This window comes from Neodiprion pinetum, chromosome 1 (genome assembly GCF_021155775.2).
Source record: "Neodiprion pinetum isolate iyNeoPine1 chromosome 1, iyNeoPine1.2, whole genome shotgun sequence".
NCBI lineage: Eukaryota > Metazoa > Arthropoda > Insecta > Hymenoptera > Diprionidae > Neodiprion > Neodiprion pinetum.
This window is the reverse complement of record NC_060232.1, coordinates 10,810,852-10,881,484: the sequence shown is the minus strand read 5'-3', so window position 1 is coordinate 10,881,484 and position 70,633 is coordinate 10,810,852. Positions and strand designations below refer to the sequence as shown.

At 38.4% G+C, this 70,633-nt stretch overlaps 6 protein-coding genes, 2 long non-coding RNA genes and 1 pseudogene across 14 annotated transcripts in view; 3 read left to right on the top strand and 6 right to left on the bottom strand.

Annotated features, from left to right (window-relative positions):
- LOC124210773 (zinc finger protein 182) overlaps positions 1-14,925 on the top strand; it is a 17,862-nt gene extending 2,937 nt beyond the window's left edge. Inside the window, exons 1-5 of one of the 2 annotated variants that reach the window (XM_046609100.2) lie at positions 3,121-3,484; positions 7,960-8,204; positions 8,507-8,775; positions 9,362-9,653; positions 9,914-14,925. In XM_046609100.2, coding sequence (XP_046465056.1) covers positions 3,446-3,484; positions 7,960-8,204; positions 8,507-8,775; positions 9,362-9,653; positions 9,914-10,193 — 1,125 coding nt within the window. In that variant the 5' untranslated portion in view covers positions 3,121-3,445 and the 3' untranslated portion in view covers positions 10,194-14,925. Of the gene's footprint in view, positions 1-3,120; positions 3,485-7,959; positions 8,205-8,506; positions 8,776-9,361; positions 9,654-9,913 lie in introns of those variants that run through there. The other variant, XM_046609099.2, reaches the window with a different exon arrangement.
- Positions 14,926-17,732: 2,807 nt separating this feature from the next.
- On the top strand, positions 17,733-21,818 carry LOC124212477 (uncharacterized). 2 transcript variants are annotated; one of them, XR_006881660.2, is made up of 3 exons: positions 17,733-17,869; positions 20,235-20,350; positions 20,456-21,818. It is a non-coding gene; the product is annotated as an uncharacterized lncRNA (long non-coding RNA). The 2 variants fall into 2 exon arrangements; XR_011176276.1 differs by lacking the exons at positions 20,235-20,350; positions 20,456-21,818 and adding an exon at positions 18,030-18,370 and having other exon boundaries at positions 17,736-17,869.
- LOC124212458 (E3 ubiquitin-protein ligase RNF181-like) lies at positions 18,933-19,832 on the bottom strand. Its single transcript, XM_046612508.2, has 3 exons — positions 19,677-19,832; positions 19,305-19,611; positions 18,933-19,193 (listed from the first exon to the last, which is right to left on the bottom strand). The coding sequence occupies exons 2-3, from the start codon at positions 19,605-19,607 to the stop codon at positions 19,059-19,061; spliced, it is 438 nt and encodes a 145-aa protein (XP_046468464.1). The 5' UTR covers positions 19,608-19,611; positions 19,677-19,832; the 3' UTR covers positions 18,933-19,058.
- A 68-nt stretch (positions 21,819-21,886) lies between the features above and the next one.
- LOC138190875 (tektin-4-like) lies at positions 21,887-24,434 on the bottom strand. Its single transcript, XM_069135415.1, has 8 exons — positions 24,222-24,434; positions 23,860-24,116; positions 23,280-23,589; positions 22,988-23,202; positions 22,680-22,902; positions 22,442-22,596; positions 22,016-22,146; positions 21,887-21,900 (listed from the first exon to the last, which is right to left on the bottom strand). The coding sequence occupies exons 1-8, from the start codon at positions 24,432-24,434 to the stop codon at positions 21,887-21,889; spliced, it is 1,518 nt and encodes a 505-aa protein (XP_068991516.1).
- Positions 24,435-25,100: 666 nt separating this feature from the next.
- On the bottom strand, positions 25,101-27,441 carry LOC124212433 (Tektin A). Its single transcript, XM_046612453.2, has 6 exons — positions 27,115-27,441; positions 26,574-26,883; positions 26,276-26,490; positions 25,965-26,187; positions 25,519-25,673; positions 25,101-25,425 (listed from the first exon to the last, which is right to left on the bottom strand). Exons 1-6 carry the CDS (start codon positions 27,390-27,392, stop codon positions 25,209-25,211), a joined length of 1,398 nt encoding a protein of 465 aa, XP_046468409.1. The 5' UTR covers positions 27,393-27,441; the 3' UTR covers positions 25,101-25,208.
- A 6,942-nt stretch (positions 27,442-34,383) lies between these two features.
- On the top strand, positions 34,384-65,304 carry LOC124212439 (protein dissatisfaction). Its single transcript, XM_046612467.2, has 9 exons — positions 34,384-34,702; positions 40,741-40,821; positions 40,989-41,150; positions 57,911-58,085; positions 58,423-58,624; positions 59,432-59,560; positions 59,660-59,899; positions 60,604-60,685; positions 61,304-65,304. The coding sequence occupies exons 1-9, from the start codon at positions 34,693-34,695 to the stop codon at positions 61,555-61,557; spliced, it is 1,335 nt and encodes a 444-aa protein (XP_046468423.1). The 5' UTR covers positions 34,384-34,692; the 3' UTR covers positions 61,558-65,304.
- On the bottom strand, positions 45,754-48,604 carry LOC124212466 (uncharacterized). Of its 3 annotated transcripts, none has more exons than XR_006881659.2 (5): positions 48,393-48,604; positions 48,097-48,299; positions 47,312-47,452; positions 46,980-47,180; positions 45,754-46,128 (listed from the first exon to the last, which is right to left on the bottom strand). It is a non-coding gene; the product is annotated as an uncharacterized lncRNA (long non-coding RNA). The 3 variants fall into 3 exon arrangements; XR_006881658.2 differs by having other exon boundaries at positions 48,422-48,604; XR_011176275.1 differs by having other exon boundaries at positions 48,097-48,604.
- Positions 64,131-67,779, bottom strand: prtp (thioredoxin domain-containing protein pretaporter). 3 transcript variants are annotated; one of them, XM_046612480.1, is made up of 6 exons: positions 67,624-67,779; positions 67,184-67,411; positions 66,319-66,468; positions 66,004-66,112; positions 65,632-65,922; positions 64,131-65,505 (listed from the first exon to the last, which is right to left on the bottom strand). In XM_046612480.1, exons 2-6 carry the CDS (start codon positions 67,339-67,341, stop codon positions 65,044-65,046), a joined length of 1,170 nt encoding a protein of 389 aa, XP_046468436.1. In that variant the 5' UTR covers positions 67,342-67,411; positions 67,624-67,779; the 3' UTR covers positions 64,131-65,043. The 3 variants fall into 3 exon arrangements, with proteins under 3 accessions (XP_046468436.1, XP_046468444.1, XP_046468452.1); XM_046612488.2 differs by having other exon boundaries at positions 67,642-67,776; XM_046612496.2 differs by having other exon boundaries at positions 67,701-67,755.
- Positions 64,669-64,866, bottom strand: LOC138190871 (large ribosomal subunit protein eL39-like; annotated as a pseudogene).
- Positions 67,780-70,633: the final 2,854 nt, after the last annotated feature.

Here is a 70,633-nt window from a genome sequence, read left to right as displayed (position 1 = left end):
CGAGAAAAACATTAAATTCTCACATTTCAGCGTAGCGGGTAGAGTCAGAAAAGTTTTTTAAGAAAAATATAACCAAATTCTATTTTCGTAAAAAATGATAGCTACCTTGCGGGTTTCATACGGGTCATTGCGCCGAAAAGTATGATTGTAATTGAATAATTTGATCGTATGCGACGTCACAAACGTAAATCAATAATTGTGTGGGTAGGTGGCATTTTTTCGTTTCACAACTGCATTAGGACTAATTGTAAGTAGAAAAGTTTATTTTTAACACATTATCGGAAAACATTATTGCGCCGAACTTCCCGAAAAAATTTTGGCATGATGTTTCTTTTTCAGCAGTCAATGTGTACCTTGTTATAAAGACAACACGCAAAGTTTGTATTGATGGAACAATTTTTATATTATTTTCTCGCGCAGTCAAATAATAATTGTTGGTTTTTTTTTTTTTCGTCGCGTACATTTCGAGTTGCGGGATAGCTACAAAAAAAAAAGGAATTTTCGTTTTAAATATCTACGGCCACCGTGTGAAATTCGATCCTGTTTTCGGATTTCAAATAAATTTCACGTGGTTTTTGCGTTTCGTTGTCATTGGTAATTCTGAACTAGGACGGTCCATGATTAGCGAACGATTCCTCGTATATTTGCATTGCATGTTAATCGTATCGACCTATGCATAACGAAACTAACGAGGTGCAAGAGCAGTATTTGCTATTTTTCTCGAGTGAGAAAAGTCATATGAAATGGTGAAAAATTAATTTCGGTTAGAAAGTGCAATATAACGCATCGCTAAGAGGGAAATCCGACAGACGGAGACACGTGCGTAGTAAGCCGGTACTGCGAAAGATGAGTCCTCGTTATTACGCCAAGTGTAGATGTAGCATATGACGCATTCCATAACGATTTGACCTGGGTCCGACCCTCGACCTCTTCGATTGAATACACGATTTTTTATCTCGTTCTTTCAACTCTGAAAGGTACTCGTATTTTCTTAAAGATTTTTTGAATCAATTTTGACACGCTTGTAATTTTTAAATAAAAAACATCGCTATCCCAGTTTCTAAAATCTAAAAAAATTATCGAGAATCCGGGGCAGGATTGAAGTTCCGAATTTGGAAAGTTCCGAAAGCGTCTAATTCCGAATTATTTTCTGGCGAAACTTGAAGTAAGGAAATCAAAATCTTACGAAACAATAAAGTTTCGAATGGTCAGAAATCCGACGGTCCAAAGTTCTAAAATTTGATATTTTGAAAATTCAACTTCCGAAAAGTAAAGTTCCGATAGAGCGAAATATTGAAAAATAAATTTTCGATAGAGTAAAATTCCGAAAGTTGAAATACGTTCACACAGCGTAATTTACGCAGCGAGTGGGTGTGAAAAATCAGAAAAATCGCAAATCAGAATGACCAGGATTCCGAACATAAAAATATCGAAAATCGAAAACAAAGATCAAACTGATGAAATTTTACTCAGGCAGAAATTCACAGATCTGAACGTCTTCGACGACTCCAAATTTCGATGTTTCAGATGTTATATTTTCTCATTTCCGCACTTTCGGAACTTTGACTTGTCGGAGTTGTTTGCCATTTGGAATTTTGCACTTTCGCAACTTTGAGGTTCAGATTTTCGACCATTTGAAACTTTGATGTTTCATCAAACTTTGATTTCTTTACTATGAGTGTCGGTACCAAAAAATTCAAAATTTAGCACATTCGAAACTTTTCAAATTCGAAATTTCAACCCCGCCCCGAAAATCCTGATATCCGACAAATGATTTTCCAGAATTATGTCCGATCTTTAAATCTGAAATACGTTGGTTATTAAAAATTATAGATAAGTCAAATCGATTGTAAAAATCCGATAAAAAAAACAGATTTTTAGTGTCTTTGATAGTTGAAACACCCGGATCAAATATCGCGAGCAAAATCGAAGAGGTCAAGGATCAGAGACGCAAGTCTAGTTGGCATGGAATGCCCCATATGTACACAGCTGCACAAAGGGTATACATGCGGCACCGACGAGACTATTTCGTGCGTGTGGTAGGCAAGGGGCCGTAGCCGAATAAAGGAACAAGAAGATCCCCGTTGCAGTCGGGTTGCAGGTTCGGTTCACCGTCGGTTGTTGGTTCTTCGTCGGGCCGCGTTATTTCCCCCACCCGAACGACGGCGCGGGCGCGACGAAGGATCTCGACTCGAGGATGGATCCCCCCCCTTTCGATTCCTCAATCCTCCCTCCTCGGCACCGCCATAACCTCGAGTGTTCCTGCGAGAGCGAGAGCGTTTCTTCGTCGTCGTCGTCGTTTCCTTCCATCGTCCGTCCGTCGTTCGTGTTGTTTGGTATTGATCGACGCGCCGCGGCGCCCTGCGTCGTGAATAGAGAGCGAAAGTGACTAGCGTTCTACTGCTGCTGCTGTTGCTGCTGCTGCTGCTGCTGCTCATCGCGACGAGAGGAAGGACCAACAATGCCGCAGTGTGTGTCGGAGTGCAGTGCCGACGGTTTTCGGCTGGTGCAGTGACGACTCTGAAGTGCGCCGGAGACGAGAGTCAAACCCTCGTGCGTTGTACGCGCGACTCGCGTGTCGTCGGCACGCCTGCAGGTGCATCCTGTCTCAGTCCGCAGAAAACCAGTTATTCTTCCTCTTTTTGGCCCGCCTTTGTCGCCTCGCTACTCTCCGGCGTTCCTCGCGCACTCCGGGTGCTCCAGAAAATCGAGCGTCCGCGTAGAGACGTCCCGAAACGAGGGAAAGGAGAGAGACCGTCCGATATCTCGCCCTCCCTCTCGACGTTCCGCGCTCAATGTCAGTGTCAAGGTCGGCGGGCCGACGCACCATCGAGGCGAACCTCGGCTGCCTCACGCTTTCGAGTTCACGAACATCACCGAGCTGCTAGCTGCTGCTTCATCTTCGCCGACCCCTCGTTTTTCGTACGTTATTACCACCTTGCGCATTGCCGTCGTGGTGCTGTTGCGAAGAGGGGATAAAGAGATAAAGAGAAAAAGAAGCTACTTGTCATTCCTGCTGCAATTAGGGCTGCTAGATCTCCGGACCGACGGAGAAAACTATCGGAGCAACCCGAACTGTATCTCGTCTGAGTGATTTTCGGTAAGCCATTGCCAGCGGGGATTCGGGGGATTCGGGGGATTATCCTACCGGCGATTGCTGGGGAGGAAAGGAAAGGAAAGGAATGGAACGGGAAGGGACGGGAAGAGAAGGAAGGGAGAAGTAAGGAAAGTGTGAGGGTGGGAGGGAGAACGAGAGTGTGCAAGACCGGCTGAGGAGATACGGAGACCAAGTACGGTTGTATAGGATACTCTGGTTTACTTCGACACTTCGATGTGCTGGTAGTTTCGACACTTTGGTCTCTTTGTTCGGCGAGAATTCGTGATCTTTACTAACAGTATACACACCTATAATCTCTCTTGGTGTCCGGTTAAAAAGGGAATATTCATGAATCGTGAGACAGACCAAGTTTCGACAAATCTTAAAGTAAGTTTACCGGTTAGTGACACGCTTATTGTTAGACCCAATTACTGATCCTTTTATTTTCCATAATTATAAATTGACCGTGCAAATTGTGAATTTCTCGATGACTAAAACCAATTGCTTGAGGGAAAGATATTACAAATTTAGTTTTTCGTAATTTCAGAACTAAGGATCGAGTAGATACAACCAAAAAGGTCAGTCATTGGGACAGGGTCGGTAACTGGTACACCAACCGTATAAAAAAAAAAATTTATAGTAGATCCAAAGTCCGGCGAAATCGATTTTCTTTTTTTTTTTTTTCTGCAACGGGTCAGATATTTTAAGATAAAACGGTTTTCCAAGCTTATCTGCATCTCTTTGGTCGAAAACTTTGCGTAACTGCAAGTTTCAACGTTTGTGATCTTTTTCCGTACAACTCTACGAGAATTTGAATACAAATGAGCGATGTATTGTTTCGTGATATTCGACATTTTTTCTACGCTTTCCACATTTTATTTTCCAATATCCACGAACACAGAGGCTCTGGCATATATCTATAATATTAAAAGTATAGATGAAAAGCCCAGTAGACAATATTTGTTTTCTGTTGCAACAAAACTGCACCGCCGATAGAAGCATTAAGGTCGAAACAACTTGGAACAACCTAAAGAGCCCAAAATCTTGACTTTCATTCTACCCTGTCTGTAGTTCTATGCTAAAAGGAAATAATTGGTACTGAAAATTATATAAATACATTTCACATTTAAAACTTTCGGAGCTTAGAGGCACGTGTTTCATTTAAAGCAGAGGCTTGAAACTTCGCACAGATTTTTTTTTAATGATTCGGATCAGATTTGGGGGGCATAACAATGAAAATTTTTCCCACCCCCGAACAAGGTTCACCCTAATAGGCATACAACAAAAGTTACATAGAGAGGAAAATGATCTTTTTCGATTTTGAACCGATATTTCCCGCCTGCTTGTTCATTTCCGTAGTTTGTGTGTTCATTTTTCATACGAGTTTTAAAGTATGCATGCCATATAAAAATACCTACATAATAAGAACTTGCTGGTCAGGTTTATCCTTGTGTTACTTTGGTTTAGGATGTCACGTGAACTCCTTGTAATATTATTTGAAAGATTACAAGTGTTCAGGTTCGAATGAAATCTGATATACTGACGAAATTAACAAGAATATATATTATATATTTGATAAATTGATGTTATCCTAGATCGATGTGATTGCTTGATAACGTGAAGTTTGCATCGGTAGATTGTTACACGAGTTTGAATCAGTATTTTTTGAGAGCGACTCGCAGACGGAAAATACGTTCACTGCAATTGAGGGATGTATGGACAGCTAAAAAATAGCTGAAATTTTAAGAAAAACCGAAAATATGGGAGAGTGTAAAAAGAAGACTGAACAAGGGTTGTAAATTGGAAAGGACGCGGACATGGTGGAAAAATTCAGCTAGGTACTTGAAAGGTTGAACATAAAATATACGGATACAAACCTGCAGACGGACCCAGTACAAGTTAGCGGAAAACATTCGGGGACCAGATGTGTGGTTGTAAATTAACCTCTTAAGGTCTAGCGAAGGTTTTGCGACGCTGCACTTGCATATATATATATATTAGGCTGATTCAAAAAAAATGGCTAATTTTTTTTTTTTCAAAATCCTCACATAAAAACTTCCGAGAAGGTGTGAAAAGACGCCTGTAAAAAGCAGAGCCCTTAATATTATTATTAAGAGGTCGCGCATCGGGAATTTCTATTTCCCGTTTAAATAACACGGGAATAAATTTTTTAAAATTTTGCAATTTCGTATTCTTGCAACGGCTTATTGAATTAGCAAACCAAAGCACGTTCTTGTAGGAAATTTGACGCTCTTACAAAAAAAGTCCTTACAAAGTTTTCGATAGTCACACTCCTTCAAAAGTTATTCGAGGTCAAAGTTGAACTTACAAAAAAATTCAATGTTTTTTTTTTTTTTCGATGATACTATGAATCTTTTCTCATTATTTTGTTATAAAGAGGATAGATTTCGGAACAATTACATTTTTAAATAGTCAAGTGCATCAGTTATGGATTCTCCATGATAACATGCTTATTATTTAACATCGCATTTTTGTAAGGTAACTTTATATTGACTCGATGCGAAAATTAATGATTGAAAAAGCCCAATTAGAGTAAGATATATTTATTAAATATATCTTTATAACAAAATAATGAAAAAAGATTCATAGTATCATCGAAAAAAAAAAAAACATTGAATTTTTTTGTAAGTTCAACTTTGACCTCGAATAACTTTTGAAGGAGTGTGACTATCGAAAACTTTGTAAGGACTTTTTTTGTAGAGCGTCAAATTTCCTACAAGAACGTGCTTTGGTTTGCTAATTCAATGAGCCGTTGCAAAAATACGAAATTGCAAAATTTAAAAAAATTTATTTCTGTGTTATTTAAACGGGAAATAGAAATTCCCGATGCGCGACCTCTTAATAATAATATTAAGGGCTCTGCTTTTTACAGGCGTCTTTTCGCACCTTCTCGGAAGTTTTTATGTGAGGATTTTGAAAAAAAAAATTAGCCGTTTTTTTTTGAATCAGCCTAATATATATATATATATATATATGTATATATAAACTTTACCCCCGAGTTTATGAACGACCTTTTATAATCTTGTGTTTTCATTATTGTTATCTTATGAAACGTATAACCAGCGTACGTTTGACAGTCAACAACAACAAAAACAGAAGATTATTCTCGACAAACGTTTGGACTCGTGTATTTTCAATGATACAGTAAGTTTGGACAAACATCGCATGAGCAACCCATATGTCTCGTATGGTGCAGATATTTTCGAATCCTCATTATTTCCGTTTCACAAATTGCCAAGGCCGTCTCATCTTGTCGAGAAACTTTAAGATTTGAGAACCTTTAAACTTTGAGAAATAATAAAATATTCGTTGAATGCGTCGTTGTATAAGATGTGAAAAAAAAACGAAAAAACATTATCGAACGACCTAGACGTAAAAAAACATTGTTAAATACAGAATAAAACCCGGCGCGGTTAGGAGTTTGAAAAAATTAACCGTTCTCTCCAATACGGATAGTTCGAAAATGTAACGAAGAAATAACAAAAAATTACGTTGAAAATCTCAAAAACGGAGAGCATTCGTGCCAAAATACTGAAGTCATAAATTTGTGACTGCATATTCGCGTATACGAAGTCACAAAATGTGTGGGTGCAGGCTTGAGAGTGAGAATTTGTCACGTTCGTTGCATCACACAACGCATTTTTATGTCTGTATGCTGCTGATCGAACAAACGGCGGACCACCCGCGATGCCTTGTGTCTTTTATTCTTTCTTCGATTTTTTTTATCATACTGGAAAATTTTTCTCGCTCGTGAGGTTCAATCCGACTTTAACAATTAGATATTTATCCCACAGGTTGATTTATTAACTTAATTGTAAGACTGAAAATAATTTCTGTATCTGGTAACTTATAAAATTGATATTTATTTATCGAAACAGCTAAGATACAGAGTCGATATTTGAAAATTGAACTTCGTTATTTGCAAAAAGAAAATGAATTGGATGCCTGAATTTTAATTGTTGGTGGTGGGGTTACTGCAACGATCAGACCTAATTCGACATTGTTTCAAAGTACGGACAATCCTAACGTTGCAAAATGAAAGTTTTGCCCAAAGATGCATCCGTTACTATAATAATTTCAATTTCAACCTCATCCGAATTGTGCTAAAATTTATGTAAAATCAAAGTCGACTTATGATTTATGTGCATTATTACTGGTTTCTATCGGTGTGATTATAATTTTGTATGATGCATAGTGCATATTAGCTCTCAAGTTTTGAAGAAACCACATTATTAATACATTTATCAGTAAATATAATATAATATGGTACAAAAGCAAATTTAAATAGTTCCATTGTATTAGTCAAACAACATCGAAACCTCAGTTTATCTACAACACTCAACAAGAGATTTTCCATTATAGCGTTTGCAAAGTTTTATCAATTTTTTATCTCGATGTTCGACATTTTCAAATATTTATTTTCTTTGTGTTTATTATATATTTTGTGTTTTTCAATCTAATGTCTTTAATTTATCTTTTATTTAAGAAATTCGAAAATATACAACCAATATCCAGCTAAGAAAGCAGAAACACAAAATAATTCAAATGACACAAAATTAAAATTCCTCTTTTGCAATTATTTCCTTTTAATTTTTCAACTTATTTTACGCGACGATCACAAATTTCAAGTGAAGAATATTCCTCTCTGAATTTGGTCGTCATGTTAAGAATGTTAAAAAAGCGATAATTCATGAGATTGGGAATCCCGTCATTCTCTGTCATGTGTACCTAGTATGCATCACAGAATTCAATATCGTAACTTATCCTAGAACCATTTTCAACTAAAACTTCTAACGTCTCAATTAATAATCCGGATTGTTTTTATTTTCTCATTTTACTAGGTATCAGAAAAAGATAAAATGTCCGGTGGTAGTCAGCAGCAACAGCAACGTACGGCGTATGTTGAAGCCCATGCGGTTGCTCATGCTGCAGTTCAACAGCACATGGCGCAGCAGGCAGCCCAAGCAAGACTCGCCGGTCCAGGTCCTCCTGCTGCTCCTCAGCCACCAAATCCCACGTTTACCATCCCAGATGATGGACTTGGATACGACGATGGTGTCCGAGTTCTCCGCTCCATTGGGACCTGGTATGTCAATCGACTTCTGCAACTCATAACTGAGAGTGTAGAATTTTAAGAACGTAAAGCATAACGTGAATGCAGTCTAAATTTTGTATCCAAACTTAACTACTCAGTGTTTCTCATCAAACGATTAAATCTAAAACTAATCGAGCATCATCGTGAAATAATGTTAATTAATTTCTTTATTTTATATACATCCTTATGGCCTATTTGACGATTGAATCGAATTGCACGCTCATGCCCTTCAAACAGGATACCTAATAAATTCTGCCGTGAAAAAATCGTTAATTTTTGGAACGTGGAAACAGGTCACCAGATTATTCTGCAGCAATGCGACCCGGAGGCGTAATGCCAGCATTTCCTACAGCCAATGAGCAACAGTTCTCTAGAGGACCAACGGTCAATCAGGCCCCACGTCCGAGACCAGGCTATGCATCTAAAGCTACAAATACAGGAGAGCCTACAGTCAAAGCGTTTGCTTGCACGGTTTGCGGCAAGGGTCTTGCTCGTAAAGATAAGCTGGTTATACATATGCGCATACATACTGGTGAGAAACCATATTCATGCGAAGTTTGCGGTAAGTTTGCTGACTTTTTCCAGTTTTATCGGATAGTAATTAATTGCTGTTATGCAATCGTCTTCGAGTGTGAGTGAGGAATGTTCTGCTGACAAATGTGAAGTCGATCCTCAATGTAAAGAACATACCTCAGATGCTCTCTAAATTTACAACTTTTGAGTTGAAAATATCCTGCAATGACAAATTCTGTCCTTCGAAATATCTAACTCTTTGCGAGTCATCAAAGTTCATGTCTTATACGAAATTACTGAATGTTACTTTCAACAAAACATGTCCATATCAATATTATGCTTATGATCATTCTATTACCATCTGCTTTCACCTTACGAAACTATGAAACTCATTATTGAACTAGAAGATTTGAAATTGCACTTGAGACATGACAATACGTGAAAAGATTTGTGTCTAAAATTTGTATTTCCCTTGGCATTTTGTATGTTTCATACTCCATAACATTACAATTTTGAAAAGTGCTTATCTGCCTCGTATTAATTAGCAACCTTTAAGTGAATAAATATTTGAATTTCAAACTAATCATATGCAATTGATATTTGAATTTTGAATCTCTACATCTACATTGTCTTAGGCAAAGCATTCGCGAGACGCGACAAGTTAGTTATACACATGAATAAACTGAGACATAGACCGGGTGTGACTCCACTCTCAACTCCAACTGCGCCAAACTCGGATCAGCAGCAACAGCAGCAGCAACAACAACAGCAGCAGCAGCAACAACAGCAACAGCAACAGCAACAACAGCAACAGCATCAAAATCGTCAAGATGCTCTTCAGAAACCAAAAATTGAACCTGTTAGCTGGGCTTGCGAACTTTGCGGAAGAGCTCATGCAACCAGAGAGGAATGGATGCAGCATGCAAGGTAATGTGATTAGAGTTTAAAAGTTGATGTTGCGTCTAAGTAATAGATACTAGCAAACAAAAAATCGTTGAAAGTCAGATTCAAGTTTTATGCTTAACGATTGTTATTTGTGGACAGCAAAGTAAAAATTCGTATATTGTATAAAAATAATCTTCATACATGTGAAGTTTGTAACAATAAAAATGTGGATAGTTTTTGTGATATCATATATCGAATAGATACTTGTATAGGGTTCCCACTGTTTACCACACAAATTTTAGGTCTCATCTTGAGGCTTCAGCACCACCGCAGCACGCCGCGCCATATTTTCCTGCAAGTGCTGCTCCACCACAACCCTATACATCAGAACGAAATTTCTGTCTGATGTGCCGCACAGATTTTACGGACAAAGCTGAATTCATGTTTCATGTTCGCTCGCATTTTGAGCCTCATTCACAACCGACTCCATCCCAGCATTCGAGTGGTAAGCAGGGTGCAGACTCTGCTACTGCCGAACTCATCGCCCGTGGCTTAGTTGACCCCTCGGGCCTCTGTAGCTAGAACCACACCACCTACCATTGCCTGTCGTCGATTCGTGTCTTACCGTAGTGCAAACTTTCGACTCTACCGTTGGCGATGTGACATATAGATTGGTATAACATCACGCGGTAATCGGTGATCGAAACGTTAGTGCCTATGTGTCATGGATTTATTATTAATCGAAGATATGTAACAGTGAATAATAATTTTAATCATGTTAATTTGGATCGTACAGTCGGTCTTACTCAGTTTAAGTGGCCGATGAAATCATGATTGTTTAAAAATCGCGTGTGAGTAATTTAGCCGCTAACTAGATTTATACACACATATACATCTATATATATATAAATATGATATACATATACATATTATACCTATACGTACATATACATTGCTCGGAGATATCTGGTTAGAAGGAGTCGCATGTCTATTTTGTATAACTTGCATCATTATTAAGAGCAATTTATATATTTACAGTATATTTGATGTGTAAAAGAACTCTCTTCCCGCGTTATGATTGATTTACTTGTAAATATATTATATTTAGATCAGCGTATTTTATAATTGTAGTTATTAGTTTAGGCATTATACCCCGTGGTATTTCAGTTCATCGATTTATAAGTATATCTGATACAATATCCAATTGTATAATATTGTCGCAACATAATTATAAATAAACATACACGCACACATACACAGACGTGGACGAACAAACTTATGTTAGGGTGTTGAATATCCATTTGTTTCCTTACTTCGGCCCTCAATTGTGCAGACGTTGAATCTTCGAAAATTTGTTATCTTTGGTAGAAATTTCGTAGAGATCAATAAATTACTCAAATATAATCATAAACCCAAAGATTCAAGATATGAGGTTTTCTATTCTTTATTGTGAGCTTACTGGTAATTGCAAAAATAATATTTTAAAAACAAAAATAACAAGATGGAACTTTGAAATTTAAAAATTGACTGGAGCATTTCGTGTCTCAGGTTTGAACAAGTTCAATTTTTAATCTGAAGTAGCGGATTTGAGGGATGGAGTTGCAAAAATTGCGATGGAGAATTGTTTTGGATCTTCTCATACCCTAATATAACTCATCTCACGTGTCACAAGTTACGTATACTTTTTACCTTGCACGGTGGAATGAATGAGCGATTAGCATATCAAAGTATTGTAATAAGATAACTTTACGTATAAAATAGTCGAGATACTGTCCGATGCAAACTTTAGCGTCAAATCTACGGTGTAAGAATTGTTTTGACTTAATCTTCGAACAACTTAGTTTTCGATTGATTTCCGGATTTCTCAAAGATGGCACTGCCTACTAATTATAATATCCCTTGATTCCCACCGATAAAAAGTACTTGCTCTCCTTCTGCTGTTTTATTGCTCTAACAGCAGGAATTTTTAAATTTTCAATACGCTAGTAAAAAGCACAATTGCAAATTATTTACAGTCTTAGCATTGAAACTCGTAATTGTTCTATCGCCGTTACATAAAATATAAGTTATTCATAATGCTTTCAGAATTGCTGTCATTTTATACTAGAAATTATTCTTCAGTGGTTACGTCACGAGATTAACGCTATATCACGTCATTTTTTTTCCTATTAGAGAAACTTTTACGCCCTCTGCTCGACCATGTTAGTATCTTGTTGAGTTATTATCGTAGAATGATTGAACGTTATGAAAATTGTTGTTTAAGTTTGTGTCCATGTCGCAATTTATTTTTAGAGCCACGGGACTAATTAACTTACTTGATATTATTTGGGAGTTGGGGAGGTGGCGATCACCAGATCAGAAAAGTACCGACATCTGCTCCCATTTTCAGCATGCAGCGATCACGAGATCATCTGATTAATTGCTGAAGACGGAAACAGATTCCACTGCCTGAAAGTCAAGATAAAGGTATGATAAAACGATGGAGCTAGTCCCACCAACCCCACGAAAGCTCGGGAAAAGCAGAGTGGATAGGGAGGAAGTCAGGTGGACTCTCCTTTCACCACCACTCCTAAACTCCCAAATAATACCATGCATGATATGCCATTACTACTAAATTTCAGACAACAACTAATCAATTTTGGATGAAAAAGTAACTACATATTGAAAATTTGTCTAAACTGTGAGGTATTTTTGGAGTCTTATCAGAATGATGGGTGAGCTTGCTACACATGCAGAACATAGTTTTTGAAGTGCTTTGAGAATTAAAACTTTTTATAAAAATGTTTGCTGCAACTACTAAACTTCAAAAATTGTACTCCATCTAACGAGGAACGCAGGCACAGAAACGAATCAAGTAATGCTAATGAACTTTTTCTAATTTCACATGAGACTTTCTATTTCAATCTTCAGAATAGTATTTGATTTGAAAATTTATTGAAAAAGAATTATATGCATTAACGGTGAGAAACTAATAATAACAGATAGGCAAGAGTGTTTCAAAATCTTTTCACATTTTGGCGAGATCCGAAATTTTGTGCTTGTTTTTCGGATTAGATTCGTTTTATTATGGTGGAATTTGGTGATTTGTACGTTTTCCTTTTGACTATCTGTTCTGACAGTTTCTTGTGGCCTGATGTTGTTCCGTTCTAAGTTACTTTAACGTTAGTTTCATCCGATTTGATTAAAACTTCATTTTTCATACTATCGCCGCGTTGCCACACCATGCCGTATCTTGTGCGTTTCGGGAAAAATAATTAACCCTAGGAGTACACACTCTGACTTCACAGACCCGATTGAAGTTTCAAAGGACTGGTACTGTGAGACCTTTGACCTAACAGAAACGACTCTGCCGCGTAAAAAATCTTTGGTCTTACTTTGCACATTGAAAGAGTGCACAAGAAAGCCTGGTGTTTCTCAGACCGTCGAGGTTTTTTTTAGTAATGATCGAAAATTAGGACAACGTATTTTCTTCCCCAAGTAAGAAATCCATATTACCTCATCTATAATCTGTGAGGAAATGAAAATCATCTCAGTTACTTCCAAAGCCATGAATTTTTTTATTCATCAGTGCAAAACTCGCTTTTCTCTTTCGGCGAAACATTCCATTTACTTAGACGCTTTTCTTGGGCACATTACGAATTGAAATCATATCTAGTTTTCACAAATGCCTTCTTAACTGCAGTCTGCTCATTCACTTAGAAAACTAAACATTCAAATAGACCTAATTTTGCTGATGTTGTCTGCATCTGACAGACCGAGTGTATGAAAGTAAACAGAGAGAGATATGTGTTTACTCCTAGGGTTAATACACTTACACATTTTCGAACCCGCACTTGATACAGCTTCAATGGCACTTAGTCTTGTATACATACATACATATACAATATACATAGGTACATAAGATTTATTCTAGTTGAGGAAACAGCGAGCGCGCTGAGTTTTACTGTGCCTCCTTTGTAGACGTGTTATTTTATTAGCGTTTTACACTTTTATCTTGTTTTTAAACTTGTTGACTTAGCCAAAAATTTGACTGACTATTGATTGTAACTATCTGTAATTATTATTATCATTATTATTATTATTATTATATTCATTATAGATAGACTAATTAGACCGAAAATATAGATTTGTAAGAAAAACCTCCCTCGAGAGAGATAACTATGTTTTAAAAAAAAAGTTTTTCATCGATTTTGGTGAAATATCCACTTTTCTGTTGCGTAGACTGTGAATGTCATAATCTCTGTTCAGATTATATGTTAAACCTATCGCAACCTTTTAAATATTTTTGTTTTCCTTGGCGATGTCGCTATATCGATATGTATATTACGTTGTCAAATCTCTGACAATACACAACAATCGCTGAAACTTGTTTTGAAATTTATTATCGTGTACAAAATTTTTGGTTCAACTATGAGGCCCGAAACTTAAGAAAGTGCGTATTATTGCAAACATGCAATTAACATTCTGTACGCGTGTATAACTGATAGTATTCAAAATTATCGAAATTTTACTATCGTTTGTAACCGACTGTTGTTACGATTTGTACAGATATGGATAATTGATTGATCTCTTTGTTTTCTATTATATTATATTCGGTATTAAGTAACATATATAATTATATACGTATGCATTCGATTTTTACCCACAATGTACTGTAAATTTAATGAAATTTATTCTAACCGCTTCAAGACTACAGTGGCGTTTCAAATTTGCACATTAGGTCGCCTTGAACTGGTCAGAGGTCGACCATATTCGAGGTACAGTACGGTGATTATTGGTTAGGGCGGTGATGTTTTTAAATTTGGACCGGGTCATGCAGAAAAAATGAATTAAAAATATAAAGCAAAACGACCAGGCCCACAAAATGAAAAGAAAAGAGAAAGCAATTGGGAATATTGATGAACGAGTAATGTTTCGCATTGTTTCCTTCATTATTGCGCATAGTGCCTTCTCTCTGGGACATGATAATTACGTATTGTATATGTATATTAATTATGTGTTTATATTGTATAATTTTGACTTGCACGGTAGGAGGCACAATGGCGTAAACGTTATTACTATTACTACTGCTGCTACTATTAAACAGATAAATATATAAATAAATAAATAAATAAGTTAGGATAGATTATTTGATGCTGTTTGGTGTCGTCAGGAATGAACATTTGACGACACTGCCTCTAGCATCTGTTTTAGACTACTTTTATACCGTTAATGTCACACGCAGCTAATCAGAGTTGGTACATTACTGCCATAACCATAACATACAATGTATACTCATATACCTATACCTTTATAAATAAAATATATAAAATAACATGGCATTTGTAATCAGACATTGGCATGAATTCTATGAATTTACTGTTGCGATTTCGTAGAATCCGTGCCATTTCTTTATTTCTGCATCAATTGAAAATGTATTAGAGAATTTTTATTCAGAATTGTGTATAGAATCTGGCTGTTGAGCCCAGTTTCGCGTTCGAGGTACGTGGACTTCGATATTTAAAAATACATACGACGACGTCCAAATCCACTAGGACACCCCCTTTTAAAGGGGGACTCTGGTGAAATTTCGATGATGTCGAGTTTTTTGTTTTTGATATGACTGAAAAAGAAGTGATCAAAAATTCCTTCCAACAAAATTTATATCATGGTGTTATGTGTCCTGAACAAAAATTTCAATCTTCTGTGATGAAAGTAATACGCTGGAAATTTTCTTAACATTATACCAAAAAATTTGCTTGTTTACCTCTTCACTCTTATCAAAGTTTTTTTCATTGGTACTTAACGACCGTTGAGTATTAGAATCTATTATAGAGTCTTGGTGATCGGTCAATTAAGAAAACGTATTTTTAGTTAACGTTTCGACCCGGATATGGGCCCTCCTCAGAACGATTTATTTTTTTAAACTGTCAAAAATAACAAAAAGATTTTTGTAAAATAAATAATAGTACTAGAAGTAATCAGACTTAAATATTGTAGATGTAATACTCTTAGAGCTACTATATATTGTTGATAGTAAGAACCTTATGATTAATTGAAATAAGGATGTTTTTGAGTGTTATTTACCTTTTGAATTAAGTAAGTGGACTAAGATGTAGTCGAATTCACAATTACAATTGGTGGAAACAGTGTTCTTTTGAGTGACGGTAGACAATGTCAATCTTCAAGTTATTTTATATGTGGGAGTTAATAGTTGGTAGTCATTGATTAAAAAGATTAAAGAACTATGTTTCTTCACAGTCAGTATGTCATTGTGTTAAAAGGTTATTAAAGAAGGTCTTTTTAGCAATGAAATTAATTCACAGGTGTCAATGAAGTGGAGGTAGGCTCTTTATAATTAAGTTCTACACGTCTAACGAAATATTGTTGGTTGAACCAATTGTGTCAACAGGTGAATAACGACTGATGGGAGAAAACAATGTAATCCAGAGTGAAGGTGAACCTATTATAAACAATTATACAGAAAAACAATAAATATTTTGTAAGAAAAGTTATGTAGAAAGGACTGTATAATGGGGACAAAAAAATTTTTTTTTATGTAGTTAAGGTTAAACAATATTTGTTGTGTGGGCGGAGATTAGAGGTTTGTAAATATTACTTAAATGTTCAACATCTTGTCTAAGATTAACAGAATTGGTATGACCTACAATGTTGCACATTTCTAATAACAGTCTTCTATAATAATTGTGTTCTTCACAAAGGATGTTTGTGTTGTCGTATTTAAAAGTGTGTTGTTTATCAATACTATGTTTCGTTAGAGCTGTGTGACGTTCTTCAATCTCATGTATGTTGCGTTGGTGTTCCCTAATTCTAGTGTTGAGATGTCGACCAGTTTGACCTATGTAGACTTGATTGCAGTCATTGCATGGTATTTTATACACGACATTAGATCGTTTGCCCATGGGGATCTTGTCTTTGCCTGTATCAAAAACTAGTTGTAAATCTTTTGAATTTTTTCCAACAAACTTGACATTATATTTGGCGAATAAGCGGTTAAGTGACTCAAAGAGGCCGGATACATATGGGATGGGGATATATGTAGTATCGGGTCTATTGTTATCTTCAGCGGGAGCAGAGTCAATATTATTGTCAAGTATGTTGTTGATGTAGGTGCGTCTCTTATTAATTTGTTGGTGTAATAGGCCATGAGGGTAATCGTTCCATCTTAGTACATTGTATATGAGTGACAGGTTTTTTTTTTCCACGAAACGCACCTACATCAACAACATACTTGACAATAATATTGACTCTGCTCCCGCTGAAGATAACAATAGACCCGATACTACATATATCCCCATCCCATATGTATCCGGCCTCTTTGAGTCACTTAACCGCTTATTCGCCAAATATAATGTCAAGTTTGTTGGAAAAAATTCAAAAGATTTACAACTAGTTTTTGATACAGGCAAAGACAAGATCCCCATGGGCAAACGATCTAATGTCGTGTATAAAATACCATGCAATGACTGCAATCAAGTCTACATAGGTCAAACTGGTCGACATCTCAACACTAGAATTAGGGAACACCAACGCAACATACATGAGATTGAAGAACGTCACACAGCTCTAACGAAACATAGTATTGATAAACAACACACTTTTAAATACGACAACACAAACATCCTTTGTGAAGAACACAATTATTATAGAAGACTGTTATTAGAAATGTGCAACATTGTAGGTCATACCAATTCTGTTAATCTTAGACAAGATGTTGAACATTTAAGTAATATTTACAAACCTCTAATCTCCGCCCACACAACAAATATTGTTTAACCTTAACTACATAAAAAAAAATTTTTTTGTCCCCATTATACAGTCCTTTCTACATAACTTTTCTTACAAAATATTTATTGTTTTTCTGTATAATTGTTTATAATAGGTTCACCTTCACTCTGGATTACATTGTTTTCTCCCATCAGTCGTTATTCACCTGTTGACACAATTGGTTCAACCAACAATATTTCGTTAGACGTGTAGAACTTAATTATAAAGAGCCTACCTCCACTTCATTGACACCTGTGAATTAATTTCATTGCTAAAAAGACCTTCTTTAATAACCTTTTAACACAATGACATACTGACTGTGAAGAAACATAGTTCTTTAATCTTTTTAATTAATGACTACCAACTATTAACTCCCACATATAAAATAACTTGAAGATTGACATTGTCTACCGTCACTCAAAAGAACACTGTTTCCACCAATTGTAATTGTGAATTCGACTACATCTTAGTCCACTTACTTAATTCAAAAGGTAAATAACACTCAAAAACATCCTTATTTCAATTAATCATAAGGTTCTTACTATCAACAATATATAGTAGCTCTAAGAGTATTACATCTACAATATTTAAGTCTGATTACTTCTAGTACTATTATTTATTTTACAAAAATCTTTTTGTTATTTTTGACAGTTTAAAAAAATAAATCGTTCTGAGGAGGGCCCATATCCGAGTCGAAACGTTAACTAAAAATACGTTTTCTTAATTGACCGATCACCAAGACTCTATAATAGATTACATACGAGGTCGAGAATTCTTATTCATCACTGAGTATTAGAATCAACTGTACATGGCGTTAAAATTAATCACCCTGCGAAAAGTTTTAATTTTTTATACTTACCTTTTCGTACATAACTTACCAGCACAATTCTTATACTCTCCATAGTAAGTCGTCAGGTTTTATTTATTTCATTGCATCGGTTTTTGGCTTATAATATAACTTCGGGTTACACTTCCAGGTTTTTCACAATTTTCCGCGAAGTTTGAAAAATTTTGAATTTGGTAAACGTGTACGGCACATGAAAGGGTTATTTGAGTGCTGGATCAGATGAAAAAATTAACTCATAAAATCTCAAACTAGTGATGAATATTCCTCAGCATTAATTTTTCAAAAATGATCAATTCATCTATTCGCTTTTTAAAAGCACGCAATAAACAATTTCAACAAACCAGTTCGCATTCTATTGTGCTGTGCATATTTTACTATTAAGCTGAAAGATGAAAAGGTTTAAAACAAAAACACGATAAATAAGTGGCCGAAAATTGAAATGCTTGTTTTAAAACCTTCTGAGTTGGTTGGTTTTAGGGTTTCTATTGAGTTTCAGTGAAAAATCCAACGGGTATCGCAAGTATTGTACACATACCTATAATCTTAATCAGCCATCATGAGAAAACCGGTTTTTGCACTGTTTCAAAGATAATTAAATTATACCTAGAATAGATATTGAAGATCGTGGAGTAAGATGAATCTAAGAAGTGTATCAAATATACAATACGAATATTAAGTATGTTAACAGACTTATACGCGCATAAATATATAGACTAACTTTACAGATTTTATTTTACAGAAACATTGTACCCTATAATACGCTGAATCATAAAAATTTCCGTGCCTCATGAAATAATATGCATACGTAAATGCATTTATTCAAAATCCAATCGTTAGGAAAACATTGAATTATGCAAAGACTTGACATCCTCTTCGCGTTGCACGGCACGTTTCTTCTCCTTTTTATACAGTTCATAATCTTCATCATCCGTAGGTAATTCATACCTACACAACGGGCAGGAATTGGTCTGAAATAATAGAATTCAAATTTATCAATCGTATTGGTATTGAAATAATTTCGTGAGAGTCGGAAATGTTGTTTTTATAACAAATATTTTCAAATCTTCGATAATGCCTACCTTTTTTAACCACGGTGTAATACATTCGTTGTGAAACGAGTGACGGCATGGCATTGATTTAATTGAACTAGCAGCGTCGAAATCTTTTAAGCACACGGTACACTGTTGGCAATTTCCGTCGAATTTAATATCCTTCAGATTGGAAATTGCCTCTTTCGAAGCCGGAGGAGGGAGTCGCTCTCCTAGTCCCAGCTCATCCCACATTCCAAAATCTCTCAACAATCGCGCCATGTGCAAGAAAGAATTTGGCGCTTCTCCATCTCTCAAAGGTGTCCAACCCATTTCCTCAAAGTAGTCTGACATTTCGCTGTATAACGTGTAACAAACGACACGCTTAGTCGGTTTCTATAATTTAACTACATTTCACCTTACCTTCCAATTAATTCTAGTTTTCACTGATGAGTTTCACTTTTGACACTTGTTTATACGGTTGGACACAGTACTGATGATTGTCATCGTCGTGGTCATCGTGCATAGATTATCATTACTGCATCGTAGATTAGTCATCTAGACAATGTCATCGCCACGGAAAATGCGATTATCACACTGACATCGCAACGTAACTTTCCGAACGCTTACAATCGATAGGTGTTGAATAAATTCAAACGTAAAAGCTGGTTTACAATCAATACAAATGATTCGAATGTTCAGCCAATAGAATACGAGTAGGATGTTCACGGGAAAGTTGAATATGTTCTTTAGTCAACGGTTACGTCTATACATTGCGGTGTCGTGGAAAGTTGACGCTCGTTGAAAATCGGCCTTAATACGGGACGAGCTTGTCTCACATTTTCATCGGTTCCGTCATGTGTTTGGCGAATTTTAAGCTTCAAGTATGAATTGCGAGCATTTAATATTGGGCAAACGATTTATTTAAATACATATGATGTGAATTCTGAAGCTTTTAACATAAAAATTCTACTGTTACAGGACTGAAAACGAAAATATGCAGCTTATTCAAGGTTCCCGCCACAACGAATTGCCAGAAAATGGAAGACATACTCACCACCTAGAAGCTGCACATGATCTATCTATTTATTCTTAAGGTAGTAACGGATACAAATATTCAAATATTATAGTAGTATCATTACTAATTACAATATATTACGAGTATACATATATTTTCGATATATTTGAATATATGTCTACAGGCGCAAAACCGGTTCAGCGCTTATCAGCTCGACAGTTGTCGCCACGTAAAAATGCTGCAGAGAGCCACAATCTTCTGGCCGTTCATAACTGGTAATCGAGGAGCCCAAACACTTTGGGAAACGTGGATTCTTCAAATCGTAACGTATACATACATTACTTGAGTAGTAATCGTGACTATGTCGTAGCGTTCTAGCATTTACAGCAGTGAATAGCTAAACGATTTGGATATCGGTAAATGAAAACAACTCAATATAGATGGCAACTTTTAATATTCCAGACTAGGAGTTACCTTTTTCAATCTTCTATCTTAGATTGAATTTGTCAAATCGATACAGTTCAGTCGGATATTCAAAATCAGTAATCTTACGTCGACTCCACGTACTAGAATTTTCGATTCCTTTTAGAAGTGTCGTTATTAATTATTGGTTATTGACATGTGTTTTAAAATCAGCACTTTTTTTAAACTATGATAGCATTAATACGAATGGACAATTTTCATTACGCGTATTCGCAATATTGTTATTCATTTATATGTATATGTGAGAGGGATTTCATGCCGTTGCATCTAGCGTCAGATGGTTACCATTCCTAATTTTTATGTAACTTAATAATTGTACGATCACAGTTCTATCTGTCAGCGAAAAAGACAGACACCGTTTCAGTAACGAAACATTTAGTTCCTTTCTGATCCTCCGTAGCTAGTTAAATTTGCACCAGATCGCATAAACTTTGAATTTGGATCTAATTGGAATGAATCTTATCTTACAAGCAAAGACTACAGTACAAATCGAATGTTCAAGTTACGAATGGACTTCAATTAGTATCTACGGACTTTGTATCTCGAGCTGAGCATTTGACTTATAACTTCTCCTGTCACAGACATAATATGGCACTGTGAGTATTACAGGACCTGTAGGAAACAATTTCATAGGCTGTACAATGGACATAAAGAGAAAAATGCAGGGGAAAACAAATATGAAGAAGAAGCAAAAGGTCAAGTGGTGGCAAAAGTTAAGAGATGCAAGAAGATCACAAAGAAAAATCAGTGATATGAGAAGACTGAAAAAAAAGAACGATAACAAGATTCTCAATCTCAATTATGACCTGAAAAAAGAAGCAGAGGCAAACAAAGCAGAAAAAGTAGAAGAAAATAGAAGCATGAGAAAACCTCTTTGCACGTCTATTAAAAAGTGTTTATCATTTATCTTAAATACTCACAAATAATCGAGACCTTCATCTTAATTCAAAATTACTATTTTGACGAAAAACGTACTTTATTTTCATACTGTATTCGGTAAAAATTAAAGGTTCTTCAAAACGTAAGAGCACCATATAAAAAGTGGCGTCTAAATGTGTTATATTAATTCTGCAGTACAACGTCTCCGTCCGAGATAGACTCCAACAATAAGAGTATCTTCAATTACCTTCATTTAAGTATTCTCCGCTGAAGATTAACGTATGCGCAATCTAAGTCGCTCAATTACCAGAAAGAGCTTCAGTTGAAGGATAAAAGGTTCGGAGCAATTGACAGCGTTCACGATCAACATAAAGCGACTTACGTTTCACAACCATTTCCTTTTCTATGTCTCGTCTTGACTGTATTAAACTGCTGGTCGAATTCTCTGCTCGCTTCAACTGTCCCAAAGTAGCAGACACGCTCTCGGAAAGTGATTTTACCTCTTCGATAAGCCTGCAAATACGGTAATATAAAGTCACGGGAACCAACACACATTTTTATGTAGAAGAGTAGAAGAGAACTCAGTTACAATGAGGAGTCAAGTTCAACGTATGCGTCGTAATCTAAGCTAAGCGTAATCGAAGTTTCTTTGAAACGTGCCACTAACATCAGAGTTGCTGTTTCGGTCAAGAATGTGTGTGATCACTACATTTTAGCCGCTTGTCTCACAATTGCGTGGATGGCAGCTGGAGGTACTTAGTTGGCTTTGGCGATCAACCAAGAGATTCGTTTAAACTGATTGACTTACCCAAACTGAGGAACATCACGACAATTTTCAACACCATGACGAAGTAATCTTTTGTCTAGTCGTGTCTGGGCGCACTTCATCGCACCGTCCAATTTTTTTGACGCATCGTGCATCTCATCGATCAGAGTTTCCGTGTCCGAGAGTTGCTGCAAATCCTGCGGATATTTTACAGCGTCAATGACGTTTGATCAACTATAGACGAATTGGAGCGAGATGATCACACGTTAAAGCGACTTGCCTTGTACAATTCTGCCTCCAACCGTCTCAAAGCTTGCTCTTGTAGCTGAATTTGCTGTGTCAATGTAAGATCCACGCGGTCCGCCTGATCACGAAGATCCTTAACCGCTTTTTCGATCATTGCGTCGACATTCACTCGCAGTGTGCTTGATCTTTGCTTTGCAGTGTATCCTTCAGCAAGTACTTGCTTTGTCGAATATTCGTAGCCTGATGGCGATGATTGACTACAATTGTAGGTTTTTATTCGGTTATATCCTTTTCGTTACCATGAACGGGTTGTTTGGAAGTATTGATCCCTATAGTACTTACTCCGGTGGGATTCTGGTTGATCCCGCTTTCCAAAGAATAGTATCAGACTGGCTGCCCAGCCCCCTTGATTCCGTTTCAATTTCGTAAGCTTCCTTTTTTTCCGACCAGTCGAACTCAACACGCCGCTTCGCTGTTATTAATTCTTCGATTTGCATTTTTATTTGATCCAACAACCTTATGTAGACATCTCTAATTTCCTCGCACAATGACAATTCCTGCAATGAAAATGGTAGATAAATACTTCACGCAAGTTTTTTCACAAACGCGTGAATTTGATGCTCAATTTCTTTACTTTGGTCACTTCTTCTGAAACCTGATCACGAACGAGGTCGTTATCCATGCGAAAACATCGTATGCGCATCATGTCTTTGCCAATATTTTCCACTACCTGCAGTACAGACTTTCCACGCATTGTTCTTCTTCTTACTTCTTGCACTAGGTCGATTTCTTCAACAATGTCTGCTATCATACGTTCAAGCTCTACGGTCCATCGATGAATTGTACCAGCCCTCGTGCTGAGACGTATGTTATTGTCCATTTGATTTCTATCAGCTTCGGCATAGGCTCTCGATATGCTACAGAGAGCATTAAATCCTGCCGTCCTATAAATGAATATAAATTTTTCTTGTCAATACCCAAGTGTCTTAGGAACGAAAGGTGTTGACCAAAATCGAAAATGACTTGTGAGAAGTTAATCAAAAAAGTTCCGAGTTTGAACGCGGTATTGTCAAGATAATGCGAAACTAACTTTAATCCTGCAAAATCAAACCAGTGAAGTAATTCCCACGTGAGCTTTACTTGGAAATGTAAAGGACTCAAGATAATCTCCATGCATAGAAATGACAAGAGGAAAAAAAAGGAAATTATCGTACGTTGCCACTTGAATCCCATCGTGACAAGCTGCAGAAAGTTTTTTATTGTGTTCATTCCATTCATTGGGACTGAATCGTGATAAGGAAAAGTTTTCGACTGCCGGACGAGTTCCTGTCAGATCCCCCAAAGGCGTCCAATACTCTAAGGGAACATTTTCTCCATGCCCTGTTGGTACCGGGCCCAAAGGACCTGGTGGAGCGTTTCTTGCTCTTTCCAGGGCAATGTTGTCTCCATCACCTTTCTCCGTCTCACATTCCTGCTGTGAGTGATTTGATGATTACATTGTGTGATGACTATTACAAATGAATCTCCAACAAGCGAACAAACATTAAACTGTGACTAAGTTGTGAATATGACATACAGTTTGAATCGCTGCTTTTGCAGGGCACGGATCTATCCTAGGACAACCTTCTGGTACACGCAAGTTGGTGTCAGTAATGCCATCACCTGTGGGATTATCTATCACCTGCTGAATTAGCGATGGTTCTGTGGGCTTTATGGACTCATCCATATGTGATTTGGCCGTGATTGCATCTAAGCCTTGTGCTTCACAGCAATTATTGGATTCAGGCATTTTTCACAGGCAGCAATTTTATGTATTCAAACAGAAAAAGTGGTACTCTGGTGAAATGACTCGTGGTTATCACAAGGTGACAGCGCTGTTGAAGCCTCTGAGCATATCAGAATCGTTTAATCTCCATTCGAATAAGGATAATCAGCAATCAACGGTTAATGTAAGTTCTAGATTTAATTACAGTGGATGGAAAGCGATGATACGATCAGTTCGAGAAAACACAAAAATTGTACGATACAGCTGAATAACAGATAACCTCCGCTCCTTCGATGAACTCGAAGTTGTTACTATAGACTAGGTTCAGAGTGAGAAATAAAAAAAAGATTATCATCGTGTCATTCGCTATCGAGTGAATCAGTTGTTATTTTGGAAAACGTTGCCGAAGGTGGGATGGAAGCTTCAATGAAACAGTACTGCCTAAAGCTTAGTCAGATTAAACCAAACCAACTTGAGCAGACAAAGGTACAAGGGATTTACCGCAAAACACAAGCTTTCGCACGCAACATACTCCACACATTCCGGTCACAGAGGATTCAAGGTTTAGTATGTAAATCAAGGGTGACTACACATGGAACGAAAGTCAATAGAGACTAGATACGAAAGGAGATATTCGAGAATACACCGCGACTTTGAATCATCAAATAAAAGTTCTATTCAAATAAACGTATAACAATAGTACATTGGTATGTAAAAAATTAACAAAATCGTAAAACTGATTTAAAAATTCTGTAAAATTGACTTATATCAAAAATGATTTAACCCAAGAACACAGGCTCAGGAGTGTCCTGATAGAGCCACCGCTGAAGGATAAAAGGAACGTAAGAGCTGTCCTCGATCACGGTCAATGTAGAGTGATTTCCTTTTGACAATTATCTCACGTTCCAAATTGCCGCGAGCTTTGATCAATCCCATCTGCGATTGTTCCGCTCTTTCTATCTGGCCCTTCATCATCGTTATGTTTTCTCCCAGCGTTTTCACCTCCTCGATTAATCTATATAACCGGTGATAATTTAATTTTTGTTGAAAACCGGTGAAGTACCAAAGACCATGCGATAAATTGAGTTGCAGTTTTAGCTACGCTTACCCAAATTGCGGCACATCGCGACAACTTTCAACATTGCGTCGAAGTAATCTGTTATCCAAGCGACTCTGGGCAACTTTCAATGTATTATCTAGATTTTTAGTGGAATCCTTTAGATTCTGGATAGAATCCTCTACTTGAGAGATCTCATAGAGACACTGCGTGAAATAGAAAAAGGAATATTGTGTTTCAAAAAATTGATAAATTCCACGTAACTCTTTACGTTTTACTTATATTTGCCAGATATGCGTACCGTGACGATTCCTTGAGGCTGATTGAGAATAAGATGCGAACGACGTTTCACCGGCAGATGGAAAACCGAAGTTACATCGTACATGCGGTAAGTACCCCAGATGTAACTTTAGTTACCTGCCTGCCAGCGAAGCGTCGTCCACATTTATCACCCTCAAGGAATCCTCCCAATATAACTCGATTTATCAAATTCTCACCCTGAGTAATTCCTTTTCGAGACGTTCGCAGCATTGCTGAGTTATGCTAACTTTTTGGGCCAATGCTGCGTCGACTCGATCAGCTTGAGTGCGAAGATCACGGACTGAGTTCACATAAATTGAGTCTAACGTTGAGCGCAGAGTCGCTGATTTTTGCCGCGTTGTTTCAGCCTGGGCGAGGGCTTCACGGGTCATGTGCTCGTAACCAGCAGGTGTTGATTGTCTATGAAAGAAAAAGGTAATTACAGTACATCCCGTACCGAAATATTAAGAGTTAAATTATCACCGTTAACGTTGGACTCTAGACTTACTCGCCTGGAATTCTTGCAGCACCAGCTTTCCATAGAATCAGGGGAGAATCATTGGTCAGTCCTATGCATTGGGCGTCTATTTCATAAGCATCTTTTTTATCGGTCCAGTCAAATTCTACCCGTGTCTTTGCAGCCTTGAGTTCAAGGGCTTGTCTCTCGATCTGTTCTTTAGTTCTGCTCAGAAGCTCCCTGATCTCAGTGCACAGGCCAAGTTCCTAAAGTTCAGATAACGTTCAAGTTGTGAATTTTTGGTCAGATCTTTCAGAACAAGTAATTCTGGGAGACAGAAAAGTTATACTTTTATCAGTTCTGCATCCACATCGTCACGAACGAGATCGGGCTCCAGTCGCGTGGCTCTTAGCTGAAGGAATTCCCCGGCAATCGATTCTGGAATAGTCAGAACTGACAAAGACGCTCTTACTCGTCGATACTCCACTTCCAGTAGATCTATTTCCTCCGTCATTAACTGAAGTTCCCGTTCCAATTCGCTTTTCCATTTAAACACCTCACCGGCTCGCGTCATCAACCGTTCTTTGTTCTCCTGTTGCTGACTATCTGATTCTTTGAATACCCGCTGTATACTATTCCTACCATTATAGGCCGACAATCTGTATAGTTGTCGAACAAGGAGGTCAAGGTTACTTCTCGAATCATTAATTCCAACAGCAACAAAATATCGCTTAAAATCATATTCAGAGAGAGAGAGAGAGAGAGAGAGAGAGAGAGAGAGAGAGAGAGAGAGAGAGAGAGAGAGAGAGAGAGAGAGAGAGAGAGAGAGAGAGAGAGAGAGAGAGAGAGAGAGAGAGAGAGAGAGAGAGAAGGTAACTTCGTATTCTCACTGAGCATCGTGTATCATTTTGTTGGACTCTTGGAAGAAGGTCTGGTTGTGCGCTCTCCATTCCCCAGGGCCGAACTGCGTTATCGAATACCGGTCGCAGATCGGTCTCAAGCCGGTAAAACCTCCTTGTGGTGTAAAAACTGTGCGCCCAGTTGCCCAAGGACCCATCGGACCCATTTCGCCGTCTGATTTCGCTGGTATAGAATCTTCGGGTTGCGGGAAGTAAAGAGGTGGCCTTTCGCCATCACCGCCACTGTGACCTTTCAGGAAATCCATCATTGGGCAAGGATCGTTTCGTTGTGACTATAAATTATACAGAGGAATGATCAGCATAATATGCCGTCAAGGTACAACACACTCAAAAATTAAAATCACTTTAGAGCTATATATATATATATATATATATATATATATATATGTAAACAAATATGATGAGGCCTATATTCACCTCATCATATTTCTTCCTCACTCCCAAATTTGAAATTTCACCGCACAACAATGAGCGCCCTTGGCAGCTTCACGGTCAATAGCACATGCGTGTAAACATGAGCGAATACAGACTATAGAATGCCGAGAGCATGTGATGGATCAGTACATAAGCTATTATCAGCGGAATCACACGTAGAAACGGCAGAACGAGAGGAAAATAAGCTGTCAATGTCGTTTCTCCATTTACAGGTAATATTATTTTTATTCAACGTCGAATATAAGTACGTAATGTAAAAAAAAAGTAATGTAACGTAATGGTATACGAACCAATAAACTCCATTTACAGAGAAACTCATCGCAGCTTCGACAAGGTTAAAAAAGGAACATTATATATATTTGTAGGGATTCACTGTTGGATTGGATTTTCAGTGAAATTATATCGTTGTTTTCTATAGTCAATTGCAGTCGTGGGACATTATAGCCCCATGACAATATTTTGATTAAAAAAAAAAAATCTCTTCAAATCAGGAAATCCAAATATTGCACGCCAGAGATGATGACAAACATAAGACATCGCGAGGTCTTTGTCTAACTTTTTGTTAATTTTTGCATGTAACTCTACTTATTATGTGATTCGTTTTGATTAGGCTTTAACGAAAGACTAGGTGGGACATTTAAAATGGGACTTGAAACAACCTGCAATATGATATTGAATTTCTATGACACCACTCAACCAAAAATTTTTATCCGAATTAGATAACAATTGTGCTTGGTAATACGGTATTGTTCCGGCTTTGAGGACATTAGATCAGCAGCCCAGGTATATAAATTTAAGACAGTATATGCAGCAATACGTTTTCAGTGAACGGCGATTATCGCATCACCATGTCCTGAAGACAAAGTTGACTGCAAGCATTCCTGAAGAGAGGCGCTTGCACCTTTTCCTAAAACCCGGTAACAATAAAATACTTCCAACACTTGCACACCATTGACAAATCACCTATAAGATTTCGTATGTTTACCTACCGAAGGATTTCTCGACGGCCCATCAGGGCACGGTTCGGTGACTGGACATCCCTTCCGGTCGTTCGGGACTATCGATGCCTCCTGAAGATTGCCAGTAGCTGCCATGGCACACCTGTCATCTAAACATTTACGCTGCAACATTGTCCGTAGTCAACAGTGACAAAGATTGTGTGGTTGAACTGATACGTCCGCAGAGCTCGGAGCTGAAACTAACCGACTCAAGGTGTGTTTCAGGTGGAATGGCCGTTGGCAACGAGGATGGTACTGTACCTGGTGGAATCAAGGGTCTCGACGTATCGACCCTGCTTGAATACTATTTCCAAGCCTGATGCTCGCACGTGCGCTCAACAGCCCCGCTATTCTGACGGCATGAGCTTAGTGCCGTTTTGTTAATATCGTTATGACAACTGATATGACAGCCGAGAGTGAGGTATGTCGTTTTTAGAAACGTTTGGCAGATCAAGAAGTTGCACGGAAAACATTTTGACATCGCGGTGAAAGTAATTAACAAAAGCTGATTACAAAAACGAAAAAAAAAAAAAATACCGAATAAATGGATCTGCTGTGAAATGTTGCTGGGTTTGCGAAATCGTTAGTTTCAATCAAACTTTAGACTTTTTTGTTACGATTGAGAGAAGATGCTCATTCGCAAGTAAATGGTCAATATTTTATTCATTTTCTTTTCGTATCCGCAACATTTCTGATAAAGATGAGTTTTCGAACAATAAAAAGCAGGAATTCAATCGACGATTATGACAACCACGTCCATCGATCTATCCACACGAAACACTCCATCTGTTAGAGATCCATACAGGATCCACTGCTTCGTAAAAGGTTCATACTCATGGTGGGTCTCTAATAGACATCTACATAAATGGACAATATCTACGACCACGTTAAAGAGGATGATGATATCCATTGGATGTCAATGAATCTCCACGCCTTAATTGAAAGTACCATGGAAAACCACGAGGTGGCGAATGGTGGTTCTTCTCTCTCACCACAAATGAGAGCTCCAAATTATATAACCACCCAGCAATTCTAACGTCTCGTTTACTCCGAAGTTGATCCGGCATTTATTGTACTTTACTATTTACTTAGTCATTCTTGAGTGTCTAGTCTATATTGTTCAGACCTTGGTCATTTTGGCATGGGGCAAAATTGTGCACGTGATGGTTTCTGATATATTTTGTTAAACGTCCATTAGAGGTAATTGTTCCATGTGGGTAAATGGTATGGGACATTACATTTTTTTCAAGTTTTCATTGTGATTTCTTCAGTGTTCGTTTCTGTGTATCTGTGAAAATTTCTGTAAAGATTTGTGTCGTATATGAAGTGGAGATTTTTTTATACGGGCTTATCGGCTCCGCAAGTGTGGATAGAATACTGTTTCTTCCGTTTTAAAATTAATTTTAACAAAAACTGACCGACTAAAAATTTTTAAAATCTTAAATTTTCGGTTTCGTAATCGCAGTTAAAAACTCGAAAAAGTAAAAGAGCGCTGCGTTTTCTCCCGGGGTTGGGTTCCTCCTTGATTATAGATAAACATATCGTCGTGGGATAGACAATTACCCATATTCAGCTGAAATTACGAGGAGTGGTTAGCTAGTCCGGTAGACGGTCTAACCAAACAGTGATTAGACAGCTAAGCCGAGGGTAACCGAGTGGAAGGGTGCCCGATAGATTCTCCGCTTCCACACTTCGACACTTCTGAACTTGTGTACTTTGATAATACGCATGCAGATTCAGGTTTATACATGGGGTAGTCCAAAAAGTAGGATCCCTTATTCGACAACGATTGATGCATCTAAATTACAGGCTCAAAATAAACCATCCCTTGCATAAATTTAACACATATACGTATATGTGTATCACGTCATAACGGGTGGTTGAATTCCCTGCAGCAGCAATTCCAACAAATTTAATTTTGCGAATATTTTACTACCGAAGGCATCCAAAAATAATGTCTTTTCTATAAAAACTACTTGAGCGATATACGTATGGAAAATACATTCGTTACGAAGACATCACTCATCCGGAAAAGTTAATACCGTCGGCTTACATACAGTGTATTTCGTTAGCAAAAATTGTTACGTGAAAAACTATTTTCTAAATTTTAATAGCGTTAAGGTTTGGCAGAGAGACACAGGAAGCTACAAATTACCTTTCAAAAAGGAGAGTAATAAAATTTATTGTACGATAAAAACAAGTGTTTCGTCAGACTTGTGATACGTTTCTCTGAAAAATTGGAAAGTCTTTGAAAATTATTCACAGAATTTTGTAAACCTTGATTTCGACCTGCAATTACCCGTCCCACTTTAAACCAAGAATGCCATCTAATTTGTATTTGCTATAAAAGTGTGATATTAACTCGCATTGTTATTTAAAATTGATGGAATACTATCTCTTGTTTCTCTGGTGAAAATAAGGTGTACAGAAGATGTGAATAAATGTGAATTAACGAATTGAAAAGTACGGGAAATGTGAAATTATAAAAATATAAATTCCTTCGCGCCTTATCTAATTCCTGCAAGCCTCGTTTCCGTCAGGGTTCATAGATCTTCTTCGTTTCGTCTCGTTTTCTCAACCCAACGTCTAGGTCTTTGCCTACCTCGACTCGATAGGCGGGGGTAACTTAGACAAGTATACAGCAGGAGTACATTCGGTTTATATTACAGATATGTACGCAAGCTTTGATCCGGGCGCAGATCTACGGATTATTCGAGTGGTCCGAAGCCCGGGGCTTTGAAGCTCTGAGAAGACGTGTTTGAAGGCCGGTCATACAGCCTCGCAAGGTTTGTTCAGGCGAGCGTGAAAGCTTAACCGAATACACACGAATTTACGCGCGTAGACACCGCTCTGTCCCTCGGCGTTGACGCACGCGTTAATACCCACGACTTGCCCATCGCCTGCAGGACACGGGAGTGAAACTGCTGTCTCTATGCAGTCGGTCTTCTCTGTCTTGTTGTCCGGGTACTTTATTTGTCTCCTGATATCGGAAGCCGCTGAACCCTGCCTGCCCAGCAGCCCGAGGGTGAAGCCACGCCACAGCGACACGATCATGGAAATTTGTCAAACGGTTGAAATTCCCAGAGGACTTTAGACCCCCGGTTAAGAAAAGGTACGAATTCTTCAACAACGGTAACAACGATCCAAAGGATATGTATAAACACCAATAAACAGTCACGTGCTGTTGAAGTTTGTGCAAGGCATTCGAAATAAACTATTAAGATTTCAAGGAAACCGCGAATTCGAAACTAATTTCCACATAGCGAATGAAAAAATGAAGACAAGCAAATGTGTATTGCAAATTTTTAGCAAAAATTTGATTTCAAATATGAGGTTTGATGAAGCATAATCTCGACGAAGCAAAGAAAAGGAGAAGAATATAGTAACGGAAAATCGCGAAGCTCGACGAATCGTGAAAACTCTTTTTTCAATTGGTTCTCTGTCATTACACGCACCCACGGGGGTGTCAGATAAGGTCTTGTGAAAATGTGAAAAGTCGGATCTTTCACGGTATCCATGGGCAGGACGGTCCTGTCCTGGGTTTGTTGCGGTGTTAAGGGTCCCTCCTTTATCTAAGAGTAGGGAGGAGGGACCGAGAGTGTTGTGAGAGGATGAGCCGATTGTCGAGGCAACACGAGGATACCATTTCACGCTGCCGACTCAACCCAAAACTCCGTCGCACCCAGTTGTGTTACGTATTGAGGGCGTTGGGTGGTTTTAGGTCGAAGCCGGGAGGAAAGCTGGAGGAGGGTAAGAGAGAGTAAGAGAGAAAAAAGAGAAAGAGAGTGAGGACGATTTGTCGAGAGGGCGAGAAGGGCTGGCGGGGGAATACAACGAACCATTAGCTCGCGTAAACGCCAGTTTTATGAACCGTGGACGACTTATTTCAAGGGTGCCGGCTCACGAGGGTGCGCGACTCTCTCTCTTTCACGCTAAAATCTTCTTGAGCCCGAAAATCTCTCCCTTTCACCCTGAAATACAATTCATGAATTCGAATGATATCCAAATGAGACGAAGGTTTGCAATCCGAGAATCAGAAGCGCTCGACGTGCGCTGAAAAATGTTAAATTATCAATTGTTGTCGCGTTGTAAGATTTCGAGGAAACTAATGTCATTAAAAAATTTTAGTGAATCGGAAGAATGATCACTTCTGGCTATGGATAATTCAATTTCTGCAACTGGTAACAAAGAAATATTAATCACATAATTGACGATAAGATCTGAGCATTCTGACACCAATTTTATTAATCGACAGAAATTTACGATAGTGTAGTAATTTATACACATCGATAAAACAAATATAACTCTTTTGTCAGCCAAATGACTATTTATCGTTGGAAGATTTTTCATCGGTTCGGTATCAATTATTGGGGTAATGCATTCTTCAGCAAAAAAGCGTTTATTGTTTCAATAGAAGAATTTTTCGTAACAAAAAAATTATTTCCGTCGAGATCAATCACGCTGTTTTCGAATTATTCTGCTAGAAATAATTTCATAGATTCACACGATAAATGAAATCCTGAAGAATCGCAGATTCTATGAATGTTACGTGACAAATTTGTATAATCTTCCCTATTTTTCCAAAGCTTTAATCCTGACGAATTGCTATAAGTTACGTAATATTCAATTTTCACAAACTTATCATTCGAATTTCTTCCGTTTACGCAAAAAGAAGAGAAATGACAACTTTTCGAGCACATCTGGGAGAGAATAATTGGATTTTATGTACTCGATACGTACGTTAAAGTTATACTAGTTTCAATTATACACTTGGAAGATACAGTTGAACACGTTGTCACCTTTGTTTCCGAAAACTGAAAGAACCTTACGCCGCTAAGCTGAAAATAATCGAGTAATCGAGTTGAAAAAATAATCGAACACGACTCGATTGAATCGGTGTAAAATTAATCGATTATTTCGTATTTTTTTTTTTTTGAAACGGTGTACATATATGAAACCAAAATTTCGTAAGTTACATTATGTAGTCTTAATAACGGAGCAGTTTCTTGATAATTTATAGTTTCATTCAAAACATTTTTCAATTTCAGTTGACAATATTCATTTATCTCTCTTATTCTATCTATAGTGGAATAAATTGACATTGCATTGCATCGTTCGTGGGAGTAAAAAATGAAACCGGATCGTTGGGAAAAATAATCGAGTTTGAATAACAATTGATTATACTCGATTAAGTGGTAAAAAATAATAGACGCAAGCGAAAATCGATTATTTTTTGACGTTCTTACGACTTGGCATAAGCCGTATAAACGAAAATAACCATTAGATCCTCACGATCGTTGCGATACATCCCCACATCTGTATTTCGAGAACTTTGTGAGGTTCACACGGCGTTCAGCGAGTCCCGAAATGACTTTAGGTCCAACACTCCTGCAGGTATATAAAATGACGTGCAGAAAGTAGATGGATAGGCGTAGCTGGTTGAACGCTGCGGAGGCAAACAGGCCCGGAGGATACCGCGACGAGATTTTCCCCGCGCCCCCAGCCCCCGACCGACGATGGAGATGCAAGGGTGTCCTCGAGGTTCGAGGGTAGCTCCGCTCGGTCCGAAACCCCGCCCACAACCCCCGAGCCGACGAATCAGGACGCGCGTCACAAGCGGCGGGGGTCGGGGGCTTGGGGGTGGTGGATGCCCATGACGCGGTTGGGGCGGCTCGGCCACCCCCGGGTGACAACATGGCCTTGGAGCCGCCCTCCGCGAGGTAGAGCCAACTTGGCACCCCTGCAAGGCGAGCTGACGCGTAGAGCCAGTGAGCCAGCAAGCCTGGGAGCCGCCCTTCGGCGCCCCGCCAACAACGCGTCACGTCAAACCCGAGCAGCGGCCAAATCGCGTCGACGTTAAGAGTTCTGCGGCGTCGGCGTCGCGACGCCCGCCTAGTCCTAAGTCTGCGGCGTAGCTCCCGCCGCCCCCGCGAAAAACCTGGCGAACGCTCGCGTCTGACTTGATCGCACCCCCCTGTGTGTTCGTGTTCCATCTCCCGGGGGCGGTCGAACGACCCTAAGGACCCCGACGGGAGAGAGAACAACTCGACTACACGACCTCGACTGAAGCGGAAGTCTTCGACGGGGATGCCCGACTTTTGATTCGTCGCAGAGGATGGGAACAGGTCAGTCTTCTGATCGTTTTTACGTCATTTGTGCAGGCAAGCGTATCCGTCGATCTCAATTCCACCTCGTCGAAAGTTCGTAATGCGCGATTCTGAATAATCGTCGGGGTTTTTTCGTGAATTTGAACACACGCGCCGTGTTAAGTTGTCACGTTTTTGTCTTGTTGTTTTTCTTTACTTTTTTTGTTTTTTTTTACTTTTCCAAGTTTCAACGGAAATTCAAAAAACTCGTCGGCTACGAAGTTGAATATACACGGTCGCGAGTCTTGTTGATGGTTTTATTCCGTCGTCTCATTTTTCTTCTGTTTCTGTTTATTTTTTTTTTTTAGTTTCTGTGGAAAAGAGTGTTCTGATGTCCGAACGAGTGGTTAATTTAGCTCATCTTGATGGGTGGGCGTACGAGCTTTCCACTAGGACACGTTTCAAGACTAAAAGAAAACAAAAAAATTACCTAACAAAATGTTTTTTTGTTCTTCAAAATTTGTTCTTCGAATATAACTCTGAAACCATTTAGCCGATTATACGTACAGAAAAACTAATTGATTCTGAGGTGAGAAGAGGCCAGTGGATTGAGACTAAACTCGTGAAAATCTGATTATCCGTTCTCGAAATGCCTTGGGATAAAAGATTGTCCACACGCATCCAGATGTTCATTTGAAAATAGTCGAAGGTCATTTTCTGGACCTTCAAACATGTAGAATCAGTTTAAATTCCACTTTTCATTTTTGAGGCGATTGAAATAACTTTTCCATTATTCTCTTATCTGAAGTGGGAAGGTATAAAGTTCAGCTTCTAGTACTGTGATTATCTAAAGTGATTCCGTAACACTTAAACGAAACTTTAATAAGTTTATGCGTAATAACATCAATAATTGTCAACAGACAATTACTTGTGAAACATATTTACTGTAAAAGAGTATACACTTTTCAATTTACAAATCGACTGCGTTAGTTGTTTTTTGTCAATAACCGACTGATTGAAAAATCTTGACGAAATTCAGCAAGTGAATTAAATTGTAAAATGTATAGTAAATTCACTGTAAATATAATGTATGAAATAATTAAAGTCGTAAAATTTTTGAAAGTAAAATGACAGAAATTAGTTTGAACGGTAACATTCGGTCACAAAATTAGTAAACAGATGGAAAGAAAATGGAGAGATGTTATTATTATCATAGAAACCCAAAAATGAAAGGTTGCGTTTTTTTCATTTGGATGGTTTTCTTGACTTCAAACTATTTACATTTCGGATACGATCGATCCAGTAATTTCCGAGTTATTCGAATAACATGTGAAAATAAAAAAAATAAAAAAATGAAAATGATATCTCGAGTATGCATTTGTTTTTAGCTTTTCTTAGCTTTGAATTTACTAAAGTTTGGATGTTATCGGTTGGGTAGTTTTTGTGTTATTTGAATAAAAAAATAACAAAATACACGATTTCATTTGTTAATTCATGTGTTCATTCATATCTATGGATAAGAAACGCATCCGAGCGTCAAGTTCTTGGGTTAGCCCAATTAAGATCAGCCAAATTAACCACTCATCTCTATTTAACCTTAAATGTCAGAGTCCTTTTTTTTAATGATTTCAAGTTTTTTTAAGTTTGCCAAAATGTAGACAAAAATCTGAAGGTAAATGCTTTTTTTTAAATTGTGATTCTAATATATGCTTCATACACATACAAATATTTTTCGTGTATTATTTAACATCTTCTACCAGTGAGTAAAATTGACTAAAGTATATTTCATAACACTCTCTGGCAATCACGTAACACTGCAGCATAGTCTGTTATAATTACAAAAGAGGGAGAAAACAAACGAATGTTCGCATTGGTTGTTGAAAGTCTCACTACTGTATAATTGATATTCGCATCAGTGCTTCTTCTCGTTCAGTAGTAAAGCTTCTGAGTAATTTCGAATGTGATTTATATCAGTTCATGTATTAATCATGTATTAAAAAAAGCAGCAAAACTCTGGAAAATCGTTTTATTCTTTACATAATCTGCAGTTCCGTTTTTAAAAATTTTATATCGATATTTCATTCATGTAAACTTTCGTCGAAGAATCGTACCGGTAGATATCACATGATGAAAATTTGTCTGTATACGTATTTTCAGGGACACGCAGTCAGCGAGCCATTCTCGAAAATTCCTTCAAATGTCTCTCGATCCGCTTTTGCGACGACAGCATTATTTGCATATAAAGGGGATAAAATAAAAGCGGTAGAAAAGTCTTGCAGAATACACGTACAATAAGCCGCTGCTATAATTTCTTTTACCGAATACAACCGTCTCTGAAAGAAGAGATTATCATAGCACGAAAGCGCCGCAGGCGGATGTAATTACGTAGCTCGTTACCGCTAGATTGAATCCTAATGGCGACGTGAAAAGGAAAATGTAAAAAAGTTTAATTCGCTTCGAGGAAATCTCTTGCAGGGTGCATTTCGCAGTTCAGAAATTATACCTCACGCAGGAACCGTGACATAATTAAAAACTATAGAAAAACAGACGTGGTAATAAAAAGTTACTTACGGAAAAAAAAAAAAAAAAAAAAAAAAAAACAGAACAGGATTGCAGAATTTAATTTTTTAACTCAACTGAATAATTATCGAACCGTTTTTATTAAAGCTTGAATTCCATTTAAGGGTATACAGCTTTTAAGCGGTATTCTGAATACATTGACGGAATTATGCGGTATTATTACTTGAGCGGCGTTGACTGCTCGTTTCAATGTGACGTGAACCAATTGGGGATTCCATGCTTGGAGAGAATAATAATTACCTGAAAAAATCGATTAATATGTGTTTACATGGCTCGGAATTTTCTTTTTTTTTAACTCGTAGCTATTGGTATAGTTTTATTGTAAATGTTCATTTTCACCCTTTGACATCAGTTTTAATCATTTGTAGAAAACTGTAATTCTTTTCCTATTTCTTCAACGTTAGGTATATTTACAGTAATTTTAATGCGATACGGATATTTGCTTGTTTAACTATTATATAAAAATTTAATTTTCTTTATCTAAAATAATAAACATGAATCCACTTTCCCGCCCGATTCAACAAGTGCTAAATTTATACATGTTTCTGAACAGAGTGCCCAAATTGACAGAATCGTTTCTACTGTTTCGCTAATCGTAATAACGGAAAGAATATCTGAAAACAGACTCAACTGTAATAATACGTAGGAACATCAATGTAACCATTTGACGCGGGCGTGGACTCTGAAATTAAGAACAATAAGATGGTATAAAATACGAGATGTAGATACTAGCGGATTCCTGGGTGTGTGCATTTTTCTATACTGCAAATAATGGAGAAGAAAAAAGAATGCATAACAAAAGAACTGCGTCATACGAATTGCATTTATAATTTAATAGTACTACAACTATAAATATAGCGATCGTGATTAAATTTTGTTCGATTCAATTATCCGCACACTCGATGAGTACGCTACTAATCTGATTTTCTTAAAAAGTGTCACAATTCCGTCAACGAATAATTTCGACCTTTGGGTAGGGCACAAAAATGGGAATGACCAAAAAGTCGACGGGACGACATTCCGAAAGTCAAATTACCGACAGTGAGAAACTTAGAAAGACCAATAATACACAAAGTTGTCTTTTAGAAAAATAAAACTTGAGAACGCAAGAATGTATAGATAAATGAGTACTGATTTTTTATTTTAAAAATGGGCAAGATTACGAAAGGCAAAATATTTAATTGCGAAAATACCGAACAGTCAAAATGTCGACTTTTTGAATGTCAGACCATTTAATGCCTTTTTCGAAAATTCACTAATCCACTACTACTACTTATTCACTACATTCTACTCGGAGTTTGTCATTCCAATAACGTTGCAATTCTGTTGCATTTGAAATTTGAACGCGCTACACGCGCGCAAAAATTTTTGTTGTATCTAACTTGCTCATTGATTTACGTGAACGAGGTACAGCCTTTTGTCATTGACGTAAGCGTTTCTCCTATAGTACAGATGTTAAAGAAAGCGTTCGGAGATTCCAAAAAATCTATCATCTAGTTGTACAGACAAAAGAGTTCTCGTGCTAAACATTGTTGAGGTTAGTTGACACGTTGGTTGAAGTACATTACCTACCGTACGTGGTCTAAATACACTAACTTGTTTTTTGCCGCGAATTTTTTTATCTAAACGTCGTTTTTAAAAAAAAAGTTACACGAGGGCGCAAATCTGAACGTGAAACACAATTTAATGTAGTTATATCTTGGATAAATCGAACGTACGGGAAATAAGATGCACTCTTTGAGTGTTATTAAAAATATTTTACCCATTTTTTTCTTTGTGGACACAAACGATTGTCGAAATTTCGAATTTTCAGGAGATTTTGCTCCTTCTGAACTTTGATTTTCTAAAAATAATTTTTTAGCTTTTCCGAAGTATCAGCCGCTTTCAATTTTCAATTTCGGAACTTTTATTCTTCTGTATCTTTACATTCTGTGCCTTATTCATTCGAAACGCAGACTGTTCTGACAATACCTTTCCGTATAAAGGAGCATTTGGTTAAATAAACTCTCGGGAAAACAATTATTCTACCGGGTGATTTCTCGAAATTCACAATTTCGGTACGCTGATCATTCGTTATTTCAAAACTCGTATCTCGAAAATTTGGGATTTTCGACCAGTCGACTTTTTTAACATTCGGAACTGTGACTTCCACTCTATTTTTGTTTCCATTTCACGTGCAGAGGTGAAACGCATGCGGCATACAGATCGACGAACAAGTTGTAATCAGTAAGCCGATTCCTGCCGATGAAAGCTGGAGCGGTGTCGTTGAATGCGCGACTTTGAGTTGCAAATTGATTAAACACTAGGGGAGGAGGTTCTTCTCTCTTCTGCGTTATACGTATTCATCCTTAAACGTCTCCACCCAGCGTCGCGTGTCGGATGGGTTTGTGTGAGGTGAAACTCCGCGGGTTTCGTCCAGGGGTAGGTTTACTTAAATTACGTGCTTTGGGGCTGTGAAAGGTGGGTAGGCAGATGAAGATAATCCTTTAGGGTTGGTGGCGTATACGGGCCGGAGTTGTCTTCGTCTCTACGGTTGGCTTAGGCACGCGGCTGTGTTTTTCTTACCGTGGATCATTAGGACGATTAGGGTTGCCGCGAATGGGGGAGAACAGATTAGCACTGAGCTCGATTCCTGCCCTTCGCGGACCGAAACACCCCTGCGCTCAGTCTCCTCGTTTTCTTGCGCCTTTTCTTACACCCCGCATCTTTTTTTCTCAACCGGCGGGCTTCGCGATTTTACAAATTGAATTGTCCTTTCTTTTGACTGCTGCTTCTTCTTTTTCTCTTTTCTGCTTTCTCTTCACTTGGTTTTTTTCATCCTTAGTAATTTTATTCCTCCTACGTCTGCTCGAATACAAAATGGCTCCTTCACATGTATCACGCTCCGCATTTGAACTACAGTAATATCTCTGGATAAATTTTTACAGCAAATTTCTCTGTATTTCTATCTGTGAAAAACATTTTTTTTTTTTTTTTTTTTTTGTAGTAAAACTCCGAATTTCCTACATTTCTCGAAAAAGTTACGTTCCTTTTTTTTTAGTCATATGTACACCAAGTTCTGCGAGTTTCCATTTTTCTGTGGATGATTTCTCCGTGATTTTGTATACAATCATTTTTTAATTATATCTCTCTATTCGCTACATAGTATTTTTTTCGCGGAATGAAATAGTCTTATTATTTGTGAAACTGTTAATAGTATTCATCACGTAGATCAAAAGCTCCCAATTTCATGTCAGGTCAAAATTTACAGATCGATTACTTGCAGACATGAAAATACTTCAGAAGAAAATATCATAAGATTCTAAGAAAAATTAACATATGGCCAGAAAAAAATACGTTCAATACTTTCGAATGGCAAAGAATTGTATGAAATATTATGGAAAATCGTCGACAATACGTATTTTGTAATCAATGTCTCAGCAGAACGAGATTTAGTTTCAAACGTCGCTATTTGAGACGCACCTTAGAGCAATTTTTATAATTTTATTTGATTTTAGGAGACAGGCTACTTGATATCCCGTGCAAGGTATGCGGGGATCGTAGCTCGGGCAAACATTACGGCATCTACAGTTGCGACGGTGAGTAAAAAATTGTGACGGTAAAAAATGAAACGGTTTGGATCTCCGAGCATAGTAATTATCCAGTGAATGGCCAACACGTGGTTATATTGACCTTTCGATCCATCATTGATTAAATTGTATCACGAGAAAACGCATCCAGATATTAAATTATCTCAAATTTTTAGGCTGTTCGGGATTTTTCAAGAGAAGCATTCATAGAAATCGCGTCTACACGTGCAAAGCTCAGGGTGATCTGAAGGGGCGCTGTCCCATCGACAAAACGCACAGGAATCAGTGCCGAGCCTGTCGTCTCACCAAGTGTTTTCAAGCCAGCATGAACAAGGACGGTAAGTCGGCATCGCAATTGCAAGCTCGCTATTGAAATGAATTTTTGATTATTTTCCTGTACGTGAAACGGTCGACGTTATCGTTATACGACGCGTCATGTTACGTGACGTCATGTTACGTTACCTGCTCGATTGTGGTTCGACGTTAAATTGCAAAATTCTCCCCTTCGTAAATCAAACGAACAATGAAATTACACGGCGTCTAATCCGCAAACAAACGTGTTAATTATTATCGAATAACTTCTCATTCATCGTGACGTCGCATTTTGATGTTTGTGGAACCGATCCATCGCTCCCCCACAAAGCTCTGAATGAAGTGGAATTACACGAGGGTTTCACGTGCTTTCGTAGGTATTCGAGGCCTGCGTCGTTATGAGTGAAATTTACTCGTTTCAAAGTTGGGGAAATTTTCGAAAAATCGAAAACCCATGAAGTCGGGAGTCTGGGATAAGGGAAGATACGAATGAATCGATAACTTAATGTCAACTTTGTCCTCTTAGTCCCCCCGACAGACAACCCTTTCAATTTTGCCACACGCTTCGCCAACGATTGATCAGGATTATAAGCTCGAGCTTTTTTCCCCGCTGTTAAAATCGATGGAACTTTCGTGAACCGTTTTATCTGCCAGGCGCAGAGAACGCTAGGTATTTTCAAACACCTCTGTAAGAAGAGGTTTCAATCTTATCGACACTTATCCGAACATCATTGACAAACTCTTTATAGAAGGATAAAGCAGGAGTAGCATATATTTGAGAATCCTCTATGATCTACGATTGTAAAACACCTACACTGAAAGATTATTTTCAAATTTCTCGTAATTCGGGAGTAACAGAAAGATCAGAGTCACGCGTTTTGGTTCTGGGCATGACGTTGAACGAACTTTACTTCATTTCGACGTACTTTTGGTTCAAGTATGAATAAGTTTCCAACTTAGATACGGTATTGATAAATTACACTTGCACTTGCTCTGACAGATGATCTCGTAACGATATGTTACTCAGCCGTCTCTCAATATTTCTTCAACTAACCCACTCTAAAAATCAGAATCATTCCAATCGACTGAATTTTAAGTTATCCCAACCGCACTTTTCAGCTACAATACGGCTTTCCAAAGTTACAATACGTTTAAAAAGGTATAACCGATCACGAACCAAAAGTGTGACAAGCATCTGCACATTCCTCAAGTATCAAAGTACTTAATCCTCGGAATCATGGGTCACACAGTGCCTGTACAAACCCCTCGGTATCGCAAACGGCAAAAATCCCAGTCCTACCAGATTGAGTCTCCTTTGATTGAGATTATATAATATAACACGACAGATCCAGACATGGCAATAACCTAGGAATAGACCCGTCAGAATATAGATGCACCGTCACCGACCGTCCATTACGCATACAAACTCGGAGTTTGCGTGGGGCGATCAGGCAAATGAGCTTACTCCATTGGTCATCCCATTGCACACACAGAATGCGGCCAAGACGATGCTCCGCAGAGAATTCTAGAGGCCGATATTTCCGGGAACCACGGGGGGGGGGGGGGGGGGAGGAGGGGGCGAGCTTGCGGAGAAATCGAGGGAGGGAAAGAGGCCATTTGACGGACAGGGTGAGAGAGGAGCGGCCTGGCTGAGGCGCAACCGCTTCTGAAGCACGGTGGTGGGGTTGCGGCGGGGCGCTTCGGGGGTGGCAGGGTGTTTAATGCAGGACGGGTGGCCGGGTTCCCAGCGGCCGCGGGGGCTCCAGACGAATAAGAGAGGAGATTCAATTAGCGGCAGAGCTTCGTACCTTTAGGGTGTCTGCACACGATAGGATTCGGTTCCTCGGCTGGGCGAAGTCACCTCTGGACGGAGGACGCTGTGTTCGTTATTTCGAAAGTCTCCGTCGTTCCTCATTTCCGCTGACGGAAACCGCACACTCCGTGTCGAACCGGGCGTTCCGCCGCTTCCCGCATCACGTCGCGATAGTCTTTTCGGTGGGGGTGGTACCTTTAAAAGTTATAGCTCGAGCGGGTGATGCTTCGGGAACCGCCCGAGGCGTGCAATCATCCCGTTCTCCCGCACCGCGGGTTCCCCCCCCCCCCCCCCCCCCCCCCCCTCTACCTCGTCTTTACAACCCCGTCTGGAGCGCCACCCTCTCACCCCCGATCTGCCGACTGGCTAGCACGAGTACCTTTTGTGTAACACGGTACCTACATGTTTAATAATATATGATTTTCGGACTGGTCGAGAGATCGCCAGGTGTTATAACGGGGCGACATGCCTCTACGGTCACACGGGAGGAGGGAAATTTTTGGGCTTTTTGAATTATCGCAGTGTTTTTATCTCCCTCTCGACTGTATCGCCGTATGACGTTGGATACATTTCATACATTTATACTTTTTTCATTTCACTTTTATTGTTCTACTGGAGAATTTGTAGTCGCGATTGAATGAAAGAATTAAGGATATGTTGTAGTTAAGAGTAAATGGGCTGGGGTTGAAGTTCCGAATTCGCAAGGCTCCGAAAGCGCTTAATTCCGAATTATTTGGTGGCAAAAATTGCGGTAAAGAAATCAAACTTTTACGAAACAACAATGTTTCGAATGGTCGGAAACCCGACGGTGCAAAGTTCCGAAAATTCAACATGCCATTAAGCTGAGTTCCGAAAAGTAAAATTCCGAAAATTAAATTATAATCACACAGCGTAGTTTACTCAACGAGTGGGTGTGAGAAATCAGAAAAACCAACCACGATTCCGAACGTAAAAATAACGAGAATCCAAATCAAAGAAATATCAATGTGGTGAATTTTTACCAAGCCAGAAATTCCCGAAACAGAAAATCTCGAATCATTCGGAATTTCGATGTTTCAGATTTTTTAAAGTTTCTCGTTTTTGCATTTTCGCAACTTTGACTTTTCAGAGTTATACCCTTTTGGCATTTTATCCTTTCACAACTTTGAGTGTCGGGTTTCGGACGGTTCGAAACTTTGATGTTTCGTCCTAGCTTGATTTCTTTATTTCAAGTTTCACCACCAAAGAATTTGGATTTTGGAGCTTTCGGAACTTTTAAAATTTGGCACTTCAACCCCGTCTCCCGCGTAAATTTGAGATTTAAATTTTTAAATATACTAATTTCGAGACTGTATGTTCTCAAAAAAATGCGAGGTACAATGAAGACCATTCTCATTGAATTCATAATCTTTAAATTGCTGGCATCTCATTCAATAACATCTTATAAACAATACCTTATATCCTCATGTTAAGCAAATGCAGTCAGTCATTTCGATTCGGAACTCTTTACATACATATTATTGTATAGTTCACTTTTGCTAGATTTTGATTATCACCGACGCATTAACCAAGCTACAATATCACCCGTGTCGCTAAATTTGAGGAGTCAGAAGCTTGTTCGCGGTCAGAATATTACAACATACATCGTGATCTTGTTCGTTACATCGATGATATCGTCACTCAATCGGGCCCAACATTAAAATTATGTAACAATAATTTGAATTCCTAAATGACGATTGCCAAACACGTAGTTACACGTTTATCATGAATTTTGAACCGCTCCTTCTCCGAATGCATGCATGGTATAATGTGTCGTCGAAGAGAAAAGCTCTGCTTTCTGGAAATCGCCAAACCAGATTACGCCCACAATTACCATTAAATATTTTCGAAATTGGCCAAGTGAAGAATATATCTAGTAGGTGAAAGTATTCGTCACCCAGGTTTCTGTGGCGTCTCAAAACTTACGGCGGAAAATCAGCAAAATCAGTTCAAGGATTTGACGCAGCCACGATTTATCGCCTAAGTGTGTAATGTATACGTATACACGAAGCCCGCCCGTATCATTCCGCTAATGCAGAATGCCGTCACGGCTTCCTTGCCTCCTCGAGAGTCTTCGAACCCCTCCAGGTCCGTTTCTTCCCCCACTTGCATCTTCCATCCCCTTTCATCCCCTTTCCCCAACCGCGAAGAATCCTCCAGGAGCGAACCCCGGGCCCATTTCACCCCATTATGCCACCGCATCGAGCCCCCTCCTCTGGTCCTCCAGGTATTACTGGCTCCGAGTGTGTGTGTGTGTCTGTCTGCTGGCTGATATCTATTGGTATGCGAGTACCAATACATTTTTGCACCTTCTATATCCACGCCGCTGCAGGAGCAGCCATCGCGCGTTCTCGGCTATGTATCAATAAATAATATCCCGGGGATCTGGTACTTTATTCCTCGGCAAACAGTTTTTATGAAAAAGAAATAAAATAGAACCCTTGTGCTCGGTTCAAACTCTGTATATAAAAATGGATATGTGTAGGCATACGAAATGTTCAATTCCATCGAATCGTATAGTTTAACCCTCTGTACGATATTACAGTCCGATATACATATATACATGTTTTGTATTTTAAACCTTGTCAGTATCAGCTTAAGCAATTCTTTGTTCGTTAATAGTATTGCCAAGTTTGAGTCATAAATGGAAATGAATTGGAGAAAATTTTCATTCGTCCGGCTACAATCGGAACGTTATTATGATTATTACTATTTTTTTTTTCCGCTTCAGTAAGCATAGCCAGAAATTCGACTGCCATTTATCGATGATTAATCAAATTAATATTGACACACAAAGATTCGTGATACCTTCGTACTTTATTCTTACATCATGCAGTATAATTTAAATGGTATATCGACTGGTACTTCAATTAAACTATTCGGCTTTGGATAGTTTTTTCTTTTAAATAGTTTGCTATAGTATAGTTTCATGCTGACAGTAAATAATTTTCATGAGAATACACAGTATGCACTAATTATTCGAGATTAAGAGTTCCTACAACGATATGTTCGCCGTGTCGGTTGCACAGTGTTTGAAACTGTATGAACGTAGAGTTTGAAATTTCCAAAGTAAACTCTGGGACGAAAAGGCAGACCGATGGATGATTGGTTGACCTGCGCGTCGTGTCTGTATATGGCCTATACTCTACTTGTTGGCAGTTGGTCAACATCATCTGAAAAGCACACAGTGTTAAATCTGGCAATATATCCTCAAACTTTCCGTGGAACCAATTCACGCCCAATCAATTCAAAACTTGTCAAACAAAAAGTTGGAATCTCTTTGTTTTCTCTGACAATTTGCCCCTGCTCAGTCTTTTGCACCTTGTTTCAGAGGATTATGAAGCTTTCGCCTTTCGACGAACCGCGTCTTCCACGCTCGGTACGAATCTTTGCATGAATTATTGCAAAATTAATTTTAATCGGTTAGCTGCTACGAAATGAAAACACATGATCGATCACTTAAAAATTCTCTGCGTCTTGAGAAATAGTTTTCACAATTCTACCGCATATAACTAACAAACTTTGCGCCAGCAGCTCATTTTTATCAAATATAAAGAAGTGTTTAAGGTTTGATTAAATTCAGAAACACTGAGATAGAAATAAATTGCGAACAAAATCGGGGACAATGACCTTTCGCGATAAAGTGAAATGAATACGCTCACGTTATTCGCGCTTACGTAACAAGATTATATTTAGAATAGATTAATGCTGCTTAGAATCTTCACGAGTCTGTTTTATCTTTTTCAAATTTGTTTTACAGACCGTAACATTTTTCAAATATGTTCCGGCGTGTTTTTCTAACAAGTCATCGAACCTTTCTTGGTTTGTCAGGGTTTCGATTACCCTGGATGTCTAACAAATTCGCCGGATAAAAAAGCATTAGACTTAAAAACCCGAAGTAACGCTGACTCGTCAATAATTTAATTTTGCTGTCGCTACTCGAGCAAGGGCTAAAAAATATGCGCCGATGGGGAAATGTCTAACAAATAAAATAAATTCGAATCGTTCAAAATATTACGGTTACCTCACGTGATACGGTAATGTTTTGTACGTTGATTATACCATAATTAAACAATTTCAACGTTTGATTTATCACATTCCAACAAAGATGTATTCGCGGCTGCTTAATTCCCCTTGCTCATCGATATAATTCCTCATGTCGTGCAACCTCCGATTTCCCATGTACTTGACACCCTGCCATTGACCAGCTTTAAAGAACTTTAGGCTGAAAATGAATATTCAGATCATCATCAGATTGTCAGTTAAATTGCTCGAATACCAAAATAAAGATACCGCAGTCAAGAAGTTAAGCTTAAGATAACGAAAAGCAATCTTATGGTAATTATTCATCGTTACGTTGGATATCCCGTGACGCTGTTCTGCCAGCAAAGTCTACCATATCGATCACAGTCGATTTTGGCAATTTGAATTTGACTGCCGTTGAGTGTTGAAGCCAGTTGATCCCACGTCGGCATTAGTTCCAGAGAATATATGCACCTGATGAGTGTCAAGTATATTTTCAATAATTATATCCGTGGAGCGGGGTTGAAATTCTGAATTTGAAAAGTGCCGAAAGCGCCAAATTTTTTGCTGGCGAAACTTAAAGTAAAGTAATGAAACTTTAACAAAACATCGGAAAGGTCCGAAACCTGACACTCAAAGTTCCGAAAGCGCGAAAATGAAAAAATTTAAGAAACTGAAACGTCAAAGTCTGAATGATCAAAAATCTTCGAACAGTTCAGTGACTTTCTGGCTTGGTGAAATTTCACCACTTTGATCTTTCTTTGTTTTGGATTATCTGTATTTTTACGTTTGGAATCCTGATCGTTCTGATTTTTAGTTTTTCTAATTTTTTACACCCACTCTTTGATCAAACTAAACTGTGTGGCTATGTTTTACTTTTCGGACCTTTGGTCTGTAGTAACTTGAATTTTCAGAATCCTTCATTTCGGAATTTTGAGCCATCGGATTTACGAAAATTCGAAAGTATGTTATTTCGTAAAAATTTGATTCCATCACTTTAAGTTTCGCCACCAAATAATTCGGGATTGAGCGTTTTTGGAACTTTTCAAAGTCGAACCTTCAATCCCGCCCCAAATCTTTCTCACTCATTTTTGCGTAAGAAATTACAAACCACTTACCACGAGGTGTAAAACATAACGAAGTGATCTTTTTTTGCTACTTCTGTGCGGAATTTCTCAGCCGAATAATCAACTGCACGGACATTGGTAATTTGTGCATTAAGTGTCGTTCGGCATATGAAGAAAGTGGCGAGAATTAGGGTGAGTTTAAGAAACATGGTCGGAAATTGAGTTTGTAGATCAATAACTTTCCAATATTTCTTCTGAAAGAGGATCGAGTCGATTTAATCAGTCAGTTGCTGTTTAGTTGATTTTGAATAGTCCAAACTCTGCTTCCAGAGCAAATTTACACGAACTTAATTATAATTAATCCAATTTTTCATACTGGTTGGTAGTTTATTCGGAGTTATTAATGTGGAAGCCTAAGAATACAGCTTCTTTTTCTTCTATATCTCACTTTGGAACAGTTATCCAAGGTTTTTTCAGAATCCACGCGCTACTGCATCACGTAATATCATTGACTAATCGCGGAATACATTTCAAATAAAAATCTCGCTCACTCGCTGAGTTCAGGCAACTACACTGTGTGAGATTAGAGATGATCTCTTATTTTATTTGGGTTTAGTATGCCGGGCATAAAAAGATTGTTTATAATTACGTGTGATAACTAATCAAACATGAATACAAATCTGTGCTTTTTTAATAACCATTCCTGCTGTAATCATTGCGTTAGTAAGGTTTCACAGTGAAAATCTTTCCAATTACAAAAAATACGTGAATCCACCTACTAAAAGAAATCCTCCTTGATACGCTGATGTACATTTATAGTACCCAACTGTAATTAACTTTTGGAGCTGTAGTCAATTAATTCTGAGGTTAATTGCTGGATAATGGAAATGGATTTTACGTAAATGAGTATTTAAAACTTGCGTGAGATCGATTTCTAGTTCTTAAAAAATAGATTTCAGAACAGACCGACAAATAATTTGCAAACTTGCCATCAACAAATACGTTTTTTCCAGATCTAATGAATAATGAAACGTCTAACCAAATACAGATTGGAACTCATGTTGATAGTACTTTTAGAAAATGAATTGTGAACGGGGTCGAAGATTATGACCTTTCGCGATAAGGTGAAGCGTTTGTTTCGGCCTTATATAATATGCACGCTCTGATTTGATCATACATGGAGATCTGAACGTAATTTAGTTTGACAAAATTGAGAGAAAAAATGCCGCATTTATGAATTAATTTGGTTTTGAGCGACACTTTTCAAGATAAAAAAAAAAAAACACGAGCGCAACTCTACTGATCACTCGCAGTAAAAAACTCCCAACAACAGTTTCTGAAATTTTTTCACAACGAGTTTAGCTCCAATATACGAAATAAATATGTCCTCGTATATTTTTTGATACATTATGCATCTCCAAGTTTTTTTCTATGCTGCAATTTAGACGCAGTGCAAAAAATTAATATCAAAAATTGAAAAAATTAACAGTCGGAATTAAATAGGGAAGGATACGAATTGGAAATTTGGAAGAAATTTGATTTTATAGTGAAAAATATTTTTTTTAGCTGTCGGTTAAAAAGCTTCTCGGGCAATTTTGACATAGCCATCCAGTAATACGATATTCGAAGTATTTTTGAATCACAAGAAACATTACTTCACATCATGAAATAATCTTCAATTTTGAGAAAAAAATTATTGCCGAAGAGAGTTTTTACATGTCTTCAGCTTTTCTAAAATCTTGTTACAATCTGATATTTTTCAAATTGCTTAAATCTTTTAGGTATTTTAGGTGAGAAAAAAGTGTTAAAATATGGATAAAACTTGATTCTGATTATCGAAAGCAAAGCATAAAATTAAACTAGATGTTATACTGTCGAAATACACTCGAATTAAAATGTAATCACACTCCTGAAATTCGTCATTGCTGCATTGTTTCTTGTATAGTTTTTCCACCATCTGATTTTTCATTTCCTGCTAGGCTATCAATAATACTAAATTACTTACAATGAGTATCTGACGCAGTTCCAATTAAATCAACGTTCTCTTTTGACCATGGGACAGAGAATAAAAGAAAGAGAGAGAAAACCAGTAACATTTTTAGATGAGATGTCATGTCCCGTCGCTTCTGATACGCCATATAAAATTACACGTTAGCCTGGGGATGTTGCATTTGTACATTCCCTTCCAGCTCATCTCACGTCGGCATTACATTTGTAGAATTTCCACCCCTAATGAATCATAGCATATATTTCTGAACAGTTGGAAATGCCTTCCTAATATTGGGTTTAAAGTAATTGGAGTTCACATAAATTCATTACGACTTAACCTGATCGGATAATGATCGACTAATTTGCTGATAGAACCTTCGCAAAGGTGTACTTATGTCGTTCACTTTTCTTTCTTAAAATTTGACATTAACTTTTACCCGAAATAATTATTCGTGTTGGCACCATTCAGCACCGCTATTTACCGATCCAAAACATCGCTCCTCAATTCTCAGGAGGTAAGTCTTCTAGCAATCTGAAAGAGCTGTAAAATCCATCTACCTAGTACAATTTCAGTAGTGAAACCAAGAGTGCGTCAGACACGGTGTGTAATTTAAAGGAAACTCATAAAATCATTCGGATGTGAAAACAGTCAGCATATGATCTGTCGAAAGATCTATTGATATCAAAATATAGATCAAGATATACATGTATCGTGTTCTTAATCAACAATGGAAGGGTCGCAGAGTGAAAAAGAAGTGATCGTCGCTAGGAAGATAACTTACCAAATTCTATATTCAAGTTATTACAATTTATAGGACACGCTAAAGCATGGGTGAGATACACTCAGATAAAAAATACACAGAACATTTACTTTAAAGCATAAATTACAGTGGAGAATTTACATAAAATAGAATCCTTCTGAACGTTTGAAGTGATTAATTATTTAACACTTTCATTGTAACTTCCATCATACCATGAAAAAGAAAAAACTCCTAAAGCTTCACTCTATATCTATGAGATTCATGTTTTAAAAAGAAACCAAAAAATTATTCGATACGGAGGTGAAATCATTTCATTTTAATATTCAGGCAATCTCAATGATTCCAGAACTCCTAAACAACATTCCGGCATCTTTCGCAAATTGTGATATGTTATTGTGTACGCAAAATTCGACTAGGATTCTAATAGAAAAATTTCCAAATGGCAAACGCGATCCCGAATGAGAAAATTAGCAACTCCGTACTTGTTGGCAGTTGGTCAACATAATCACAAAAGCACACAGCGTTTAATCGATAAGAAATGTATCTTCCGCGCACTGTAAATTTCCGCAAACTTTCCGTGCAATCTTCGCACGTGAAATTGATTCAAAAGTTGTGAATCAAAAGTTTGAATCCCTTTGTTTTCCCCGCAATTTTCCGCAGCTCAACGTCTTCTACCAGTAAATTTCAAAGGATTACGTAAAAGTTTTCGTATTCTAGCTAACCGCAATCTCCGTACGAATAACGTAATTGTTGAAATAGTGCGAACGCGCTTAATGCACGTAATTACACAAGAACTGTGTAAAAAATTTGCCGCTATTTGCCGAAATTACTGAAACAGAGCTATTTGAAAAAAAGAGAGATCTAATCGAACGTCACTGAACAAAAAAAAAAAAAAGAACAAAAAAGAAAAAGGGAAAAATCAAATAAATAAATAAAAAAAGAGGGAAGAAAATACTCGCGGATTAATGCTGCACTCGCAATGTACAGTGGGGATTGTCAAGCTTTGCCGGCTAGTCGGGAACGGGAACGGGAACGGGATCCTCTCTCTGCGTGGGAGATGGCGGCTGGTGAGAGGCATTCGTGCGAGGCGTGCCTTACACGATGCGAACGGCGTCAATCCATCCAACGCTACGGGGGTGAAACTGTGAGCTCGTATGGGTGTAACGGGTCGTTGCGTTAAGCTGCTCTTTGATCGTCACCTGTCACCCTCGTGTATAGGCATATACAGACAACGTGATACGGCGCCCCGTTCGGATGGAGGAATTAGCCAAGTGAAAGACGACGCGAGCTTTTCTCGCTGCATGCGTATACATAGTCTGTTAAGAATCAACTGACAAGGGGTTAAAGAATTGAAACTGTAACCTCTTTTTCATATCAGTTGCAAAGAACATTTATCTTTGGTTTTTTTTTTTTTCTTTCTTTTGTATTTCATTAGCAGAAAATTTTACAATTTGTAGCTTGATAGATGTTACTGTATTTAAGCTCACGTCAATTAGCACGGGATTCATAGAAACCGTGCTCTGGACTGGTATGAATATTAGATGCAATCAAGCGGGTTATGATTTTTTTTTATTATATTCGTTGGATTTCTAATGTTGCACTTCGTCCTGCTTCAGATTTTAAAAACCATGTTCCCGCAGGCAACCGTCGTGTCTTGTAGCTTTTAGGACGTTTCTCAGATTTTTAAATACTGAGAGAGTTTACCCTTTTTATTTCGTTCATTTACCGCTGTACTAATACAGTATTGTTGAAACAAAAATAACAACCGATCACATTATTGCAGAATATTCCCTTAAAAATTTTATCTCAATCATTTCGAGCGGTAAAAGTTTGTTCATTCATCAGCATACGTCTATAGTAAACTGAGATTCTTAGCTCTAAGATTCGTCTCGTTTGATCAGAATTTGTCCACCACTCTATCCTATTCTTATGTAAGTGTAAGTCAACCAATGTGTTGGCAAATTTGTTGTTTCACGTCTACTCGAGAAAACACGCATTTCTGTACTCGAGATTCCGGTCCAGCGTCAATGTCGACGAACTATTTTTATGTAACGAGTGCATGGTTTACCCATTTTTTAGGCGTGTTTACCGTACACTAAGTACTCGCTTCTATGACGATAGAGTGAGTCGGCGAATGCGGATGCGCGGAGTACAGAAAAGACCAATTTTAACTACTAGGAGCTAAATGTGGTCCCTTCTGTACTGCGCGCATGCGCTGTAGCGAGCAAATCTGACATTACGCAACCCTAACCTCAATTTCGTGCGTCGTGAAAAAAGGCGAAACATATTCTTGTCACATAAAGAATCACGTGCAACGAGGAGGCAACGATCTTTTCGCCTCGCATATTTGCCATATTCGTTTTCGGCTCGCCTGCGACTAATATTGAAAACTCACACTCGGCCCGAAAAGACCGAGTTTGCCCCCTTGTTACACAATGTACCGTTCTCAATGAATCGCCAAATTACAAAAGGTTCAATTCACCTCACCATTCCTGCAACACGTGATTCAGCATTTTTCTTTGCACACCAGCATAAGAAACGAAATGATTTTGCGATAAAAAATTTCCAAGAATTGAGCAAGATACCGTGCGAAGCGTGAACCGATGCTTCCATGTAAGCACACGAGGACTTGGAGCCATCTCTCAGCATCACACGATGCACGCGTGGATCTCGTGCGATCAGATTCGAGGCAGGCGTATCTTGAATACAGCCAAAGACAAGTTTATATTCCCGTATGAATAGATATCGGGAAGAACCCTCAGCCGGCGTGTTACACGCTTGGAAATCCACGGCAAGGGTGAGTCGGGGGTGGGTGCATGTAGCGCGACCTCGCTCACCCAGGGATTAGCCTCCGAGCTCGCTGACTGCTGAAATGTTCACAGATCGGTTTACCGTTTAGTTGGATGGCGAGTGTGAGCCGTTTTATAGGGGTTGGAGGCTGGAGGCTTGGAGGCCTGGAGGACGTGTGTGGGAACGCGCATTGTGGCTCGCACGTGCCGCCCCTGATCCTCCATCCCCCATCCCCCCTCATCCCTCCGCTCCTCGCCAGGGTAACCCGCGGTGCCAAGGGACACGTGTGGGTGGGGGTTGTGCTATCAGCCTGCACCCCCAACCTGGGCGCGGCTCATTCCAGCGCATGCGATTCGCAACTGGGGCAATGTGAAAACCTGAGCTTGAACCAACGACTTTCCCGGATGCATTCGCACGCCGTGTGAATTAATACTTAAACTTATCAGCTTACGCCGCGCGTTTCAAACCGTATATAACCTCTGCCTTCTCGCTGCTCCCTTATTCGTTTCGCTTTTAAGACTCACATTTTTTTTTTATATCATTGCGAGCTTGAAACGCGTCGACAACCGTCAAATTCATTTGATACAATTTTTAGTGTTTTTATGTTGATCGGACTTGTTGCGATTGTTCAAGAGTTCTGTTCAACTTTTCGGAAAAAGACACTGCAAAGCCGTATGAATAGTACGTTAGTTGAATTATTGAAGAAAAAATTTTCTCTCTGTCGTCGGTAAGCTTACGTTTTACGATATATTCACGTATATGTCGATTTAAGTAAAACTATCTTCGGAAGGAAGTCGGCCATTTTTATCTTTTTTATACAACGTAGTCAGTGATGGGAAATTATTTCATTATCTTCATCGAGATCAGAACAACTGTTAACTTTCAATAATTGTCTAAATTTCTTCCTTTCCACGTTACCGTCATTAATTAATGATAATCAACGATTTAACATCAATCTCAGAATGTCTACATCTTTTTTTGCCTCACGGCTGTTCGTTTTTCAATATGAGTTAGAATCTTTCTAAAATGATCAGAGTATGTTGAGTGAACCTTTACAATTGATGATTACCTGTCACAATTAAATCGTACCGCTTCCAAATCATCGGTATATTGAGGAGCATAAAAATACACAGTTCCTAGAGATTAAACTCTGACAATGGAGTACAAGAAATTCATTTTTCATGCATTCAATATTATACTGCAGATAGCGAAAAGAAATGTTTCAACCGTTTTAGTCGAATCGTGAATCACCGCGATCGAAAAAATGACTTAAATGTCACTGATTGGAAGCTATAATACTTAATCTTCATGTAATTATTTTTTAAATATCCAGACGTGACGAAGTATCACAAACTATTATAGAAATTCGAGTGGACGGCTGACCGGTAACGGACAATACTACTGCCACCCTATCTAGGTGCACTAATCTTTGAATGCTGCATCGCATCCCAATATAGATAATCAATCTCTCCCCACTGTTTGATTTGATGATCTGAATAAATGAAACTATATCCCAAGTAAATAATCCCTAAGCACGCGGGGTGCATTATACGTGTGAATTAAATACGTCAAATTTATTGAGATTTTCTTTACGTTCGGTGATTTTTACGAGTAGAAGAAACCGAAGCTAAATATAACGCAATATTGAGAATTGTATTTTCAGTATTTTTCGGGCCTGTAGGTTGGATTTTCTAGCCGTTCGCCTAATTTGATCCTTTCGGAATGGTTGTCCATTCCAGTGGACATACATTTCAAAAATACATAACAAAAGTTTCACTCGTTAAATTTTTTTTTTACGAACGAGTTTTTACGAACAGTTCCAATACCTCTCCGAGAAAAAATATATTGAAGACTGTCTCTTCATTTAAATATGTTCTCGAATCAAAAACATGCAACTGAGAAAGATGCGTGTAATTTTCTTTTTCATGTCTAATTTCAGAGGAATTTAAAATTAATTTTGTCTCTGGAAAACAATATTTATGTTTCTAGAATAGTCTCAAATGTCATGAGGAAAATATATAAGCTTGACACCTGTTAATACAAAATTGTAAACTTGAAAAACATTACGTGTTCACTGTAATGGTCATGCATATAACTTTTGATATAGGCTTACGAAAATTCTGAAAGAAATTTTAAGGTTACAATTCGTTCGGAAGTTTACTGTTTATTAAAACACCATGGCCAACGCTAACAATTGCTAAGAATAATCCATCTTACTACGAGTTGGAATCGTTTTAAAACATGTCACAAAAATGAAACGTTCACAAATTTGAAAAAAGAAATAATTGAATCTATTTGATTGGTACGTTTTTCCGATTTTGCATATGTATATACGTCAAATGTTTCATAACTAAAATAACGTCAATGGAAGTGAAACAATATTTATCGGAGTTTCTATTACTATAAACAAGCTTTCCGTCAAAGAAAAACACCATAAATCAGTGGCAGACTGTTCTTCGGACAATTCATGCTTCGTAATTTGCATCGACTGAGCTTTCAAGAACTCCTTATAAAAACATGTCTGCTAAAAGAAATAACCAGCCGTAAGCGCTCGTGCATACGTGTTTATTCGAATTTACCAAATAATCAATAAAGCAAATACGCCAAGAGCGGTCTCAGCAGCACTTGTTATTGCGCACGTCACTCATCTTATTGCGATACCAATACATTACATACGTACACGTAAAAATATACACATACATTTGGACCAATTGTATTTACGTATACACGAATCGTCGGAGCGTAAAAAATCCAGTAAAATATATTTCTGCTGCGGAAGGAAATATTTGGCAAACCTTTTCATGAGTTTATGCGAAAATTCTACATCAATTGTGAATGAATTCGCGATATAGAAGCGACGATTCTTTTTTCTGTTAGAAACCATGCTGATAAATTTACACATACTTTCACAGAATTTCATCTATACGAATAGTCGTCTATGAGTCGCGGTTAAATTTTTTCACACAATTACAGGAATTATTTTGATGTTTTGATATAATATATTTCACTTAAACCTTTTAGAAATAAAGACAAGGAAATGTTTTCATAAACTTTTCACATAGATGTTGCCTTCGCCGGAATAGTTCCATCTTTTGCACCCTACACACAACTACTCAGGTTCCAAAAACAAAGTCAGTAACTCATCTGAACGGTACTAATAACTTTCTTCTGACCTACTGAATATTTATATGACGCACATGAATATATCAGTTAATTTTAGTCAAACTCAAATTATACCGCACATTTTGATCTGTAGAACCATTTCTGGAAAAATATTCTCGTCTGAGCTGCGAAGTCAAATTTTTTTCAGCGAACATTTTGTCGATCACGAGACAAATTATTAAAGATTTACCGTCTAAAGTTAATTCATTTTACTCACCATGTCAGTGCAATAATAATTTCACCTATTTTTTCGCGGGGATTTGATTAGTTCCAAATTGCAAGTAGCAACTTTGTCACAAAGCTAATTTAGAGTGTTTGAAAGAAATAAAAATCGCCTATGGTAAACGTTTCCTGTTAGCCAATGCAGCTGCAGGACTGCAGGACTGCAGCTAGGCTGTCGTTTGGGATGAATCGAATATCCAGGGACGCTGGTGAGAGCGTGGGATTCGCCGTCTGTGATCCGCTCAGCCTCATTAATGATGATGTGCTCTGCTACTCTCGGCTCTGCCCAAAACACACGGGTTTTCTCTCACCCTGCCGTTGAGCACCGGTCGAACCCTCTTCTCCATTCCCAACCGCGTCACCGAGCCTCGGTTGCTCATATTCGTATATAATTTACGAAACACGTATTCCCGACTAATTATTTATCATCAGGCGTCTCCGCCGTTCCCGGTTTTCGAGCACTCTCCGAACCCATGATCCAGGGCTTCGCGCTGTGGCTTTCCGTTCGCGTCAAAACTCGAAGGTGGATGAATACGTACAGCAGCTACGTCCTGAAACAATATAGAATCTGTTTGCCGATCCTTTGCTTTCACGGGAACTTTGGCACGCGTTGTCTAACACCGATTCACCACCCACGTGAGATCCCATGTAGGGTTAAAGCCAGCTTCAATTAACACCCGAAACGGGATTAGCGAATCACCTCAAGCATGTTGAGCTCCAGGCTTAGTCTACCTGTATACTTATCGAAGATGATGCCTAAATTTTCAACAAACTACAGCGATCAACGGTGTGCTGGTGAAGTCTTATCACACACGGTTAGAGCTCGAGTTTTACTCGTACCGGTGATTGATGGGCCGAAATTATCAATGGCATAAGAGTGCAATTTATAAGGAACAGAGGATTTCATACACCGGAAGATGTTTGGTGTAATTGATGTTTAGCAGTGCAGCACGAGCGGGGCCCCAGGAAGCCAAAGCCTCATCTACACTTGTCTCATCACCACCATCACCACCATCACCAACAACCGCCACCACCCCACGTGACGCATCATCCTCCGGGTCACCCAGCCACACCTGGACACCATGGACCAGCGGCACATTTGTTGACTCATCACAGGTTGGGTCCGCCTGTTTCTCTCTTTTGTTGCGCCTAGTTGCATGTCTTAATTTATGAGCCTTGATAATCAGAGTTGAGTCATCTCGAGGGTTTCAAATACGAATATACCCGGTTATTTCCGTGAGGCACCCTTTAGGGACCCCTGATTATAGGCAAATCGAGGTACAAGTTCACTCTGAGCAGGTCCGTGCTCTTTTGTTAGCACGCGGCTGATGTACCCTGTACCCTGATTTGCCTAAAATTAGGAGTCTCTATCAGGCGCATCACGGAAATAACCCGGTATGAGTCTTGAATAATTGGTATAATCATGTGTACTTTTTTTTAAATGTACGAACAGGATCCTAAGGTGCGACCAGAAACCATCGCCGTATCCACCGCCGGTCTCGATATTACAAAAAGCAAGCGAAGGATCACCGCCACCGGCACCTTTACCACCCCCGCCTCCTCCGCCGCCCCCAAATCTCTATCACACAGCTGCTGTCAATCTTGGACCACAGCCACCGCTTCTGCAAATTCTTATGTCCGCTGAAAAGTGTCAGGTATTAAAATCAGCAAGTATTAGTGTTGAAGAATTTTTGGAATGTAGTTGGAAGTTTACGATTTACCTGACCAGTCTGCTGTATTTGTAGATTATTCTCACAAATCCACATGAAAATCTGCAATTGAACAGAAACAGTAATATTTTAAGGTATAAATAAGTGTAGAAAACTGAGTGTTTCAATAGCAATTTGTAAGAATAATTTTCTCTAAGATTACTAATGTCAGAAAGTATCATATAATATTCTTGAGCCACCGCTAGATGTCGCATCTCACCCACTAAAGAAACTTTACTGAAGATAAGTTAAGTATACCTAGCAGATAGCGTGTCCGCATTCGAATACTTTTCTCATCTCTCGAGTACGATCTCGGCGGATTGAGAAAATCCGTCGTGAATTTCGTAACTCTGCCTGCGTATCAATAGACGAGTCTTGTGAAAAATAACCAACATTAATTTTTTGTCGACTCCAAAAGTTCTGTAACATTATACAGAAAATTATATCCATTTCAATGACTAATATTATACGAAAAATAATTGAATAATCGCGAAATAGAAAGTCATCCTACAATTACGATTAAAATTACAACGAAATTCTAAGAAAAATTCTGTACAAAAATTGGTACCATTATGTTCCAAACTCTCTAAAAAATCATCGAGATTTTCGTGGAAAATCGCACAATTTTTTTTACCAAGGTCAATTCCCTCCAAAATGAACCAAAACCTTTTTTCGATACACGCTCTGAAAGTAAACATTGATTTCAACTCGCGGTACGACACAGTTTGATTTCTAAATTCGTTCCCATCTCAGGAGCTTGTATGGAGTGCCAGACTTCAGCCAGATGGAGAGGCGTCCCCAGACCAGACAGAAACCGAAGCAAGCCACAGTCCTTCCACAGGAGCCTTGCAAAGTCTCAGTCCAACATGGGAAGTTTTACAGGTGAGCGTGTTTCACCCCGTTCGGCAAACAACAGAACACTTGGAATGGGGAAAACTCAGTGAGTCTTTGCGATCTGAGGCGAGCCGATCCATATTTTAGGAAACAACGGCGCGGCTGCTGTTCATGGCAGTGAGATGGGTTCGTTGCCTGGCCCCTTTTCAAACTTTATCGAAAAACGACCAGCTTCTCCTACTTCAGCAGGCCTGGACCCAGCTTTTCCTACTCCATCTTGCCCAGTGGTCGATCTCCTGGGACATATCGGGACTCCTCGAGGGCGAACAGGTCCGGGGTCGTTTACCCCCTGGGGATTCTTCGCACGAAGAACTCACGACGATTCAGGTACGGCATGGCGTCTCCTGTTCTTCGTTTGGTTCTTACTCAAGAGCCAATCATACCCGTTTATTTTTTCAATACATTCTTGACTATCAAAATTTAATTGAAGGTGAAATTGGACTTGAGCAGCTCTAGCTTCAGTTTGTTTGCGTGAAATAAAATTTGATGTGCAACAAACGCTTAAAATTAGTGTAGAGGCGAAATGAAATTTCGAGTGTGTTTAACAATGGCGATTTTCATTTCGCATCCAAGTTCAAATCCGACAGACGAATGTCATAAAAACATTGTTTTCTTCGATAACAAGAGCCTAAAATTGTCAGACGTTATTTATGCTAGACATATTTTTTTACCATAGACACAATGTTTGTGCCTAGTATTTAACATATACTTTTTAATCTCCATGAGCTTAGCTCGTGAAAATCATATTAAGTACGTGTGTACCTGCATTGCAAAAAGAAACGGACATGCTTGATTCTTTAATGAATTATTATCAATCTGTTCGTTCGATTTTTTCGAGGTTTTCTTCTTTACTGTATCAGATTTTTTACCTCCTTTTTCAACTGTAATCAGAGTATATCAAGAAAATCGCACGAATACAAAGAACACTCAAGAGAAACTAACCAATTCAGTAGATGACGTTATTTAATTCATGCAATATTACTCTAATAACGCAGATCCTTTACAACTAATAATCTATGATTATTATTCAGGAAATCATGTGCAGATTCAGACAGCTTTCGCCCGACGGAAGCGAGTGCGGTTGCATGAAAGCGGTTGTTCTCTTCACGCCAGGTAAGATAATGGGTTTTCATCATCTATAATGATATAAGATAAATATCGGAATTGGGAAAGAATGAATTTTTCTAATTTCAATGCATCCCTACGTCGGCGGTCCTTTAAAATACAAACAGATTTTCAAGAAAGATCTGTTTGTCTGTCTGTTTGTCCAGAAAAAACCCGGTGATAATCTTGGAAACGGTTCATTATGAAAAATTTGTAATTTACGGGACTTATATCTTAATTTTTTATCAGAAGCCCTTCGTGAGCTGATAAAGTGTACTGTATAAAAAAATTACTTTTTGCAGCTTCTTTGAATCAGATTAATAGAACATTGATAGATAAGCTGATACGGAAATAAAGTAAGCATGTCCAGCCTCGTTAGTATAGCCGATGCTGAAGATACAAAAAAAACTGTTGATATAATTTTTACAGTGTATTTGCAATACTCCGTTCGATTTTTGTGATGGAACTCTTTGGATACCATCGTTATGGAATTAATTGTTTACAATCGTAATGGAACCGTTAACTGGAAACGATAATTCTTGCAGTCTTACTCCAAAAAAAAAAAAAAAAATTACTTGTTATATAACACATCGTTAAAATTGTGATTGTGGTTTTTGGACTTTCTAGAAACCAGGGGACTTCACGAGGGGCAACCGGTCCAGATGCTTCAAGACCAGGCCCAGTGCATTTTGGGAGATTACGTGAGATCGCGATATCCTCGTCAGCCAACAAGATTCGGGAGGCTGCTGCTCCTGCTCCCGAGTTTGAGGGCTGTAAATCCTTCGACCGTCGAACTCTTGTTCTTCCGAGAAACGATCGGGGAAATACCGATCGCTCGTCTGCTCGGCGATATGTACCAAATGGAGAGATACTCGAATTGAAAGTACCTAATCGTATTTCATAGAAAATCTGACGTGGCCAGAGGACTACTTTGACGTGTTTTTATATACTAACAATATTAAGTATTATGTTATTTTCTGTTTATCCCGCGATAAGATTGGCTATTACCCATATTCAGATAATATTGGGCTCTCTTATAGGTAAAATGTACATATAGGTATATGTATGTTTTATTGTAGTCGATGTGTGAAGGATCATTGGTCGAACAATAATTCACCGAAGACTGTCGATCCATCCCACGATGAAACGTTATAGCTGTAAAGAATGTAGGTGTAAAGTTTCATGCAAACTGTGAATAACAGCTGTCAGCAGAACGATAATGTGTCTCCGTTACTGTAATACGTGACGAAGTACAGTCTGCGAGTTTCGTTAAATAACCGCTAAAGAGAAATTTGAAAAGAAACTTAGAATGTATCAGAAGAATTAAGAAGAACTGTAATATTCAAGTGATTGAGTCATACGCAAAACTGAATGTAGGTATATGGAGGCAATTTTTAATACAGTGATATGAAAAAAAAACAGCACCTCATCTCATTACAGAAGATAATTAGACTTATTTCTCTTAAATATTCGTTGTAAAATTGTGCGGAAGATATTTTGACCAGAGGATCTGTGCTCTAATTGTCGTATACCAAGTACACATATAGCTGCATATATTTATTGACACTTTTTTCAACAATCTGTTACGTTTATCCACATAAAGAAAAAATTTATATTTAATTTGTTCCTATTTGCACTCTCTGGTGCAAATAACGGAGAAATAGAAAAAAAAAAGAAGAAATTCATACAATCGGATCACGATGAGCGCTGTCAATATCTGGTATTATAAATCTAAATTTTAATTATCCATACATACCAACAATTATGAAATACACATTCTTGTCAATATAGTACTGACTTTTGCAATAGTGGGTCTGAAGATGATTATAAATTACGTCAAGTATGTTCATCATCACCTCAAACCCTCAAAATGAGTATCTTGTCTATCGAAACGAAAGAAAACGGACAAAAATACGTGAAACGATAAGACTATACAAGAGGAAAAGTTCAACATTGCTGCTGCATTGCCTTTCTTGTCAAAAAATTAAGTAAAATGCAAAAATCTCATGCTCGTGTTCGAATCATTTCGATATATAAGAGACGAATCACGGTATAGTTTATGCACGGACTTGCTATATTGCCACAGCTATGGGGATATGTTGCATCTTATCTTATCTTCGTGTCCGCCCAGTTATGACGGCTACGTATGGATTTGATAATTCGAAAGCAAATCGGTCGCACCATCCCTATCAATCGTTAAAACTCATTAATCTTTACGCTATAATGGCCTGTAATATATGTATCGTTGTTCATTTGGTTACAATGTTTTTTCAATCGTTTGAAAAATATTCTCACTTTCTTATTCGCTTACATTTGTAAAACACTTGGGAAATGTCGGGCAGATGTAATATATGGGTAATATTTATCGTGAAAATTGAATTGAGAATTTTTCATGCAGTATTATAGTATTATAATATATAGATATACAGTATTATATATCTAGGTGTATGTATGAAAATTCGTTAGCAAAGTATTTTAGCGATTTCCCAACTGTGATACGTCATGCAACCCCTTTCATTCGTCGTGTGCAATAAGAGTAACGAAAAAAAGAAATAATGTATGAATAATAATGATTAATACCCGTAAGTATCAATGAGCGGTAATTGATTATATAGTCGGGATTCATGTGATTATACATAATATCGAAGGAAAGTTGACACAAATCGAGCAAACGTACTTTATTTATATCGCTTATTGCCGCATCTGTGCACTTTTACTTGTGTACGCATTCCATTAACTATAAGCACACTGTTGTTCTTCGTTGAATATTATTAAACTAGGTTTCACACCGGTTGTACAAAGTTCCGAGTAAAGTTTTCACAAATTTTGGCCGAAATCAGCGAAAGCAAACTTCAAAAGGTACGACAAAATTTGTTTATAAATTAGTCTTGATGTCAAGTGTAACGTTTGTCGATATTTCCAGGAATACGTCCCGAAACGGCGTTCTCAAATCTTCTGAATTTCTCTCTTATCACTGTTTAACTCCCTAAATTGAAATAAAATTAACTATAATATATTCAAAATGCGAGATAACTGTTTCTTCAATAACTCGTAAGTTTATTCATACGGAACATTAATCGTTCATCGTGACACGAAGACTGTAAACGGTAAATCTCGATAAACGACGGTAAATTGAATAAAATTTACGTTACTTAATAATACATACATACAATGTTACGTGTACATACTGTAAAGTAGCTGTAAAATGTTTCTGCTGTAAATCGGAACAATGTGTATAAATGTATTACGTATTCATATACATATGATATAATATACATGCTTACTATTATCTTAAGGCGATTCAATTCCCGATTATGATTATGCGCTATTCATTCGGTTCGGGAAACAGAAAATAATAAATAAATGCAAGAAACGTATGAATCAAGTGCGAACACTTGGCAGTAAAAATATGTCTTAGGGTATTGTTAGATGTGTTAATAACAAAGACACACTGTTTAATTTCGAACCATTTTAATAATCCACTCAACATAGGCGATCATTTACAAAACACAATATTTATACTCAGTATTCATTTCACGTTTTTACAAATGTACATTACAGGCTCACTTGTAATGCTTACCAACTAATCATAAGTATGTATAAAGTTTAAAAGGAATAATTCAACAGTTTCTTTTGGAGTATGTGAATCGAAACTGCTGCATGCACATTATGATATAAGTTGGACAACGGAAGCTCAACATCTTACCTCAAACAAACGACTTCAACTCTGACTAAAAATGGATACTAGTTGTTCATTTTAAATGCTCTGCAAACTTTTCCTACGTCCGATGCTGACGCAAGAATAGAAGCTAATCTTATCAGCTGATTGCGATTTATCGGATTTCTAAGAATATTAGTTCACGATCACGCCCCCTGTATTATCAACTCAAGGAAACAAAATATTTTACATTTAATAATACAAATTTTGTTTATTTCAAGTGACATAATCATGTAGAACCATAGAAATTGAAGACCAGAATTAATGTACGAGTTTACCATTTCAACTTGGTTCTCCTCTAATAACGTCTCTTCGCATTGTAGCGAATTGTGTCTCCAGTTCTCATTCTCACCCATTATCGTATGGGCTGGTTCTGTTTCAATTTCTTGGCAAGCTTTCGCTTGATAATAAATGTCTTGTGAGTCGACATGTGTCGGTAGCTCCAACAAAACGCCTTACTAATACAATACATTATGGAAGATTGCCATGAAACAAGTTTGAAAAATTATATGAAAATTTTTTTAAAAAGTAGAAACTATCATTCAGATCAATTACGCGAGCCGGTTTCATTTACGGATCAAAAACCGCTCGCAAGCTCCCTCCGATAAAAACCGTAAGTACCAACATGCGTTTTAGTTAGAACACATGATCACAGTTCGTCGCGGGACTGTATATGATTCATGACGAATTCGTAAAGATCGTCCAATGTACGCGATCCGTTGTACTCGGACAATTTTCGGCCGTCCTTGTACAGGAAGAGAGTTGGGAAGCCGTCCACTTCCTGGTCGTTACACAGCTGTTTGCTACTGTTCATCGTACAGTCGACCTTTACTATGTGCACATTTTCGTTTGCCCAGAACTTTTTTCCAAGCTCTTCCCACGTCGGGGCTAGACGCTTGCAGTGTCCGCACCACGGTGCGAAAAACTTGATGAATGTTACACCCTTCTCAATACCGTTCTTGAAACTCTCACCGGTCAACGTGAACACCGCGTCCGACGGACCGCCAGACTCTTTCTTTTCCTCGTCATTACTCTCCGCGTTCTTGCCCAGCATCATCGACACGTAAGTCTTCAACTCCTCGTGAGATCTCTGCCCCGTGTATTTATCAATCTGAGAAGTGAAAAAGCATTTTAAGAGGTATGGTCAATACTTATTGTACCACTTGAATAAATCATAAAAATTTCGATAAATGCTCATCGCGATTGAATTCGATATTAGCTGTGACATAAAACTTACCTTTTTACCGTCTTCAATCCACAACAGAGTCGGGTAGCCTTTAATGTCGAATTGGCCACAAACTGAGCGATGCTGGGTGCAGTCCACTTTAGAGATACTAACCAGGTCGCCATGAGCGAAGCTGTTCGCAAGCTCATCCCAAGTGGGTGCTAACTTTTGGCAATGTCCGCACCATGGTGCGTAGAATTTAACAAAATGCTTTCCACTGGATACGTGTTTGTCAAATGTATATTCGGACAGTTCTAATAGTCCGTTCACAGGCTGCGGTACAGCTGGTTCGCTGTTCTCTTCCTGCGATATAAAATTACCTGATAAATAGTCAGAATTTTTGAAGATCGTATTACCGATAAAATATAGAGCAGTAATACTAACAACTGGAACGCTTCCGATTTGCTCATTGATGAATGTTGTCAGAGTGGGTAAGTCTCGAGTCCCACGGAACTTGATACCTTTGCTTCCGCCAGCTTTGAAGAACTTGAGACTGAAGATAAATGCAGGTAGTTATATGAGGTTATGGAATTTCCAACTAGTTGGTAATTTACAAGGAAAAATATAGATGAAAGTAGTTTAATGACCCTGAATTTCGAAACATTGAACAATTCAACTGAAGCTACAAGTTTCTTTGCTTCTAAAAGGAAAAAAATTGGCGAGACTCAATCGGGTTGAAGAAAAATTGATAATTATTACGTTGGGTATCCAGTCACATCATTATCCGAACAGACAGTTGCATCAACGGTACAATCGACTTTTGCAATTCGAACTTGACCATCGTCAATTCCATTGAGCATTTCAGCTAATTGTTCCCACGTCGGTGCGAGTCGCTGGCAGTGTCCACACCTAATAAATAACAGAATATTTTCGTTCTATGTATGACGTGTTTATTAAGACTTACATACCCCTAGTCATTTTCAACAAATTTTGTAATTTTTTCTCTATATTTTGAGGATAATTCAACACTTGTTTGAATGAAGTATTTGATAAATTTAGAGAGTCGAATTTCCTTGAATAATGCACTGCTAAATATAGGTTGAAATATCAAATCTTAAAGCCATTTTCACAGGAATTGTGTTTCTTAAAACTTTGGGGCAGGTTACTTGAGACCTCTAGTGGAGATTGAATCTAAATTTGAACTGTACATTTGTGATATTATCTGTTCATCTGTGGCTCTCAGGTTTCAAAATCATATGGCCAAGTTTCATTTACTTTAAGAATTTATTTAACATTTGTTTCGGTTACTACCATTTCATCATTTCTTATAAAATCTCATCCTTCATATTATAAACATACTGATGCTACTATTTTTCATTTTTTTCTTTCTTAAATAATTGTGTCTCTGAAAATCACATACCCAAATAAACTACAAACACAGAGATTTGAAATATCCATAATATTGACAGCGAAAAAAACTTAGTGGAATCAGCCACACTTATTTCGGTGTCCCGGGATATGCATCAACATTATACTTGTAATGAGTGTAATGACAATTGAAATATTATGAATTATAAACTATATATTTCGTGTTCGCTTGTGTGTCGAAAATTTTTTGACTTACCAAGGTGCGTAAAACATGACAAAATGATCTTTCTTGGCTATCTCGACAGGGAAGGTTTCCGCCGAATATTGAAGAGTGTGGACGTCATCGTCGTGAGCAATGACCTCGCTTTGATATGTTGAAATTGTGACAAGAAGTGCGATGATTTTAAGAAGCATAGTTACGAGTGTCTGTGATTCGCTTTAATTTAATCGCTGATAAATCAAACAATCGTTGTTCACTGATTTTCTGAAAGAAAACAAAAAACCAATCGTCGTGTTGTTATCAGTTACTGAGAACCAAGAGAAGATGCGGGCAAATTTGCGTGAATAAAAAAAATCGGCGAAATTTGACAAAACTTCCAGTTTCATCAAATTAAGGTTAGCTAACTAAAGCGCGATTTCTACTTATGAGGAAACAAAATCTTCCCGCAGCTTGTTATTCAGCGTAAAATTTTATACTTTTGTCGAGGGAATTACTCAGGGGGAGGTGCAGTCTTGATATCGAAGTGTAACACTTTCTCGCAAGAACACGTTACCTCTCGCCGACCGATCGAAAACACACAAACCTCCAATCCGCCCACCGGGTACGAGACAGCGTACCGCGGGATGACACTGCGCCTGATTAGAAACGACTCTTACTCCACCTGGCGGCAAATCGGAATACTGAAGTTTAAAACATGGGCGGGAATGTTTGTCAATTCCGTCGCGTGACCGATTTGGGAGTTTCTACGAGAGTACACCGCATTCTTTCGTGAAATATCGATTCAATTAGAAATTTTTGGTCGTATGACCGTTTTGGTATTTGAGAGTGCGCTGCGGTCGGCTAGTGAACATAAGATTTCATGTCGATTAGTTAAGTAGTTATATGCAAATATAACTTTAAAGCTTCCCTCGCAGCGAAATTGATGGATGAAAAATCTGTACGATATTAATTCAGTCCGGGCTGATTATGAGTGAAGCGCACTAACCGACAGTTACTGAGCTTACGTGGACTATATTGAGGATTTTTGTTTTGGTCCAGATAAAAAGTGAGGCTAACTCTTTTTGATTTTTGGTAAAAATTTTGAGATTCTGAAAAGTGCTGGCGTTGACTGAAGAACATAAAGACTGATGGTAACCCTGGGTAAATTTTTGTGACCAGTTTTCGGGGGGCAAGTGGGCCCAAGTGGGCCTGGGAGCGTAGGAGGGTTCTGCTCTATCGAGTCTACTTAACGAGCTCGCACTCAAGGAGGATGCCTCCTTGATCGCACTGACATTCGTAGCAGCCAAAGTAGTGTCGATATGAAAGCTTGAGATTGATTCGACACAAAGAGACTACTTGTCGACTGCGACTTAAAAATGTCGATCAGCTCGATAATCCCCGTGACAAGAAGCGTGACCGCGTCCACCGCAAACCACCCCGAACTACCACCGAGCACCATCAACCACCGCCGACCACCTCGGATCACCTTCGCCCTCGTCCACCTCGGCCATTTCCCCCACCTCCTCCTCCAGCCCCACGTCGTCCTCGTCGTCGGCGTCCTCATCGACCGCCATCAATCATCTCCAACCACTACCAAACACCTCCGACAATCTCTTACCACCACCAAACACCTCCTACCATCTTAATCCACCTCCTACCACCTCCTACTGCCACCAACCACCTCCTACCAGCGCCTACCACCTCCTGCCATTTCCGGACACCGCCAACCACCTCCGAGCACCACCGACCACTTTCGTTCTCCTCGTCCCCCTCCACGTCATCCGCCGACCGCTCGTCTTCGTCGTCCTCGTCGACCACGACCGATCACCGTCATACACCTCCAAACGCTTCCTACGTTGACTGAAGAATAAAAATACAGTTGCCCCAATGGGCTTTGGTGGGACAACCGAAAGTCGCCGTGCGCTTGCGCTCCCCGAGATGTTCCATCGGTAGAGTTGAGAACTTATTGCAGAACATCAGAGAATTACAGATTTCGAAATGATGCTGGCTGCATTCACCTTCCGAGTAACACAGTCTTCGCAATGGTGAGCCCAAGCCAGTACTTGGCTTGTGTATACTAACCGACTTGTCGGCGATACAAGAAATTAATAATGAGAATAGATTTCGTCCAAAATTCGTAGCATGACGGTGATTTAATTGAAGTATAGGTACCCGAGGGAAGAATGTATACATAGATCATAAATAATAATAGATCAGATGTAATAAAGATGCAGAGACCAGAAAATATACAGTATATGCGGTCCATGTACGATATTACTATATATATGATCCAGTAACAATTAATACGTAATGCATACTATGAATTTTATGATTTTCCAGGATACAAACTAGATTATCTACAGTAATACGACTATGACATGATAATAAAGGAATTATTCATTTCGAAATGGGATTCTATTCGACACACGCTCGATGTATTCCATTTGCTCTCTCAATCTTGAATTTTCATAGGCATAGAATGTAAACGCTGTTTTAGCTATTATATTCGCAAGTGAAGTATCTACGTTGGGTAGAGATGAAGAACTTTTTTTCGAAAAGTGTTCGGATGGAAAAAAATTCAGAGTAACTGCATGACATCACGAATGCGCTAATTTTAATTGAAATGAAATGGATGCTCCGTAAACGAGACAGTATTTAACGCAGTGTGCTGATTTGAAGACCTAAAAAGGTAAATGTCGGAGATTTTTTTTTTGATGGGGGGAGATTGAACGGAGCTTCTTAAAACTTCAAGTGTATTTTAACACACATTTGAAAGGTGCGAGCAAAAATTTTTATCATGCAACAGTAGCAGAAAGGCAGCGTTATCAGCTGACCCGTTAACTGAAGGATATATCTTCAGTCAACGGCTGACCATCGAAGGGCCTGGCCGCTTGAGTCTGGAATCGGCAGAAAAGATAAAGTGCCTATTTCTCGTATGAAATGTAAAAACTAAAATCATTATACATCATATCATATCATCGTACACCATACATCATACATCATCATCCATCATACGTCATATCATACATAGTATTGAAGTTCGTAATCCAAGGTTGCATGTTCGGATATTCCGATGTTCAGAAAGTGACGTCACCTGAAATTTTTTTTGTCTTTACGTCATCCATCTATATAGACGAAAATCAGCTAGCCGAATTCTTCAGTCCGGAAACAATCGCGCAATAGAGCGGACGGATGAGAATCGCGCTCCGCAAATTTCGAGTACTGGGTTCTGTACCAGCTGGATCCTGCCCTCCGGGTCCGCTTTCTGGTGCAACTCGAGTTCCAGGACAAGCGCTCCGTAGTTCCTGCGCTCAAAGTCCACTACCTGGTGAAACTGGACTTCCATGACAAGCGCTTCGTGGTTCCTGTGGAGCAGGTACAATACCTGGTGAAACTCGACTTCCAGAACAAGCGTTCCGTAGTTCTGGCTGTCCAGGTCCTTGACCTGGTGACTTTTGACCTTCACAACTCATTTTCCGTAGTTTTCCAGTTTTTCGTAGCTCTCCA

What these genes read in the sequence shown, in the direction of transcription:
- prtp (XM_046612480.1), bottom strand. Translation starts at nt 67,341, where the DNA reads ATGCTTCTTAAAATCATCGCACTTCTTGTCACAATTTCAACATATCAA. An exon ending in GTCATGTTTTACGCACCTTG is followed by an intron (nt 66,469 to 67,183) that starts GTAAGTCAAAAA and finishes GTTATTTATTAG; the next exon opens with GTGTGGACACTGCCAGCGAC. An exon ending in GGATTGAAGACGGTAAAAAG is followed by an intron (nt 65,506 to 65,631) that starts GTAAGTTTTATG and finishes TTCACTTCTCAG; the next exon opens with ATTGATAAATACACGGGGCA.
- LOC124212433 (XM_046612453.2), bottom strand. Translation starts at nt 27,392, where the DNA reads ATGATGGATTTCCTGAAAGGTCACAGTGGCGGTGATGGCGAAAGGCCA. An exon ending in TGGATGCAGAACTGATAAAA is followed by an intron (nt 26,491 to 26,573) that starts GTATAACTTTTC and finishes TCTGAACTTTAG; the next exon opens with GAACTTGGCCTGTGCACTGA. An exon ending in GCTGCAAGAATTCCAGGCGA is followed by an intron (nt 26,188 to 26,275) that starts GTAAGTCTAGAG and finishes TTTCTTTCATAG; the next exon opens with ACAATCAACACCTGCTGGTT.
- LOC124212439 (XM_046612467.2), top strand. An exon ending in AGCCAGCATGAACAAGGACG is followed by an intron (nt 41,151 to 57,910) that starts GTAAGTCGGCAT and finishes ATTGATGTTTAG; the next exon opens with CAGTGCAGCACGAGCGGGGC. An exon ending in CATTTGTTGACTCATCACAG is followed by an intron (nt 58,086 to 58,422) that starts GTTGGGTCCGCC and finishes ATGTACGAACAG; the next exon opens with GATCCTAAGGTGCGACCAGA.
- LOC138190875 (XM_069135415.1), bottom strand. Translation starts at nt 24,434, where the DNA reads ATGCCTGAATCCAATAATTGCTGTGAAGCACAAGGCTTAGATGCAATC. An exon ending in GATGGGATTCAAGTGGCAAC is followed by an intron (nt 23,590 to 23,859) that starts GTACGATAATTT and finishes ATTCATTTATAG; the next exon opens with GACGGCAGGATTTAATGCTC. An exon ending in TTTCAGAAGAAGTGACCAAA is followed by an intron (nt 23,203 to 23,279) that starts GTAAAGAAATTG and finishes TTTTCATTGCAG; the next exon opens with GAATTGTCATTGTGCGAGGA.
- LOC124212458 (XM_046612508.2), bottom strand. Translation starts at nt 19,607, where the DNA reads ATGTCAGACTACTTTGAGGAAATGGGTTGGACACCTTTGAGAGATGGA. An exon ending in TTACACCGTGGTTAAAAAAG is followed by an intron (nt 19,194 to 19,304) that starts GTAGGCATTATC and finishes CTATTATTTCAG; the next exon opens with ACCAATTCCTGCCCGTTGTG.